Source organism: Hibiscus syriacus, unplaced genomic scaffold (assembly GCF_006381635.1).
Source record: "Hibiscus syriacus cultivar Baekdansim isolate YM2019G1 unplaced genomic scaffold, ASM638163v2 tig00117048_pilon, whole genome shotgun sequence".
In the NCBI taxonomy this organism is placed as follows: Eukaryota; Viridiplantae; Streptophyta; class Magnoliopsida; order Malvales; family Malvaceae; genus Hibiscus; species Hibiscus syriacus.
In genome coordinates this window covers 8098226-8170314 of record NW_024063538.1, presented here as the reverse complement: position 1 = coordinate 8170314, position 72089 = coordinate 8098226, and the positions used below count along the sequence as shown (strand labels likewise).

The 72089-nt window shown below is 31.8% G+C and overlaps 3 protein-coding genes across 3 annotated transcripts; 2 read left to right on the top strand and 1 right to left on the bottom strand.

The window, feature by feature from the left end:
* Positions 1–12715: 12715 nt before the first annotated feature.
* LOC120197723 (NADH dehydrogenase [ubiquinone] iron-sulfur protein 7, mitochondrial-like) lies at positions 12716–14655 on the top strand. The gene is made up of 2 exons (XM_039199141.1): positions 12716–13183; positions 14222–14655. Exons 1-2 carry the CDS (start codon positions 12783–12785, stop codon positions 14454–14456), a joined length of 636 nt encoding a protein of 211 aa, XP_039055072.1. The 5' UTR covers positions 12716–12782; the 3' UTR covers positions 14457–14655.
* A 17038-nt stretch (positions 14656–31693) lies between these two features.
* LOC120197724 lies at positions 31694–48348 on the top strand. The gene is made up of 4 exons (XM_039199142.1): positions 31694–31857; positions 36061–36454; positions 47907–47984; positions 48240–48348. The coding sequence occupies exons 2-4, from the start codon at positions 36083–36085 to the stop codon at positions 48294–48296; spliced, it is 507 nt and encodes a 168-aa protein (XP_039055073.1). The 5' UTR covers positions 31694–31857; positions 36061–36082; the 3' UTR covers positions 48297–48348.
* Positions 48349–51322: 2974 nt separating this feature from the next.
* On the bottom strand, positions 51323–52547 carry LOC120197460 (transcription factor MYB36-like). Its single transcript, XM_039198983.1, has 3 exons — positions 52337–52547; positions 52098–52227; positions 51323–51847 (listed from the first exon to the last, which is right to left on the bottom strand). Exons 1-3 carry the CDS (start codon positions 52470–52472, stop codon positions 51472–51474), a joined length of 642 nt encoding a protein of 213 aa, XP_039054914.1. The 5' UTR covers positions 52473–52547; the 3' UTR covers positions 51323–51471.
* Positions 52548–72089: the final 19542 nt, after the last annotated feature.

Sequence of the window (72089 nt, the reverse complement as noted above, 5' to 3'; positions counted from 1 at the left end):
TATATATAGTATATTTATATTATATAGTATATAAATTATATTATTATATATTTATATATTATATAGCATATTATTATAATATATATTATTTATTATTTATTTATTATATATTATTATTATTCTATATTATTTTATTATACATATATTATATATTTATTTATATTATTATTTATTTATTTATTTTTGATTTTATGTTTAGGCTTAAATTCAAGGTCCAAAGGTCCAACCGAGTAGCCTGACCCAGTAGAACTGATTCAAAGCCCAAATCGAATTAGGCTTTTCAAACATAGTCAAGGGCACCGCATGGTCAGGGGAAGTCAAGAGTCAAACATGCGCAACAACGACCAAGAGATGTGCCAACGCAAAGAGAAATGGTCGGTGAGACAAAACAGTGCACGAATCGAAGTAAATCGGACAACCCGAGACTGAACCATCCTGGGATTTCTGTCAACAAACCATCTCGAAGCAAAATCGAAGCAAAAGGGGAGATATTCTCCCCTATTTTTAGTCACAAAACCAACAAATTGAATGTGCCAAGAGAATTGGGGAAAATCCCAACAAAATTGGGGATAAAATCGCCGAGATACAAGTGGAAAAAGCTTCCTCAAACTGGCTATAAAAGCCCCTGCAGAACAAGCAAATAGGGGCATCACAACGCAAACACAAAAAAAACAAAAAAAATCACTCGCAAAAGCGCAAGGAAAATCATAAAAAGAACAAATGAGAACCTTTGGTCGTGGCTCGGGGTAAGGACGGTCATCGGTAGTCGAAAGGTTATCATCGGGAAAGGTAAACTTCGAGGCTTCCAACTTAGATCTATGCTTATATGGTCCGTTTTAGGATAAATAGGCTTTGATTTCGTGACTATCGAACCGGGGAGAGCATTTTGGTGTATTTGGATTTTTTTTCGGCCACCACGAAGTGGCAGTACGAGCTAGAGCGGTAGCCGACCATTCGGCCGAGTGGGGGAAGATGGGGGAGAGTTGAGAGAGTTTGGGGGTTTGGTTTAGGGGAAGGGGTGAGAAATGAAAGAATTTTGTGATTTTAGAGGCATTTATAGGGAGACTAGGTTGTAATTATGAAAATTTTAAATTATTTCTATAGTCCTTGGACTTTTGATGTGTAGTTCATTTTGGTCACCTATTGCAATTTTGCCTCTAAATTTTCAATTAATTCAATTTAGTCTCTGGTTATATTTCTTGTATTTTGTAATTCAGTCCCCTAACCTTTTTATTTCTTACTGCAGCCCATTTTTTAGCATTAATTGGATCCATAAATTCCAATTTGTTTCGATTCAGTCCTTTACGTATGTTTTTGTTTTATTTTATTTATTTTATTTAACACTATTTTTCCCTTTTTTATTCTTGTTTTTTTCTCTTTAACATTATATATATATAATCCTTTCTTATTCAACATTTTTTTTATTTCTATTTCTATATTTTTTTTTATTCTTTCTTTATTTCTTATATATATATTCTTTTGTTTCTTTTATTTAATATTATATATATATATATATTATTTATTTTAGGAACAAATTTAATCGGTCAAATGTAAGTAATTCGGATTGAATCTTTAAATTTCAATTGAACTTTTAATTTTCATAATTAAGACAACTAAGAAATTAAATTGGTACCGAAATGACATTATAAGGGTGTTAATCCTTCCTTGATTGTAATGACTCCTGAATCCGATATATTTCTGGTAAAATGCGGATCATGTAAGATGGTAAATTAAAGTGTTCGGTCAACCTAATTTTTAAAAAAAATATCGATGGCAGCTCCATCACATTAAATTTAAGTCGAAGCCTGATTCCGTGCCCACCGAAGGACGGTTACGATAATAGTGTATTATTTTGTTGAGTCTTTTGACTATTAAAAGTTACAAAATGATCATCCAACAATTCATTTATTTCAAACTTGTCCTTCTCTATGAAAAAAAGTATTAGTAATATGAGTTGGACGTTAACTTATTAACTGGAAAATGATGAAATCCGATCTCAAAATCTCAAACGACTATAGAACTGATGGTTCAAGGATCAAATTTTATTATATTCAAGTCAAAAGATTAACGTCCAACTCTTATGACTGTCAATTTTTAACAGAAAATAATGAGTTTATAATATATGAATATTCAGTGACTATTTTATAACTTTTAATAGTCGAGAGACTCAATAAAGTAATATTCTATAATCAGATGATTATTTTATAACTTTTAATAATCGATAAACTCAATGAAACAATATCCTATAATCGGAAGACCATTTATACAATTTTCACTAAAAATAAGTGTAAGAATTTCTATTTACGTGGCACAAACGTTTGGTGAATAGAATTTTCTATTCAGTTTTTTTTTTTGGATGGTTACATGGGGTGACGTGATCGTGATCTGATGGCGGGGAGATAGCCACGTGTTGGTTTCTCAAAGGCAGTCCTTCTGTGTGTATTTGCTTGAAATACAGGGGATTGAACTGTAATGATTGGGATGCTAGACTAATATGTAGGGATGGCAAACGGGCCGGTCGGGTGCGGATACCCTCTCCCCATCCCCATACCCATCTAATATTTTTCAATCCACCACCCGCCCACCACCCATAATGGGTAAAAATTTTCAAATCCACACCCGCCCACGCGGGTACATTCTCAAATCCATCCCCACACCCACTATCCAACTAGAGATGTACCCGGCTAGACCCGCTTGACAGCAAACTTAGGTTATACATAAGCAACAAACACATAAATAAAACTAATACTTACTCATTTTGCCCTAAATTGATATCAAGTAGTCTAAGCTTTATTCCAATCCGAATTTCAGTACGTTTCCACAGTTTCGATAAGTTTTGAACTGTTCCAACCAGTATCAATGCATGCAGATTAATATAAGATTTCGACATTTTAACTAAAAAACGAGTATTTTATTATGCAATCCCTTCCAATATCCTAAGAAAGTGAATCCTTTATACCAAAAACACCACAAAATCCAACATCATTTGAAGATCGGCAGAAACTTGATATTAACATATGAAATTGAGAAATACGTAGAACCCAAATTGCCTTTGAAGATCGGCGCAATAATGAAAATGAGAGGTTTAAAAGGAAAAAAAATTATGCATAAACTTAACTTATCCCTAATATTTGGTTAAATAACAAGTTATATCTTATACAATATTAGGATTTATAAATTAGTCTCTAAAATTACACCTAAATTCATAATGTCCAAAATGTAATGGATATTTTACTGGGCGAGCGGATGTGGGGCGGGCGGATGCGGGGCGGGTAAGGTGTCAAACCCATTACCCGCCCACTACCCGCGACGGGTACCACTTTCTAAATCCACACCCGTCTACTACCCACTAAAATTACACCCATCTCCGCTCCAATTGGAGCGAGTGCGGTGCGGAATCCACGAAATTGTACCCGTTTGCCATCCCTACTAATATGTACGTTGATGATGAATTTGATTGATTATCAAATTTTCTTTTGAAATTAATAATAATAATTTTCCCTTTGTAACAAAAAAATTAATAATAAGAAGAAGGATAATTATCTATACCTTATCAATTAAACAAAATTAATTAAAAAACATTATCGAGTTATTTGATAATGAAATAAAAAAATGATGTGAAAAAATTAAAAATAAAAAATAAAGTCTTATTAAAGTATCGTCATTAAAAAATAATGGAAAATTAATAAAATAAAATATTATATATAATTTTCAAAATCATGTAGTTAAATAAGTAAAATAAAAACGTGAGATTAAATGAATGACCATAGATAATTTATCCTAATAAAAATAATTTTTAAAATAGTCTAAGGTGATTGTAATGTAATATATATTGATAATCTTTTTTAATTGTTGATAATGTGCAGACACTCTGCAAACATATCTACTCGAATTTAAGATCTCAAAAAAGAACTATACTTTTTTTAACTATTAAAATCACTCAATAAATTAAAAAAAATTATATAATCATGTTTGACAATGTTCTTTTATGGTTGGACTTGGACCTACCATGAATTACATGTGACTCATAGACTCCAAGTCTTATTTTATGGATACTTATGCCTCTTTCAAACATTTTTGGCTATATTCATCCAAAAAAAATATTTGGCTGTCCGATGTTATTATTTTCACACACATATATATATATATATATATATATATATAAGTAAAACTATGGAAAATGGATTTTTTAAATTTAAATAAATGTTGATCTGCAAAATTTAAAGTCTCTGTAAACAATAGCAAACACTATCTTTTAGACTAAACAAATTGCACAATTTCATATGACATTTCTTAAAAAATAATAGTCTTTGTAATTCATTTTTTTTCTAATTTGATCCTTACAGTTAAAAAAGTAAAATTACAACTAAAATCATTAATGTCTGTTGCCATTGGCTGATAATATTGTCTATAATTGTAATAAATTTGGACTTAATCATTTTTTCACCCATTTCCAAAACTTTGTCTAGACTAATCTGGACTGATTCGGGTCGCAGGATTCAACCATTTTATTGTATGATAAGACAATTTGGTTAAAATCAACAACATTTAAATATTTTTAAAAAATTTATTGTGAAATTGATCTTAAATCTTTAAATACTTTTTCCATATCAACATCTCCTTATTAAAAACATATTTCCTAATTTTAGGAAAAAAAAATGCTTACAACTTCCTAATTCATGAGCAATCAAAATAATTGAATTCATCAAGTAACATAAATAGTTAAAAGGTGAGTTGTTTTTATTAGAGGTCTTAGGTTTGAGAAGTTACATTTGTAGGGTATGTGTGTTGTCAATGGTTAAGAAAAATTATTTTTTTATTAAGCTAAAATTATTAAAAAGTGGTATTTGTTTTAAATACGCTTAACCACTTGACCATGTACACTCAATCATTGATGTAGTTGTTGATCAAGGAAGATTCTAAATATATACTACATTGTAATCACTCTATACTATTAAAAATTAGATGTAAACTTAAAATATTAAAAGGTATTTAACAATAATAATATCAAGTAAATTAATATTATATTTACTTTATCTTTTAAGAATTTTGTTTTCTTAAAAAATAACTATGAACTAAAATAATAATAATAAATTATATGTATTCAACATTAGATCTAAAGATGAACCCATTTAGTGGCTTCAATAGTTAAAGGAGTGTTGTTTTTTCTTGAAGTTTTAGATTCGAACAATTGTATCTACAAGATATTTATATATTGTCAATAATTAAAAATAATAATGAATAATTTATAATACATCAATCTAGAGATACAATCATGTTTTTTTAAATTGTAAAAATATTAATATTAAAAAATAATTTTGAGGTAAAAAAATCTCGTTTAAATTGTGAGATGGGCTTGGACTTTATTCAAGGCTCAATCCATTTACCTATATTTCATACTCGGTCAATAAAAAGGTAAAACATTGATTTGTTCGATCATATAGTGGCAATTTTAACTAAAAATCACCCAAAATTATTTATCAAAATAATACATTTTTCATAATATTTATCAAAATGACACTCTTTTGTACTTCTCAACAATAAACCGTGATTTGTAATACGTGTTTTACATACATGGCATTTGACTCAACAAAGGCACGTTCTATAGGAAGCCTCTTATGTTGATTTAGCAGTCCACTTAGAAGACACATTCTACATAAAACACATTTGCTTTTTATATGTTAAAAATAAAATATTTAAAAAAAAACTAAATTTAAAATACTAAAAATTTTATAAAAAAATAAATAATATTCAATTAAAGCATAAAACATCAAACATTCAATTAAAAAATTGAATTAAAACATAAAAATAAATATAAAAAATATAACATTTAATTAAAAAAATAAATACTAACGATGTTTTATTCGTGAATGTGTTCCACAAGATGATGATTGTCTATTTCGAACAAGATTTTTATGTCTTGATTGCTCTTCCTCTTCATTCTCACCATCTTCATTGACATCAACTTCATCTTGTTGGGTCGGAGTCGATGTCAAAGAAAGACCTCCATGAAATAACGGATGTGGAGGCCAACAATCCCACCGCTTATTGAGAATTGTGAAAATTGTGAAAGGAATGACATCAGTGATTGAGATACATACGGTGGTAGTGGTGGTGTTGGTGGAAGAGCACCACCCGCTAGATACGATGCATATGAAGCGTCAAGTCCATAGGTGTATAATATCCTTCGGGGTCGACTTATAAACCAGCAGGCTCTGAATATAACCTTATGGGCTTCACATATAAACTAACGGGTTTGGGATATAACTCGGTGGGCTTAAAATTGATCCATATGGTGGATGCTTTAGTGTTTTTGATGGTGCTCTTGAATACGGGTCGGAAGTGTCTACTTTTCATCCACAATTAGTCAGGGGATGATGATATTGTTTCGGTAGACATTTTTTCTACGACGATGAATAAACTCATCTCGTGCGTCCTTAGAAAGTATAAACGACTTCCCATTTTCGTTGAACCATTAAATATATTCAGGTGAAATCTTGAAACCAATTTCTAAAATATAGTAGCAAACGAGAATGTGTTTATGTTGGTGCTCCCACATCGTTATCCACTCGATGTGATTTTCCCCTCAATCAACACAATGTCTTCCTCATCTGTCAAGTTTATGCATATTGTTGAGATTCTCAAGTGCTTCAGGAATAAATTGTGTGAAATCAAACTGATGAATCACACGGTCACTCAGATATCACTCAACAATAACATAACATATAAGAGGCACAATTGCAAGCATACGTCCAATAGACCACTCAAATCAGGTGGGATGCAAGCCCTCATTTCTTCATTTATATTAGGCATCCATTGGAACTGTAAAAAATATATTTATTATAAATATTTAAATGATATTTTAATTAGAACGATAATTAAATAAAAATTCTAATAATTAAAAGCATACCTCTGAACTTGATTTTGCTCTATTAATAATCTGATATCTTGTAATTCATCAGGGATATCACAATATTTTTTTATCGATGACCACCTACTTAGTATAAAAATATTTTAATTATTATATAATAAATTTAGTATTGAAATTACTTTATTAAGAAAATAAAGACAAATGACTCGTTCACGATCAAACCTTTTGTCTGAACAAATACTTTTTCCTCATCTTTAGAAGAATTTTCGTCTAACTCTCAAAAATTGGTTTGAAGCCACGTTAACAAGATTCAGCCACCATTGAACAAATTCAGGAACTTTCTTAGATACTAGAGGCACAACTTTTCCAATCACCACCCGCCACACCAATAGGATCATGACCATCTATCGGGAGTCCCAACTGTATTGAAACATCATTCAGAGTAATGATGTGCTCCCCCACATATAATAAATTTAGTATTGAAATTACTTTATTAAGAAAATAAAGACAAATGACTCGTTCACGATCAAACCTTTTGTCTGAACAAATACTTTTGCCTCATCTTTAGAAGAATTTTCGTCTAACTCTCGAAAATTGGTTTGAAGCCACTCTAACAAGATTCAACCACCATTGAACAAATTCAGGAACTTTCTTAGATACTAGAGGCACAACTTTTCCAATCATCACCCGCCACAGCAATAGGAGCACGACCATCTATCGGGAGTCCCAACTATATTGAAACATCATTCAGAGTAATGATGTGCTCCCCTACATAGAAGATAAAATGTGTATGTCTCTGACCTCCACCTCTAGATTAGTGCAGAAATGAGGGTGGGTCCAAGTTTACAGCTTCCAATTATTTGCGATGCGTACCTAAACCCAACATCAATTAAATACCTCCAAATACGAGGTAAAATGGCTATCTTACTGTTATAAATAAACGCTTCCAAAATACGATCATTTTACTAATTGATAAAAATTTAGTATATTAAAATCTGAGACATTCAATAACATAAAAAATTAAATAAATATAATTAATTATTTTTACCATATTTATTATATGAGACTAAATGTGACTTTCATTCAATCTCAGCATGCTTTTTATTTTTCTAACTTCACATATTTAGAAAAATAGTAATTGAAATTAAGTGAAAATTTTAAATACATTTATTAAAAAATAAAAATAGTTACACCTTGAATTGAACGTTATGAACCCAACGGAAGTAAATAAGAAGAAGTAGATTTTTTTGTTTGGTGTGATTTGTAAGAGGGGAGCGGGATTATACAGGGAGTTGGAGGAGAGGAAAAAGGCAAGGAACACTGAAATGAAGAGGTGATAAGCGAGGGGATGAAAGGTGTGTTTCGTAAGAATCACCTTTGTTAGATCTAACCTAAAGCGCGTTCTACAAGAAGTTTTTCTTAGGTGTCCATTGAGATCAACATAAGTCACTTCCTGTACAAAGTGCCTTTGTGGAGTGCGATTGACACATAGACAAATGTCATTTCAATAAATATGTGTTAAAGGTTGCTATTTCGGTAAATAATAATATTTTTAATGATTTCTAAGTAAAATTGCTCCTTATAGCCACGCGACAAAGTTCCAACATTGAAAACAAAGACAATTACGAGGTGACCAAGACAGAAAGCAATCACGGAGCAAATATGCTTATATATTGGATAAACGTGAGATTCAGATCAGATACATTTTGATTTTTGATTTAATTTTATAGACTTAATATTTTCTTTAAAATGAATTCAGATCTGATCGTATTCTTTGAATAGTAAGATTGAATTAGGTTGGGTTGACTTTATATTTAGAATGAAAATTTATAATTTGACCTAAAAATAAAATAATTATTTTTATATATATTTATGTTGGATCCAATTGAATCAGTGCATATTTTATCCAAAAATTGAGTATGTGAAATCTCCCTAAGTCGATATCCAATTATATGACAAGTAGCACGAATCAAGTGATATATGTGGTAAAAGAATTGTTGTTATTATTCCTTGAGTCGTGTTTGAACATCAGAAACGTCAGGGTTATGAGCGTTCAATATCAAAAAATTAAGAGTTACCTTTGAATACATATTATCTTGTAGTTAAACCATATTAATAAAAATTATATTACGAGTATAAGAATAAATATGCAAATCAAAATCGAATCAATCAAAAACTTCACCCGACCCGATATACATAAATCAGTGACTAAATTGTCTCACAAATCCAAATCACCGGAAACCAATTCGATTAACTTTAATCAAATTGCTGCCTCAACATACGTCTCAACTGAAACCATATTGTTTAAATGTAATCTTTTTTTATAATTAACATAGAGGAGTACACCATGGTTAAATAATAATTTTATAATTATAAAAATACATACAAACAATACTTATTTGATATAATAAAAAAATAATATTCAACAAATAAAAAAATGCATCCCATATTAATTAGATATTCTTTTTTAAATATTTAAATATAATTTTTAAACACATATTCACTGAGTTATTAAAAGGTAATATACAAACACATATATTTTTTGTCACTTATGCTATCGTTTTATTATGTTTTTGTCACTTACGTTATCGTTTTATTATGTTTTGGTCACTTACGTTATCGTTTTATTATGTTTTGGTCACTTACGTTATCGTTTTATTATGCTTTGGTCACTTATGTTATCATTTTATTATGTTTTAGTCACTTTATCGTTTTATTAAGTTTTGGTTACTTAAACGTTGAATGTCGTTAGTTTGATGACGTGACCCGTTAGTAAAATGGTTTAATTTTTGTTTTAGACAAAATACTAATTATGTTTCTTTTTATAAATTCAAATTAGTTTTGGCATCTAGAGATAAAATGGAGGTGGATAATCTCAGTTATACAAACTAAAATTCAATTTCCAAAGATTGAGATTGCAAAATGCAAAATCCAACAAAGAACAAAAAGACAAATCAATGGATCCAAACAACCCGATAACTGCATCTGTGAATTCATCCACTGAACTCCATCCAAAATTCATGATCTTCAACATCGAATCTTTGTTTTTGCTCAAGAACAAGTAATTTTCCGATTCTAAATTCCCATGACTAATGTTTGCCTTATGAATCATCGTTAACCCCTACGGCCTACGTGATTTATCGCACTGCCACCACTGTGTTAGCCTCCGAGTACCTCATTTTTGCAATGATCAGGTCGAACAACATATCATTATAGCAGAGCTCTAGTACTAAGTAAACGTCAGTTTGATCTTCATGAGCATCGTGGAGGTCAATCAAGTTCGGATGTGATGAAACGTTCTCGACAATATTTTGAATCACGAGGATTTCGTTGGTCAACAACGAGTCGGAGATGGAAACTTGGTATTGTGTTGTCAATAACGCCGCCATTGAAGAAGCTCTAGTTTTCTTGTCTCGAGGCGGTGGCATCGTTATGGTGGTGAATCTTTTTAGCGTTTTAATGACAAATTCTCTACATTTTTCATGATCTTCAATACTTCTTTTTATATTTTTTCTTATAACTAAGAACCCACCTAATTTGACTTCAAATGATTACAACTAATAATTAGAAACAAGAAGGCTATTGCAATGAAGCAGAGACGTTTGAAGAAGAAGTGGTGAGAAGATGAGCGATATTGGGGGTTGGAGAGAAAAATAATAATAAAAAGGATAAATTGAAATGTTGTCCCTAAGCTAATTTGAATTTATTAAAAGACTAATAATCGATATTTTTTCTAAAGTTTAGGGATTAAAATAAAAATTAAACCATTTTACTAACCAGTCACGTCATTAAACTAATGACATTCAATGTCCAAGTGACTAAAACTAAATAAAACGATAAAGTGACCAAAACTCAATAAAACGATAAAGTAAGTGATCAAAACTCAATAAAACAATAACGTAAGAGACCAAAACTTGTGTTTTTTTAATTTAGTGAGCAAAAGTGTACAAATATGAAATCAATGTCACCAAAAATTAACCCACATATTATCTGTTAAACCATGCTTTGATATTTTGATATACCAAAAATAAATATTTTTTAAAGAAATTTTAAGATTATTTTTTATTAGATTTTCAAGATTATATTCGATTAAATCGTTCGAATATAAAAATTCTTTTTAAGGTCAAAAACTCCATTTCGCTCCTTAATCTTTTGAAAATTCAAGTCATATACTGGAAATAATTTTCAAACATTTTTACAAATGGTTTTAGATTTTAATCAAGTCAAAAATCATTTTTTAACTCTGCAATACCAATACTGCAAGAACAGTACCGACTGTTCATTCAATATCGATACCAGTATCGATACTAGTGAGCTAAAATAGTCAATAGTACCGATATTCGGGATGGGAGTGCCAATACTCCCTTAGAGGTTTTGAAAAAAAGAAATTCAGTATGCTATTTTGGAACTGATATTGTGCTAGTATCGATACTCAAGGCTAGAGTACTGATACTCCCCTTTGCCAACAGTCAAATTTTGGGTATTTAATGCAAGTAGTACCGATACTCTTGGTACGAGTACCGGTACTCAAGGTGTCTGGGTTGCATTTAATGATGTAATTTTTCATTCCAACAGCTTTATTAACTCCCACAACAACCCAAATGATTAGAATTGAATGAAGATGTATAAAAACCTCATTTGTGAAGACAATAGATAAACAAGAAAGCCAAAGCAATTACATTGAGCCAAAATCAAATTCAACATTCTTGAATATTCTTTTTGCTTTTAAAGAGCACCTTGTATTCATTTTGTTTTATTTGTTAAGTGTTCTTTTTTGTTCTTGAATTGTGCAAACAATTTCCTTGTGAGTTTTTTTTTCTAAGTTTGTAAATTTGTAATTTTCTCTTTGAGGAAGTGTTCTCAAGAATTTGGGGTATAATTCTAGAGGGAGTTTTAATGTTACACATTGTCCTCAAAGATTGATACAAATTAGTGAATTTGTAAAAATCCTTACTGTGGATAACAAAGGTTGTAGAATTTGGTTTAGAAAGTCGAACCACTCTAAAATTTTTGTGTTCAATTTCTTATTTTTGCTTTAAGCTTCCACCAATTTTTTTAATTACCAATTCACCCCCTCTTGTCTTTTTCATCTTCTTGATTGACACAATAATTTCTATTTAGAAATGATGTAATTTTAATTTTATATATCTATCTTTTCACATCAGCAAATCATTAAAGGTTTAATAACTTTTAGCCTTAAGTGATCACATCTTAATTAAAACGAATTGAAAGTGACCCAATATAATGTTTTTTTGAATTCAGTGAGAAAAAATTTATAAAACTCAAACGATCGTGATTAATTATTTAATTTATCCTTTTTTTAAACAATAAATGACAATATAAACAAAGCCCTAATCATCTACAGATAATTTTATCATTTACAATAAAAAATTACAACAAATCCCTAAGAAATTTAAAAAATCATCATTTCTCTAAATAATTTTCAACTATTTTCTATTAAATTTAGTTTAATCAAACATCAATTCAATTAAAAAAATTATAAGACAAATTCATTTAAATAATAATAAATAGTTTATTTTTATATTTTTAAGTAAAGTAGATTAAAAATTATTATTTGAAATTGAACATAAAATTAAGAATTTATATATAATTGTTTACCAATTCACTCGCAACTATTTACTAAATAATTTTCGTTAATATAATTTTATATAATTTTTTCTTATATATAATAAATTAATATAATTTTTAACTAAATTGAGTCACGGTCCGGCCCGAACTAACTATAGAGTGATGAACTTCTAACCCCACACGTGGCAGAAACAAACCACGGAAACGATGCTAATTTAACCAAAAACCCGAGAGAGTTCGTTGTTTTAAATTATTAACTTCAAATCCATCGCCTCTCCAAAGCCAAACGCTACACTTTCCACAGACCGGCTGCCGCCGTACCATGGCTTTAACCCGAACGACCGCCAGTCGACTTCCCCATCTACTCTACGCGCAGCGTGCGCTCACTATTCACACCGCTACCCCTTCTCTCTCCTCCTCCGCCACGCCATCCACATACGCCCGCCCTTCTCCGCCGTCAACATCCGGCCCTCCCACCGGACTCTCTAAGCCTGCCGAATACGTAATCTCCAAGGTCGATGACCTCTTGAACTGGGCCCGTCGTGGGTCCATCTGGCCAATGACCTTCGGCCTCGCTTGCTGCGCTGTCGAAATGATGCACACAGGTGCTTCTCGCTACGATTTCGATCGCTTCGGTGTCATTTTCAGGCCCAGCCCTCGCCAATCCGATTGTATGATTGTTGCCGGCACCCTTACCAATAAAATGGCCCCTGCTCTCCGCAAGTATGATTTAATTTCATTTCTTAGGGTTTCGTCAAGATATTTAATTTAACAATCCTCTATTTTGATCTCTATATTATTTAATCTACCTAGCTGTTTTTAGGGTCATTATATGCAGGCAAAATTGCAAAATTTAATTCGTGAATCCTCTATTTGATCTGTGTCAAGGGCATATTTATAACTTGATTTGTGGCTGAATTTCTTTGATTTAATCTGGGAGCAATTTTCAAGTGATGAATTATTTCTCTGAATTTGATGGATTTTTTTGGGAGTATTTGATTCGTTGATAATGAACTGAAAGCTACCTGGGGCTGTTTTTTTCTTAGACATTATGCCCTTTTCATGCTCCCTTATATGAGAAACATTGTGGTTCGATTTTGATACTCAAATTGTGAAGATTATATATATATTTTTACTGTCTATTCAACATATCATTTTCCTTCTGATTTTGGGTGAATTGTTGGAGTTAAAAACGTAAAGAACTATGACTGCCATCAGTTTCTTTCTGTATTCTTTTTATGCCATTAGCTTGGTGTGTAAAACCTGAAGCTCAAGCTTGTGTGGCCCTGGATAAATTTGTGTTATTTAACCAGGACACTGTGTGTTATGAAGAGGATTCGTAATTTTTACAAATATATTAATACATGTCAAGGTTTGTTCTTGTTAGAGTGAGCTGGCTTATTGGCTTGTAGTTTAGTCTCATAAGGACAATAGGCTAAATGTGTGATGGTGAATCTAGAGTGGAATGTTCATGAGAAGTTTTGTTTTTTAATGTGATATGGCATTTTGATTTTTTTTTCTCCGAGATTTTGTGAAGCAAATGCAACCATAATCCTTTTACCCTTGCTGGTATCTCACTCTCTGCTTTGAATTTTATGATTCTTAGTAGTGTTTCCCAAATTTTGTTGCTTGGCTTGAGGGATTCTCTGTAATTTTGTGTATGATGACTTGACAGACTCAAACACTCTTCCTGCTTTCCTTCATATTTCCCGTTTGTTTTCCCGGTTTTAAGTTAATACAATTGTATTGTGATCTTTGCAGGGTATACGACCAAATGCCTGAGCCAAGGTGGGTAATTTCTATGGGAAGCTGTGCAAATGGAGGTGGATACTACCACTACTCATACTCCGTCGTTAGAGGTTGTGATAGAATTGTTCCGGTTGACATCTATGTTCCTGGTTGCCCACCCACGGCAGAGGCATTACTGTATGGAGTTCTTCAATTGCAGAAGAAGATCAACAGGCGCAAGGATTTCCTCCATTGGTGGTCCAAGTAAGGATATCATGAGCTGTTTCCACTATATTTGCAGAGTATGCAGTGTGAAGGACAATTAAATAAATGAATTCTCTGGTGAAATGCCATGTAGAAGCTTTAGAACATAAAAGTCAATGAGGTTTCTATTTCTTGTATGGTGACTGCACTTATTGTATTATTTGGAACTTCATTTTCCTTGAACCGATCATCATGATTTTGTTCAGACGATGTTTTATGTGCTGTTTTGAATTTAAATTGGTATGCAGTTTGAATAATTTCATTTTTTTTCTTGTGGTATGTATCTGGATTTGATACTTTTTTCTTCATAATCATTGGCAATGATTTTCATTAATCGTCTTTTGGATCCTCACTGGATACGTTACAGGAACCCTAATCCTGTCGTGAACATATATCTGTGTTGCTCCTGCGCCAAAATATTCTTGCAGGATTTGTGGAAGCAGTTGAGTATTTTCTGCACCACTTGCCGAAGTTTCAATACTCAGCTTGCAAGTCTCTCAAGAAGAACTCCCATTGTTCTGTGCTGGTGCTTGTCCGATATTTTGTTGCCTGAACTGCTTTTGCAAAAGGGTAAATGCCATAGCTTGCGTATTTTCGACAAGGAAAAAGGTACGCTGTAGCCAGTCATTAAGTTTGGTTATAACACGAGACAAGAACCCGGCGAGAACGTTTTTGTCACAACGAAATTGAATTGCATCCACGTTGAACCGTCTGGTTTCATCATACAATCACTGTGGAAAATAGTAGGAAACATGAATGCCAAAACGAAAAGATAATGGAAAGAGAGTGGCGAATAGAGCATGTGAAAATCTATATAATCAAACCAACCGATTTACAATAGGTTAGATGATGAAAGCTCTGATTGCTATTTAAACTTGGTATCGAACCAAAGTTCAAATGCTCTAACCCATTGAATTGAAAACCAAAGATTTAATTGGTTCGACTTTTACAATGTTGATTTAGGGGACCAAATAAAATTTTATCCAAAAGTCGATTCATATGACTTTTCAACCTGTTTCTCTGTGGTTTCTTTGACGTACAGTCCCATAAGTATTTCTTTATTCCCATTTTATGGGACTGATTAAACCGTAGAACTTAGGGATGGGTACAAAATCTAGATTCAATGGTTTTTGACCTGTTTCGATCTCATAAGATCATTAAAAAATTCGATTTTGTTTGAAGATGTTTTAAACATGTCTTATTCAAAATATCGATTTGAAAGATCTAATTGGATCATAGGAACTTAATAAATCCAATTCGATTATGAATTTATTCAAATATAAAATTACTATAACTTTTGAAATAGTTTAATTTTAAATATATATTAATAAAAAGATATAAATATAACGTAATTAAATATAAAATGATCAGAACTCAATAATTTAATTTAAGAAAAATCCGACTGATGCCTCAATTTATAAAATTGAGCATCAAACATGAATAATTCAAACATATAATAATTTTTATCTTAAAAAAAGCTTAAAACTCAAACTCCAATGATTTGAGTCCAAAATTAATTCAAATCTCAAATTAACCTTGTAATACCTTAATTTTGTCCAGGGACTAAACATATAATATTATCCATTTGTAATTTGGTGGGGCTTTAAAAGCCAATCAAAAAGCAGGAAACAGCCCCGGTTTTCTCTGCCCTTTTTGTAAACCCCCATGTTTTGTATCCTAAAAGAAAAGTTTTTTTCCTCGTTTATTCTTTCTTTGGACGTGAGTATGTGGGAATAGGGGTGAGAGTGGAGGAGGTAATCCTCCACCTCGGTTCGTGGCCCTCACCGGCTAGTGGTGGGGGGCCGTCGAGTAACCACGAAGTCCGGTGGCCGTTCGTCTGGTGGCCTTTTCGGCCGGTTATGAAGAGAGGGGAGGAGAGGTAAATAAAATATTCTTTTAGTTCGATTTGGGTGGCCTTTTCGGCATCCCTTCTCGTCGGTCGCCGTATCCTAGTCGGCGTTCGGGTTGGACGATGGCCACCGAAGGTTTGACGGCCGACGCCGTTAGTCTTGGGGCTTAGGTGTGGTGGTTGGGTAGTAGAAGAAGAAGAGAGAAGTTTTGTTTTCCTGTTTTTTTATTATTTTTCACGTGTTTCATCAGGAAATTGGGGGTTTGGTTTAATCGCATAACAGGTCCCCAGTTTCATAATGTTTCTTACTTTGGCTACCATTTTATGGGTTAATCATACTTAGGTCTCTCCACTTCTGCCTTGTTTTTACATTGTGGTTATCATGCTTCTTTTTTGTTTATTTATTGTGATTATGACTCATTGTTTTGCTTTCATATTATTTTGGTCATTTATTTATAGCTTATTTACTCTAACTTTGACATGTTGTTTTGTTTATTTTTAATTTCGTCATTATTGCATATTGACCACTGACTTTTATTTTCTTGCACTCTAATCATTTTGTTTATTTATTTATTATTTCTCATATTTGAATCAACCTTGTGTGACTCGATCCGGGGTATGATCATATTATTATGGTTCAGACTCTTTTAACTATTAATTTTTTATTTTATTTTATTTATTTTATTTTATTTTTATTAATTTATTTGAATTATTCGATTCGATCTTGTGGTGATTCGATATGGGATATGATTTGCGTTATTATGGTCTAGACTCTATTAACCGCTAACTTTTCTAATCGTTAACTTTTCTAACAACGAACATTTTTAACTGATAATTACTAACTGCTAACCTTTTATTTATTTATTTATTTATTTATTTATTTTATGTTCGAACCTTGTACGATCTTGCAACGACCTATCTCGAGGTATGACTCGTATTATTTATGGTCCGATATAAACAGTAAAACTTAGATACTAACATTTTATTTTTATTGTATTTTATTTATGTTATTTAACTTTATGCACTTTTAAATTTATTTTTTTATTTTCTTTATTTAATTGCAGTATTTACCTGCTTTAATGTTCTCATTGTTTATTTCTGTTTTTTTATTTTTCAGTATTTTATTTTATTCACTTAATTATTGTGTTTTATTGTATGCTTATTTTATTTTTATAATTTAATTTTTGCATAGTTAGATTTTGTTTCCTTGCATTTTACCATGTATAGATATTATATATTTATTTGTATTATTTATGTATGTATATATTCTTTGCTCTTGGGGATTGGTTTCAAACTATTGTACAAAATGTGTGTTTCATTCATTTTTAATCTTTATTTACTCTAATATTTTTAAGAACACTTATTTGTAAAATGGGAGTGGAAAACATTGTTTGGTTGAAGTCGTGCTATTCGATACGACATTCGAACGAAATGTGAACTTGAAATAAATCGAGTTTATTTTTTTTTAAAAATGTAAAATAATTCGTTTTTATTCAAATGATGCAATGCGTGTTTCTTTAAAATAGCAATTAATTTTATGCAATTAATGATAGTCGATTTATATTTTATTTGTGCTTTTGATAACGTTGGGAGGGGACATTTATAGTAAAAAAGAGAAATAAATGGGATAGCTTTCCGATTGGAGGATGTGCAAATACCGTGATTTCTTTTCAAATTAAAGAATGTTCCATAATAATTAATTCGAAGTAAATTAATTAAACTTTAAATAAATGGATCATATTCTAACATTATATTCGATTTATAATTTCTACCATTTACGACAATGTGTAAGTGATTAGGTACCAATTTTGGGCGTTGTGGGGTGCTTATTCTTTCCCACGCGTAACTGACTCCCGGACCCGTTAAGCTGAGGTTTTAGTAAACACACACCAATTTTTTCTTTTAAAAAATGATTTTTCCTTTAAAAAATGATTTTTCCTTAAAATTGTTTTAAATGACGTTTTAGGTATTCGACCTACCTAACTCAAAGGTTGATGGCTACTTCAATTCAAAATTTTCAAATTAATTCGAAATCCCATTTTTTTCAAATAAAGTCATAATTGTTTTTTTAATTTAGTTGTTTAAAAAATGGTTATAACAGCTTGACGACTCAACTGAGGATACTTTAGAAAGTCATACTGTAAGTCGCTTACATATTGTCGTTGTGGTGGAAATTATGAGTTCGAGTCTATAGTTAGCTTATGATCCATTTATTGAAACTTTTTTTAATTTTTGTATTTTTATCTCTCTAATGTTTTAATTTATGTTTTCATCTTTGTCAAGGTTTCTGTCAAGTTTTTTTGTTTTTGTGTGAGTTAAAGGTTTGTATGTTCCTCCTCACATGCATCACGTGCATTTGCATGACATAAGCTCTATACCCGAGCTTCGTCCCGAGTAAGTAGGGGTGAATGCTTTACTCTCGTAAGAATGTATTCTTCACATGAGTTTTAGCAAATAACCCTTGAGATACATATTTCTTATACCTTCGTAGGGATTTATTCCTCGTATGGGTATAAGGAAATGAATCCCCTTGAATTGAATTCGATCCATTTATGCCTGTAATGGGTTAGGATTGAGGGTTTGACAGCTCAAGGGGGCACCGACATCAAGGACAATTCGAGTACCCTTTCCTCATAGAGCCAAAACCATGCATGTAGTGAAAAGTAAAACGGTCACCTTAGGTATAGCCATACCGAACATTTGTCTATCAATAGGTACCGAAATAAGTGTACAGAAGGAAGAACAACCCTAAACATTTATCTTTTGCTTTAAGTTTGTAGAATATATTTATTCTTTTCGAAAAAAAAACATGTGAACTAGAAATTATATGTGGTTAAGATCAATTTCTTGAAAATATATCATTTTGGGTAGAAAACATGTCCGGGTAGGAATGTTATTTAATAAAAGCATGTTCGGGTAGATATCATGAGGGGGTAGGTGTTATATTTATCTTTGAATAACACTTTTATATATATCGATTATCTTACCTGTACTAACTCATTCATTTTTTCCTTTTGTGTCATTTTTCATCTTTTTGCATTGCATTTCATCAACATAATATAATGTGAAAGTGTTGATCTGCAAAGGGATATTTAAGTGAAAATTTTTACAAGGTGAGCTAAAATTTTTCAATTAAGCAGTTGCGTACACAGACATAAACCGAGTGCTAAAAGAAGTTCAGAGAGTACAAGAAGGAAACTTGCTTGAAGATCATGTAACATTCGAGACTAGAAAGATGATCCATGGATCTGAGAAGTAATCTAGTAGTAGAGCCTTATCTACGTTGGTTCTATTGATAATCACCAAGGAGTGACGCATGATTTCAATAATGCAAGGGCATTAAGCGAGATAGGTTATGGAGCGCTTGAGGGGAATAATTTTCAAGAACGAAGCTCCGAGATGAAGAATTAACCATTTTAGACCCAACGTCTAAATGAAAGCATGTTTGTAAAATGGACTATCTTGTGATGTGAAGACTTTTATCTCTGGTGAAAATTATTCTATGATATTCATCATTAGGACCAACACTTTTTGCATCTGCATCTTTGCATTTCGCACTTGCATTTCATTTATTTGAACATTTTCACATACATCATTCATGAAAACATGGGGACTAATTCATGGAGGATTCGCTGAAGTGGTCCTAATCACGTGACACCACATTAACAATAGAAGTAAGATTCGAACAATTAAAGGAAGAAGCTGAAATTAGTACAGTGGGAGCCTATTGAGCTGGTCGTAGGGCTGAGCCTCTTGGATGATATGAGAAAATAGTCAAATTAATCCAATTCCAATGACCTATGAGGAATTACTTTCAATACTAATTGAGAAGAATCTTGTGATTCACATCCAATCTAAGTCAAAAGAGTCCCCATATCATGAGGTCTATGATGTTGATGCGGTATGTAGCTATCATATAAGAAGTTTATAGCACACCACTGAAAATTGTGGGGCATCGAAGCTAAAGGTCTAGAATCTCATTAATTCAGGAGCATGGACATTTGAAGAATGATGGGGCATTCTAATGCTAATGAAGAAAAGATCTTTGCACCTACCAGAAAGCTTTCTTGCAATTGCATTAAGAATATTGTTTTGTCTGAACTTGTTTTTTTTTTGTCTTTAATATTTGCTTAAATATTTTTTAATCTTTTAATGATTGAATTTATGCTACCTTCTAAGGTTGAATAATTGAATGATTTTAATCTTGTATTTCTTCGAATATCGAATGAATTACAGATTCTTTTAGTTCTTCAAGAATTATAGATTTTTGACATATGGCAAGATTAGACCTTTTTTATACTATCTAAAACCAAAAATAAAACCTATTGATTCTTTACCCGAAATAATTCATAGTCACTATCAAAATACCAAATTTTGACATTATCTTTCTTTGAGATTTGAAAATATTGCCTTTATCTTTTTCAAGACACAAAAAAGGCATACCCTTTCCTTTCGTTAAGCCAATAAAGTCACACAATCATATTCTTAGACGTAAAATTGACATTTTGTCTACCAATAAAACCTGAAGGCATTGAGTACAAGATGTTCACTTGAACGTGGACCTTCCTACAAGAAGACACAACGTGAGGCATCTCGCATCAATTTTATTAAGATGAGCCTGAACAATTGAGACATGCTAGAAGCAAGAAGCAAGAAGCAGAAAAAGGAAATTAATTCGAAATAATTCTATTATGCATTAATTACATGGTTTTCATGTGAATAGTATTAATCCTAAAAATCTATCCCTCTGGGATACCTCTTCTGCAAGGACTTCTGTGTATGAAATGATGAACGAATTTCTTTCATTATCCCTTCACAAAAGGAGAAAATATATATCCTTTGTGTCCTCATTTGAGCCTAAATTATATTTTATTCTGATTCAACCCTAATCAAGGTCACCCTCCACACTGGGGGGAAAGGCGAAGGAAATCTGCTCTCATGAGTGAATACCATTAATCCAGATAAGATATCGAAAGGTGAACCAAATGCAAATTGCAAAGATCAAATCAAAAAAAAATAAAAAAAAGAGAGCGAAGAAAAAGAAAAAGCGAAGAAAAAAAACAAAGAAAAAAAGCAAAAAGAAAAATAGAAGAATGAAATAAAATGGATCAAGTATTTCAAGATGAGTGACTTGTTGAGCCTCAAGCCATAAGATTGATCAAATACAACCAGTTTAAAGATTCCTAATCAATTCACCAGAAGATCATAAAAGACATAAAAGCATACTCAAATCGAGCAAGACAAGATTGAAGGCATTAGAATGAATTTATCCTTGATTCAATTACCCTTAAACACTTGTTTGAGCCTATTTATCCCTTTCTTTCATAACCATTAATGTAACATCCTAAAAAATGGGGCTAGTGACCAAAGTGTAAGATTTTAAAATTTTATGGTCAATTTAGACAAATTGGAAAATTCAGGGATTTGTTTGGAATATTGTTATATAAGATTGTTTAGCAAAAATTAAAGAGGAAGGGGTATTTTGGTATTTTGACAATTAATGGGTTAAAAATTTATGAGGAATGTATTATAAACACGTGGAATAGGGAAGACGAGTAATACGGAAGTGTAGAATTCTCTATCTTCTTCAACTTTCTTCCTCTTCTCTACCGTGAGTTCTTACCTAGGGTGATTATGTTTCCTATTGATTATTCCTTTCATTTTAAGTTGGTTTTGATTATTGGAGTGTTAGGAAAGCTGAAGGAAGCTAAAAGAGAATTAGAAACTAAAAGAATTTCAAGTTACAGATGATTGAAGAAAAAGGGTTTTTAAGTGAATTGATGAGAAAAGGTTAATAAATGGATTTTGAAGTCATATTTGACTTGTCATAAGCTGAAATAAGAAATCTAAAGTGTTAGAAATAGATTTAGAACATGTTGAATTTTTGGTAAGATTTTTAGTTTCAAGTGAAATTATGGGATTTTGGATGATTAAGTGTGTTAGAGTAAAATAAGTTAGTTTTTATAAGTATCATTAAGTTTAAAGGCTTGAGAAGAGGTCAAAGTGGAAGGTTTAAGGGAGTTTGGTCAAATTTCAAGTTGAAACGAGCAAGTTCTAGGTAAGGGGTATCGGTACTAGATGAGCAGTACCGATACTTCAAAGAAAAAATAGGTGATATCGAGGTCTGGGTATCGATACTAGATGAGCAGCATCAATACCATAATGTAAAAGTTGATGAATCATTTTAAGAGTATCGATACCGAAGGAGTAGCATCGATACCAGGCGTATCGATACCAATGTACAAGTATCGGTTCCATTTTATAAAACGAATTCCAGAATCTAGGAAGGGTATCAATACTGAAATAAAGTATCGATACCGCAGTAAGGAAGTATCGGTACTGTGCCTGGGGTACCGATACTATTCAGATTGAAATTTTGAACTAAGTGCTTCGTTTAGCTTATGTTATTAAGGATTGAGTATAATGATATGAATAACAATATTTATACCAATCATATTGATGTATAAATATCGAACGAAGGCAAGTCCAAGACGATTCAAAGTCATAAAGTGTTCAAGAGTTATAAGTATTTTGCTTTGACTAAGTTAGGCCAAGGTGAGTGCATACTACTATAATATATGGTAATATAGGAAATAAGACTTGCGATGAGTCTATTTCCAATATTTGGATTTTATGATTTATGAATACTAGTATATTGTGATATGATTTCCATGTGTACATGAATACAAGCATATGTATATGTGTTATATGCACTGTTCTACTTGGTCTATGTGATTACATGAAAAGGTAAAATAAGATATGTGACATTTACTTATGTGATACATAAATGCATGATATATGCTATGTGACTATAACTTGTGTGTTATGTGATCTATGTGATTACATGAGAATATGATATAAGCTATGTGTTATTGACCTAGTAGATTATATGAACATGTGCTATAAGCTAGCTGATAAGGATCTATGTGCTTATATGTATATGTGATATTAAACTACGTGATTATATGAATATCTGAAAAGTGAAAATAGTATATGTGAATGCATGCCTATGTGATAAGTTATGTGAAATGGTACAAAAGGTAAAGCCCATAACTATGTGATATGAGAGTTAAGGGTATAATTGGTATGCCAAGAGTCGAGGGTTCTACACGGTTCTTCGGGACATTTCTCTGTGGTCCTTCGGGACATTTTTATGCGGTCATTCAAGACAATACTATGTGGTTCTTCGAGACATTTCTATGTGGCACTTCGGTGCTATTTATACGAGTTGTGGTGACAGCATTAGTGCACAACCTCAATGCACTCACATACCTTAAGTTCTCAATGATGTTCCATGGGCTATTAAAAGAAAAGATATAATGAATTGTAATAATGATAATGATAGTGACAATGATAATGATGTTGATGATGATGATGATGATAATGATGATGATGATGATGCTGATGAGGATATATATATATATATATATGTGTGTGTGTGCACTTATGCTTTTGTTATATGATGTGTTCTATAGTTTCTTTACATGATTGTATGAAATAGTTAAAATATGATTAAATGATGTAATATTTTATGATACATTTTATATGCCTCACTAAGTCAACGACTTAGCGTGTGAGTGTTTCACACGTAGGTTCAGAGAAGCAAGAATATTAAAGTTAGGAGTCAAGACAACATAAACCTTCTGAAGATCATATCAGAAAAGATTGAACAATATGTGTTTTGTTGTATTAAATATGGTTGGCATGTAATTATAGGTTAAATTCGATATGTTTTGATCATTTTTATGAACGAACTTTACTGTATTTATGTAAATTATTAAGTATTTTACTTTCAGTTGGAATTTGAATTTTCTTTCTATACTTTGATTAAAGGATTCCACCAGTTTTATATAAAAAAAGTTTAAATTTTCAACTATCTTTTAAAAGTAAACAATTTGAAAAGTCAATGTGATACCTCGGATTCGTATCCGGGTTGGATATGGGTTGGGGTGTTACAATGAACCATAGCCTACAATATGTGCCTAAAAAGTCCCTTCTAATCATACATGGATTTCTAAACAGAATATAATATCTTTAGATTTTATCCCGCCCATAAGGATTAGTCTTTTATTTACAAATGGTTTTCTAAAATCCTTAATGCATGATAGAGAAAAATAACAAAGGGGGTTCAAGACGTAAATTTTGAATAACATCTTGAAACCAAAGGAGGATTCGAGTTGAAAACCTAAAAAGGCGGCTTGAATATAAAAAAATGTGCAGCTGTTGTATAGGAGGCGATCTCACAAATCCCTTGACAAGACATCGCATAACCCGAATGTGCTAATTAAAGATGAGAATCGGAGAACACCCCCAGTAGATGAGAATAAAAGCTACTCCATCAGATCAGTGAATATCAAAGAAACAAGAATACCAAACCTTTTACCAAAGACAACAACCTGAGACATTTTATCCTTTCCTTACTTAACCCTACCTCAAAGTTAGCATTAATCTTGACAATTTTCAAATAACTATAATTTTCTGAAAGATTAAAAGTGTAATTAATTCTTTGATATCCAATGTAATATTGTTTTATGATTTGTCTTAATTGTGAAACCTAGAAATGGGTAATATTTTTCAAAATTTTTTATAAAAGATTTTTCAAAATTCTTTTAATTTATATTTTTCAAAATTTTGAAAATAAAAAAAAAGAAAAACATTTTCAAGAAAGACAATCTCTCTGGAGTGGGTCTTGAGAATTGACACATGTCTCCCAAGCACAAAAGCTCATGCTTAGAATCAATGTTGGAGAAAGAAATGATGAATGTTGGGGCATTTTTGGAGGCTCATATCATCCAGATGTACAATATCATTGAATTAAGCGGGCATCAATGAGTCAGAAAGGTGACGACTGAAAATGGTGAAGCAGAGATAAATGAGCTTACTATATGACTATTTTGTCCATTATCACAACATACAAGTTGCATTATTCTCGTGATTTCCCATGCATTAATGATGGCAAGCCAAAGTTTCCCACTTATATCCCCACTAAGCTTTGCTCTTTGGTGTCCTTGCAATGCTATACAAAAGCTCTGAACACCATGCAAAGAGCTTCCCTGGTTGAACAATCAAGGCAGAAGCCACATGAAGGGATGAGTAAGTTGCCAAATGTTTTATGAACCATTTACTATGGCCCTGAACTAATGATTCGATCATATAGGGTTTCTAAATTCCAATTTCACTCAAATGGAAGGCCGTGCTTGACGACATACAAAGGTTAAAAGCGACGAAGTTTTCTTGTCACAGAATGAATAATAAAATCTTAACAGCAAGAAACTAGTGGAGTCAACTAAAATTAAACAATGAGTTGTTATTAACTTATCAACATGATATGATACAAAGAGCATCATTCGAGATTTAATTCAGATAAACCCTCTATTCAGAGGAGTTAAAAGCCCAATCAGAGTAAACTTTACTATCATGAGGTAAGAATTTGAAGAGATGATAAAGGAAACCCAATCTGAACTTCCTGAAGCTCCATAGTTCCTCATTTGTGTTTTACCTGATAAGAAAAATTCTTATCTTTATGAATTTTACTGAGTTTGGCATAGTGACACATTGTATGGCTCCAACTAGAGTCAATGATCAATACCTTACGATTTTTTTTCTAAAAATAAATGCAAAGCTTGGAGGACTGAATTCGATGTTAGCCATTAAGCCAATACCTTCAATTCCAATTGTTTCTAAGGTTCCAACCATTACCCTTTGTATGGATGTGTCTCATGACTCTCCTAGGCAGTCTGATATTTCATCAATTGTTGTGGTGATTAGCTCCAGGCAGTAGCCTTTTGATTTTTTGATACAGGGTGACTGTGCATACACAATCTCTGAAGCTTGGAATGATAGATTCTCTTTTCAAACAATCTGGCGAAGATGATGGTGGCATCAAGAGGAAAACTCTGTTGGATTTCTACGCAAGTTCAGAAAAGGGAAGCCAATTTTATCAGGGCAAAAATTTGCTGGGACAAGAAGAAATTGACACGAGTTAAGAATTGCAATGATGCACGTTTGTGCAAACAAAGAGTGAAAACAACCAAATCAGGGATAAAATGAAGACTACCCATGCAATCATTCCCACCATTGATCAAGAAAACATACATCAGCATATACATACATGTTACATGAAATTTGCATCTTTTCATCATACATTCATCATCGCATTGCAATAAAAAAAGTTTTTCCCATCTCGTGAGGATGCCTTTATAATCTTTTTTTGAGAAACTAATTCCATATTTCTCACGATCATCTGTCTAAAAACATCAATCTAGTCTTTCCTAAGACTGGTTTTCCTAAAATCCTTATTTCATTTTCTTTCAAAGGCCATTTTTCTCCTCTCACGAGGACATCGTCTAAATTTCTTTTCTTAGAAATCATTCTCTCCTCACATGAGGACAAATTCAAAGGGTAAATTTTATCAAAATAAAAGTCAAACCAAATACATGAAATAAAATTCATCTTGACATCCATAAAAACATTCAAGATAATCATTCATAAATGTATCATTTATTATTTTGATCTTTCAGGAAATAAAAGTTTGATGATGACTAGACGTCCTCAACATGAAGGAACAATGTCATCCACATATCTGACATCCTAAAGTGAAAGATCAGATCTTCCACATACAGTTAGATCTCCTCAACATGCAGGAGCAAATTGTCTGTCACCTTAAAGATTGTTTCTCTTGAAACAAAGTTTCGTCTCGTTTGAGATAATTTTTCTTGAAACTAAATTGATCTCACATGAGATTGTTTTATATAAAATCAAATTTTGTCTCGCTTGAGACAATTTATCTAAAAACAAATTTTGTCTCACTTGATATAAATTCTCTTAAAACAAATTTTGTCTCGCTTGAGACAATCTCGCTTGAAATAAATTTTGTTTCACTTGATACAATTTTCTCATGAAATAAAATTTTATCTATCTTGAGATGTGTTCTCTTGAAACACAAATCATTGAGATTGTTGCTCTCGAAACAAATTTCGTCTCGTTTGAGACAATTTTCCTTCGAAACATAATTTTTGAAATTATTTCACTTGAAACAAAATTGCTGACATTTGAGATTGTTTTTGTCTCACTTGAGACAGCTTTCCACAAGTTTTGAAAATTTTGAAACAAAATTGATCACATTTGAGATTGTTTCTCTCCAAACAAAATTTCGTCTCGCTTGAGACATTTTCTTTTGAAACATAAGCCTTTTCGATTATTTCTCTCAAAACAAATTTCGTCTCGCTTGAGACATTTTCCCTTGAGATGCAAATTTTGAATTTGTTTCATTTGAAACAAAGTTGACCTCACTTGAGATTGTTTTTCCTCAAAACAAATTTCGTTTCGCTTGAGATAATTTCCTCGGAACAAATTTCAAAGTTGTTTTACTTGAAACAAAATTAATCTGACTTGAGATTGTTTCTTTCAAAACAAATTCGTCTCGCTTGAGACATTTTCCCTCAAAACACAAAATTTGGAAATTGTTTCACTTAAAACAAAATTGATAACCTTTGAGATTGTTTCTCACGAAACAAAGTTTCATATTGCTTGAGACATTTTCTCTTGAAACATAAACCTTTGAGATTGTTTCTCTTGAAACAAAGTTTCATCTTGCTTGAGACAATTTTCCATTGAAACGTAAATTTTGAAATATTTCACTCGAAACAAAATTTTATCTCACTTGAGATAGCTTCTCTTGAAACATATTTCTTTCCACTCATTTATTTTCATTCAAATATTTGATAGGAATTCAATGTTAGCAAAGAGTTCATTCCACAATTCCATCTATTTTATCATCACGTAACCATTTACCACCACTCATGTAATCATATCATCTTATGTTATTCCATTTCCTTTTAGTTTTGATTAATGTGATTTCAACTTTTTTATTTTTTATATCTATGTATTTTTTCCAATTAAATGTTTAATTCTTACAATCTAACATACAACTAAAAACAAAAACATCATAACATACAACTAATTTTAAACTTCTTCAAAAACCCTAAACCATACAAATATAACCTAAACCACTAAGAAAATGACCTAAACCACTAATCAAAACCTTAAAACCATTTTAAACTAAAACCATAAACATAAAACCGCCGAATCAAAGGAGGCGTATGCCGTAGGACGAGCAAGGGAGGCGCGTTTCCTAGGACGCGCCTTAGGTAGGAGGCACGTTTCATGCGACGTGCCTTCTCTCCCACACCAAAGGCGCATTCCGTGCACATTGCCTCATTCTCTCTCCTGAAAAAAGATGTTAGATCAGCAAATAGTTAGAAATAGGTGTATGATAAGGTGAATTTTTTAAGGAATGTGATTTTTTTTTGTTAAAACACACAAAAAAAGGTTGTGGAAAAAATATTAGGAAAATTAATAAAATAATTATTCATGCGTTGTTTGAAGATTCCGCTATATCTATTAACGCCGTGAGTTAAAGTTGAAGACTAGAAAGGCACAAGGATTGGTCAAATTTCATAGAAGGTCCTTATACTATGTATCTTTGATGGATCTAATCATTTTCTTTTTAAAAATGTATTGAGATTAACCTTTTTTATATTGTCTTTATCACATAATATGTCTTATACTTTTAATATCATGATGAAACGACACACATATATTGCTTTTTCTTGTAAAATTGATTAGGTTATAATAAAGGTAAAATATATAAAAGGTAATTGAATTATGTTTAAGTAATTTTTTTATAATTAATTTTTTTTTAAAATTATAAAATACTTATTAAATTTATCAAACTGAAACAAAATAATTATTATAATATTATAATAATTATAAAAATATCATAAATTTAATAAATATCTTGTAACAATTTGATTAAATTTAAAGATAATTTTATAATTGTTTGATAAATTAATAATTGTTTTATAAAATTAGGCATATAGTTTTAATCTTCTGATGAAATGGCACAATTCTTTTTGTAAAGTTGAACATTTTATTAAATTATAATAAAGGTAAAGTGTATTAGAGGTAATTAAATTATACTTAAATAATAAATTTAGTGCTAATTTTTTTAAAATTATTAAATAATTGTCTAATATATCAATTTTTTATAAAATGAACATTGCAACATTATAACGATTGTAAAAATCTGATAATTTTAATAAATATTTTGTAACAATTTGACAAAATTTAATGATAGTTTTATAATAATTTATTAAAATTCATGAATATTTTATAACTTTTAAAAGTTTAATAATCAAAATGATCATAGTTGAATAAAATTATAGTTTACTCCACCCTTACTATAATAGGATCGAATTTGGAAAACTATATATACGAGGACTTTCTGTAGAATTTGACGCAAGACAATGCCGTAACGAGAATCGTAAGATAGACGGAGTTAACGGTTCAAATTTAGGGTATTCGATAAGAACCGTTGGATTAACGATGAACGGTTTGGATATCTCGGTGATGAAGCCTTTGGTGGTATAACGGAGGGTGAGGAAGAGGTATAAAGATTGGGGTATTCGGAAGGGAGAGAGAGCATTTCGTTTTTATGATTTCTTTGTTTAATTTCTTCTTCTTCTTCTTTGTTTTTGCTAATTTGCTTCTACTTTCTTTTTTTCTTCTTCTTTCTCGTGAACCAAACAGAAAATTCCTGAGGGAAAAAAAATAAAGAAAAAATTAAAAGCTGATGTTGATTTCTAAATAAATGTTGAGGATCTAAAACCAAGCGAAACAAAGAGAGACGGCGGAGACGACAATTTGAGGAATTGTTAGGTGTGTTTGATTTGAGAGCAGAGATTGTGTTTCTATTTTAATTTGTTGTGATGAATTCCCGTTGTGTATTTGCAATGGATAATTTTATTTTCCTCTCCTATTTTCTGCAGATACAATCGAAGAGGTTGGAGGAAAGTTTTTGCTGGTTCTGGAAACAAATCGTGAAGATTTCTTTTGTTTTATGTTTGAAGTTTTTGAGAATCCGTAAGAAACGAAGCCTGTGAACGAAGTTCAAGAGATTTGGAGCTACCGCTATGTTCGATTCTTCTCTAGAAATAAGTTTTTTTGATTTTTGTTTGGCAGATACATTTGGAAGATTACAGAGCTGTTTTCTAGAGAAATTTGGACTGAATTCATCTGCAGATTGGAAGCTCAATTGCTGACATATTCAAAGGATTAGAATCTTGTATCACAAGAGAGCCCGGAGAATAGGCTGCAAATGTCATTATTTTGTTGAAATCCAAAGTAAATTTGTGGTTCATAACCATAAGACTGAAGCAAAGTTGTAACGTAACGGCTTAAGGCTGAGAGATTTCAGGTACGAGATAAGATCAGAAATTTGACTATCTGAATACCGATTCTAAATCCGCCTCAAGATAAATTGACTCGCCATTGATACACGCCAAGCTTTTTGTTATTGTTTTCATCTTCTCAGCCTCTTTTTTTTCCAGAAAACTCTGTGTTCTACCAATTGGTTTTCTCAAGCTTGGATTTGATTGAAAATCGGAGTTTTGTTTGACAGAGTTTATGTTTTTCCCGAGAATGCTACATCTCTTTGGAGAGCATTGGGATTCCTTTTTCTCAGATTTCAATTTCACTTTGGAAGTGTTGTTTTTTGCTTTCATTTTCTCAGAATTTGAATCACAAGTTTCTTCATAATCCGTCGATGGATAGTTTCAAACTATTTTAAGAAGAATTTGATCTGTTCCGCTAAGATTTTTTTCCTCTTTATTGAAATCTTTGTTTGGTTTTTTATTTTCGCTTGCTTAAATCTCCACTGAGAAAGGTTTTTTCTTCTTTTGCTGACATGCTCCCTGGATTCTGTTCATTTTCATCTCGTTTCTGCGTAGCCAAAATGACTTGCCGTTTGGTAACCGGGAAACCAAGAGAAAATTACAACTACGGCCAAAGACATCATCGCTCACTCTGTTTCTTCCATTTTAAAATTTTCCTCTTAGTGCACTTCCTGAAAGTAATCTTCAACTTTTCATCAGTGTTATTTTTTTGGTGAAAATTTTCTGTGAAAATTCCTAGACGTCCGGTGCAACTATTCCGGTGATCATCTGCGGCAACTGTTGCTTGAAATTGCGTGAACGTTTTAACGGAAGTGACATCCAAATTCTTCCTTTTCTTATCCTTATCGGCGCTTTCACTTTATTTCTGAAATTGAATCAAAAACTTTCTTCCAAAATTATATTTATCAATTTTCACTTTCATGATGGGACAGGCATGCACGAAAGAATGGAGGACTCATTAAGGAGCAATAATAACAATGGTATCGGTAATAGCACTAACTACAGCAGAGATAGAGCCGCAGGAGCAGGAGTCGACGGCGCCTTGTTAAGATCCAGCTCGGATCCGGCCAAGCAAACGGCGTCGTCATCTTCTTTCATTTTGCAGTGGGGAAATCGGAAACGTCTCAGGTGTATGAAGATCCAGGTCAAAGACGATAGTCTGGACCGGTTAATCGAACCACGGTTCGAGTCGACCGCCGTGTCGTGAGGGCCGACAAGAACTCTTCAAATCGGCCAAGCAATAATAATCACGGGAACGGATAGTTTAACCTCCGTCAACGGCCTGCTTCCCTTCAAGCTCCGCCACCTCAGCGCATTATCAGGTACTGTGTGAAATTTACGTTTTTACACTTCTCTAAATGGGTGTCGGACGCGTGTATCATACGCTCCGTTCTGATTGGTTGGGTTTTTATGTTTTTTTATTCACTCGTTTCTGCGTTAGGTTTTTTATTTTAATTGTGAGGCGGATATTTTAACATAGGCTCCTTTCGTTTTTGCATTCTTAGTCCCACTTAACTTGTTTGCCTGAAATTCTATAAATAACATTTTCCCCAATTTTAAAATGAATTACATTAATATTATCAAAAACTATTTGGAGAAATGATACTATTTTCTTTGCCATTTCTCTAAATAATTATTTTAAATTTTATTTTTATGATTTATTTTAGAATATGTATTATTCATATAAATTAACCTATTGATTTGAATTAGTTAATTTCACCTTTTATATGTTAAAATCTTTCTATTTTCTATTTTCTAATTTTTAATCTTAATTTTTAATTTCTATTTATCCTACAATCTTTAATCAATATAAAATTACTTTTTTACACATAATAACTCAATCCTACACAAACTGAGTGACTCCAGTGGTAAAAGAACCGTTGTTATTTTTTGAGATCTCGAATCCAAACACTAAGAATGATAGGAATGAATTCGAACACTAGGAATGATAGGAATGGTAGGACGATGAAATTGGATCATTCCATGGATTTTAAATAGATCTCTCCTAATTAAGGAATTTGTGAAGTAAATTTTTCTTAAAATTATTATTTTTCCATTATATTTTATATATACACTTTAGTATATATTTCTATAATCATCGATATTTGATCTATTAATTAAATAATTTGATCGGATATTGCATAGTTCTAATATGAGAGCGATCCTTCTAACCAAACTACTATTCTTAAATGTCAATATTCGAACCCTTGACTTTGCTTAAAGAATCTAGTGTCTCATCCTACTAGATAGGGATGGCAAACGGGTACAATTTCGTGGATTCCGCACCGCACCCGCTCCAATTGGAGCGGGGATGGGTGTAATTTTAGTGGGTAGTGGACGGGTGTGGATTTAGAAAGTGGTATCCGTCGCGGGTAATGGGTTTGACACCTTACCCGCCCCGCATCCGCCCGCCTCACATCCGCCCGCCCCACATCCGCCCGCCTAGTAAAATATCCATTACATTTTGGACATTATGAATTTAGGTGTAATTTTAGAGACTAATTTATAAATCCTAATATTGTATAAGATATAACTTGTTATTTAACCAAATATTAGGGATAAGTTAAGTTTATGCATAATTTTTTTCCTTTCAAACCTCTCTTTCATTATTGCGCCGATCTTCAGGCAGTTTGGGTTCTACGTATTTCTCGATTTCATATGTTAATATCAAGTTTCTAGTTAAAATGTCGAAATCTTATATTAATCTGCATGTGTTCAAAACTTATCGAAACGTACTGAAATTCGGATTGGAATAAAGCTTAGACTACTTGATATCAATTTAGGGCAAAATGAGTAAGTATTAGTTTTTTTATGTTTTGTTGCTTATGATAACCTAAGTTTGCTGTCAAGCGGGTCTAGCCGGGTACACTCTAGTTGGATAGTGGGTGTGGGGATGGATTTGAGAATGTACCCGCGTGGGCGGGTGTGGATTTGAAAATTTTTATCCATCATGGGTGGTGGGCGGGTGGTGGATTGAAAAATATTAGATGGGTATGGGGATGGGGAGGGGGTATCCGCACCCGACCCGCCCGTTTGCCATCCCTACTACTAGATCATTTAATTATTGGTTATATATTAAAAAGATAGATACGGAGCAATACTTCTTATGTAATCTATGTTTTTAATATGTTAATCAAAATACATAAATCAAAATTTGTATAATAAATCTTATATTATTTATTTTACATATAATTTTTTGAAATTTTAAATAAATTATATAAGAATTATTATATAAATTTTGAATAATGTGTTTTATAACATCAAAATTCAAATTAAATTACATCGATATTTATTTTTATTTCCGGTCTACTTAATTGTCATTCGCGATCTAAATATATTCAATTTTTTAGGGCATCATAAGTAGGAGGATTTAGGGATATTTTTTTATTAATGATTTAATTTTATGTTTTTTTTTAAATTTTATATCTTAATTTAAATAATAAATTCTTAAATCTATACTCATTAACATAAAATTGTGTATGTTTCTAATTGGATTTGGATGATATGTTAATTGTCTTCTATTTTCCCCTAGTATTGGAGTGGTTTGTGCCAAAAATGGGTAAGCTTAACGCTTGGTTGCCACATTCCTAAAACCTAGACAAAGTTTGGATGGATATTTTTTCCAGATGGGCCTGTCGACTAGTTGGTGAATGCATATAATGTGCCTCTCTCTTGTATAAAAAATTAACATTTCAGCCTCAGATTTGCTATTCTAACATTTCATCATCATTGTATGATTTGATGCATATTCAGGGCTGAATTATTTTCAATACGCTCATATGTATTTGTGCACTCTCCAATTTGGTCAGGCGGGCGCCAGTGTATGGTTCTGGAGAGAAGGAAATAAAAATTCATGGTGTGTTTATGAGAATGGCGCCTCTAGGAAATAAAAACTCATGGTGTGTTTATGAGAATGGCGCCTTTTCTGTGTTTTAGGAGTTTTGTTGATTTTTGGTAGATATGACAAAAGCCAGGTTGCTCATGCTAATCTAGTGAACATCCATATTCCTCTAGATACAAATATTGGAAATCCCCTAGGATCCTTTAGCTAAGATTTCCTTGTGTTTCTTCTTGAATCTTTGATCTTTCCCTAGATTTTTAAGTTAAAACATAACTGGGAAACAAATATGTTTACTGTATTCAGATTCAGATTATTATTATTAGGATATGTTTATATTACGGATGGACATTTGATTTAAGTTTGACAAGTTTCAATCATATAAGATCAGTTTTTTTTTTTTTAATTTCGGATCAGGTCGATGTTTCTGAAGGATAAGGTTGAGTTAGATCCGGTTTAGGAAAAATTATACTCGACCTTATGAAGGAATAATAATATACTTGACCTTTATATATTTAGAGATCATTGTTATAATATTCCTTTCAATATGTTTTTTTACTTAGTTTCTTATTTTATCTAAGAAAAATAAAATTATATATATTAGTGTCAAATCATATCAAATTGAGTAAAAGTTTTAACTTTAAAATCGGACCAGAATTAGGGTGAAACTTCTTTAAATTCGGATCAGATAACAGTTGAATGGGTGTTTTACTCAGATCAGATTCAAGGTTCAAAATCTAACTCGATTTAAGCCCACCCTAGTTTATATTATGTAAAATTTATAAATTTTATAAGAAATTATAATCTTTAGATGAATGTAAATAAATGAGTGGTGCTAAAATAAAATTAATTATTATTTTAAAAAAAAGGTAATATATATGCTCAAAGTTTTAAAATCGTCTGTTTAATTCATATATCATTTATATTTATATTTTAATTAACAAGTTTTATACAATTAATATTTTTATTAGCGGATCATATCTCATCATGTATATTAATTAAAGATTTATGATTATAGATTAAAGGTGGATGTTGCTTTGAATTTGATTGTTGCTATTACTCTTTGATGCTCCTTTGCAACTTTGAGTAATATATTTTTTTTCTTTTAGTATTAGTTATTATCGTTTTCTCGATTGTTCTTTGTCCTGCTCCAGACATTTGACAAATTGTTTTATTTTCCGTCTACCTTACCACACCTGATCCTAAACCGAGCATCCGTGGACAACTTGGAAAACATCAACCATGTAAAAATAGACAGTTACCTGCAAATAGTCTGTTTTGATCTCCAAAGTCCAAACCCTCTTTAAGCCGTCGATCAGAAATTAGATATGGGAATCTGGTCCCACTTTCTAATACCAACACATATCTCACCATAAAGGCCAAAAAAGGGAAAAGAAATGGCCTTTAATCCAACGGCCATAAATTCACTTGATTTCCTTTTTACAACTGTCCTTGTTTAAAACCAATCCCAAAGTCTCGCCCCTTAAGAAAGCCAATACTTCCACCAACCGATCTAGAATTCTATATCACTACAAGGTTATATTCATAAATTTATTTACAATTTAATCCTTTTTTATTTTCCAAAATTTACTGTAGTTTATTTTTTCTTTTTCATTTTTTTTATTTTTATGGTGCTTTTTGTCTTTGTATTCCTGTATGTGATTTGTTGATGTTAATGTTTTCCCAGAAACTCTGAGAACTCCAGTGCTATGAGAGACCAAAGCAACGGAACAGCTGTAAGAGGATTCGCTTCGCCAGATAGGGGTGCGCACGATAAGAGAGTGGGTGGTAACAATCATAACAATCACCAGCAGCTCCACCAGCGAACCAGCCACAACAACCATGATAACAACCACCACCAAAGCAAATCAGCGGCGTCTTCTGAGATGGCTCACGACAGCAAAAAGGGAGGCTCCTCTTCAGGAAGCGGCGAGGCAGATGCTCCGCCCATCGTTTGGCCGCCGAAATTCGTGATCGCTTTGACGAATAAAGAGAAGGAAGAGGATTTCATGGCCATCAAAGGATCTAAACTGCCACAGAGACCCAAAAAACGAGCGAAATTCATTCAACGAACCCTCAACGTAAGCTCTCTCACTCTTTTACTTGAATTGAATCGGAAGTTCTATTTTAAATTTAACGCAAATTGAATAATTAGTCATTAGATTAGAGGATATTTCGATTTTAAAACCTTTTAGATTATGTAGACGACGTACAATACAAGACTTATAGCAGGGGAGAACTACCCGTGAATTACACGTCAAATAGAAAACCTTTTAGAGTAGGTAAAGGGACAGTAAGTGAAACATAGTTGTATACGTGCCAACCAATGAGTGGATTAGAACCTGGCTGGAAAGGCTGTGACCATAATGGTTTGCTTGTGTGTACTACTTTGATGTAGTTGCGCAATGCACGCCTACTGGTAAATTGAATCAAGTTGAATTTTGTGAAAAAATAAGGTTGGATTATATTTAAGATAAAAAAATATTATTAGAGGGTATTGGGTAAGGAATATAATTCTAGAATTGGGTTTTAGGTCACAACTTAAAATATGATCTAATCTGAACAGTTATTCTTACCGACGATCATATGGATTTTTTTTTTATAATTGAAAAAATAGCATGAATATTAAAACTGGACCACACAACACACTATATTATAAAAAAAGAGGGTGGTTATGTTCGGGTTATGCTAATTATTAGTTTTGCAAGTGAAAAGCAAACGGGCAGATAGGGCACACCAGTTACCAGCCAGGCGATCCATTAGTCAAGCTATCATTGTCTGGGAGGGCATTTCTGGGAATATGCTGCCATTGTAGGGTTTACTTTTTTGCATAGCTGTAGCCATGGTTGAAATATGGTCAAAAAAAAATAGTATAACTGGTTAAATAGGTAACCGGTTAAAAGCGTTATAATAAATGTTTCATGTTTTCATCAAAAATATTATTTGTGTTGGTAATAATAATGGTAATAACCGACAATATCATTGTTGTATGTAAAATGTACAAAAAAAGTTGTAACTTTAACATAAAAGGTTAATTACTGAAAACATTATTAATCATAATTAACATAACAGGTAGTGCTTTTTAACGTAATATGTAGCACCTTTTTAAAATTAATGGGACCTTAGAAATCAGACGGTAAAAAAAATATGTTAATTACTTAATTTGTTATCAATACTATCAACATATTCGGTAGCGTCTAAAATGTTACCAAAGTTTAAGCTGATGGAGCCTTATAAATTCTACAATAACAAAATATGTTAATTACTGGAAACATTATCAACCATAAAATCATAAGAAGTAATCTTTATTTAATGTAATAGGTATTGCATGCTTAAAGCTGATGGAGCCTTAGAAATCTGGCGAAAACAAAATATGTTAATTACTTAATTTGTTTTCAATATTATCAATATATTACCGTGTATATTGTTAATTTACTTAGGTTTTGAAATTATAAGTATCAATATTTATATGATAGTATCTATACTTGTATATTTACGCCTATTTTCATAATATCGATAGAAACATTTATCGTGTACATTGTTAATTTACCTATTACTTTAAAATAATAGGTTTCGAAATTATAAGTATCGATACTTTATATATGAGTATCGTTACTTGGACATATACGCCTATTTTCATTATACTGGTAGAAACGTTTACCGTGTACATTGTTAATTTAACTATTACTTAATAGGTTTCGAAATTATAAGTATCGATACTTGGACATTTACACCTATTTTCATTATATCGGTAGAAATGTTTACCGTGTACATTGTTAATTTACCTATTACTTTAAAGTAATAGACTTTGAAATTATAAGTATCGATACTTTATATATGTGTATCGATACATTTTGCATGCAAATTGTTTGAAAAACATACTGGAATAAAAGTATTCATACCTATAAAAAAGTATTGATACTTGTTATTTACGCCTATTATCAATATACCGGTAAACTTTTATCGTTTACATTGTTAATTAACCTATTACTTTAAAGTAATAGGTTTCGAAATTCCAAGTATTAATATTTTATATATGTGTATCGATACATTTTACATGTAATTTGTTTGAGAATCATACTAGAATAAAAGTATCAATGCCTATATAAAAGTATTGATACTTGGTATTTACACAAGCAAATAGTTAGTCTCTTGCAGGTATGTTTCTCTTAGACGATTTCGGTTATCCTATCTTAATAAGCTGGATGAAATGGATTCAATCCGATATATTGATAATAGGTGCAAATACCAAGTATCGATACTTTTATATAGATATGGATACTTTTATTTCAATATGCTTCTCAAATAATTTGCACGCAAAATGTATCGATACACATATATAAAATATTGATACTTATAATTTCGAAACATATTACTTTAAAGTAATAGGTAAATCAACAACATATACGTGAATGAAAGAAAAGTCGAGAAAGTCACATCTTGTAGTGGATTCTTTACAGTGTCCCATCAGAATAGAATCTTTACTGTGTAAGTCACATGTTGTATTGTGGATAGGAATATTAAAATGTTTAGTATACAATTATTATTTGATATGTTTGAGTACATTAAAATTGAAAATAATGCATTATGTGTATGGATAAAAAATATACACATAATATAACTAAACCAAACCTACAGAACAATGTTATACATAACAATCATGTCATCAATAAATAAATTAAGGATGTTCTAATTGTCCACCCACAAAGAATTAAACCAAAGAAAAAGGGTTATTTCGGACAAAGTCTGGAATATTAGGCGCATTTGTCAAAATTTCCAAATAATCGCGGATGTTTCTGCCTTTTCCTAAGGACATATATAAATAATTGAAATTAGCAAACCTAACATGTTTAATAATGTAATAATAAATCAATTTCGCATAAGTGGACATAAATTTGTGTCATACCTAAAGCATTGTCGTTCAAAGATGAACCGTTAAAGGGATGTGAACATATGTAAATGTATTGCTATATAAATACATAAATTGTGAATGAACAAATGTATTAACATATAACTTAACATAAAGAACATATCACAAACATATAACTTACTGATTATAAATAATTATTTACGCTAAATCATTCACAAACACTGTATTTCCCGGGTTATATTCAGAATACGTATTCCAAACATCTTGGAGATCTTTATAGTATGTTACTTCATCTTTTTTTTTTTTACATTTTCCTTGATCCTGTTTATATAAATAGTCAAACATAAATTTGTAGGAATCATAAATAAATAAAAGTAAGCAACGCAAAAAAAAAAAAAAACACGCATCTTACCCAAATGAATATAAATTGGTCAGACAATAAATGTAGTTTGTCAAGTGCACGATCAATGTTATGCCTGAAATTGTTAACAATTACCATGAGAAACATCCAATTGTAAATTATTTATTTATCTATAGTAATTCAATATCGTAACTGTGTTTACCTCAACTTCGAAGACCAAATGACAACAACAAAGTTTTCTAAACATAAATGAAGAAATTCATATACACCTGGTCATAGTATAACATCTATAACATGAACAAAATTACATTAAAATAGTACGTTTATAGGTTAAAATAATGTATAGAAATTAAACAATTTTAAAGACTTTAGTATTTTTTGAAAAGTATGCAATGATTTCATTTATATAAAAATAACTAGTTTTCTTACCGGTGGTGTTGCAGACACCATATATTTGTTTGGATCTTCATCCTCATCATCATCATCATCTGTAATGTCATTCTCTTCACTCATCACTTGATTGTCCACCGTCTTCTCCATCGCTGTTATAAGAAAAACAAATATATTTTAAAACATGTAAATATTTAGAGCATAAAGAATGAAATACCTAACTCGTATGATGTCATTGAAGGAATTCGTTACGCAAGTTGTAAACTTCATCACACAATGATGAAATGTTGGCTCGCGTTTCCTCGATTTGGTCATTAATGTGCACCACACGATAATCAAAATGCTCTCAGAAATTAACCATGTACTCCATCACTGACTTCATTGTAATATCCTCTTCAACCCTAGCCTCTTCTATCAGTTAATGGTCATCATTGTCAATAGGGTCCAATTACTCTTACTCTTGTTCTGCTCCAATGTCATCTTTTTTAGTTCAACCGACATTTTCAATAAATTCGTATCCGACTTTAGTCATGGATAACATGTCAATTTTTCGGGATAAGCGAACATGGTAGTTAAGCAAAAAATCTACTTCATTATTCTTCAATAGATGAGTAATGACACATCAATGTGGTAGTGACGTTGTAATAGATTCATCCTTTTTGACTAAATTAACAAGTGTGTCAAATATCAGTTGTGTAATGTTTGGAGCAGTTTTTGAGCTATACTTCGCTAACCACTAATAATCGATATCTCGAATTATGAAAAATTTTCCACCGAAAGGTCGAATAAACCAAATGACAATTTTGTGAAACAATCTAGCCTCTACATCTAGGTGAATAAGGCTATTTCTATCCACACTTTTAATTGTAGGATCTAAATCAGTTTCATCGAAATCCCCTTTATTCTCAACAACATATACCTGTAGCAATAGATTCCGGAGATATATATATATATATATATATCATTCCCCATTACATGAGTATTAATTCTGATGATGTTGTTCCTATTAGGCTCACGGTGGAATGAAACATTATTGTAGAACACTCGAACAAGGTTTGAGAAATATTTTTGTTCTACATCAAGAAATTTAAGTCAACCCCAATCTGTAAATCCATGTCAATAACACATTCGGGACGAGTCTTTCTTGCTTTGAAATATCGATAAAATTTTTCTTTCTCTTTATCAGTTCTAAAGTTGTTTGTATCAAATGTCTTGATTTGATCATATGACCTTACTTGAGAAGAAGACCTTGGTTAAGAAGATCTTGGTTGAGAAGAAGGTTTTAGTTGAAAAGAACTACTTCTCGGACGTTTTGGAGCCATTTTTAGGAGTGTATATAGAGGTTGTTATATGAATCACAAGCACATTAAGAACAAATTTTTGAATCTTTAAATCACTAAAACCCTAATTTATGGTAAAATATGTTTAAATTTACATGCAAATCTTATCGTAATAGTTGCAAGAAATGTCTCCAATCGAGGGGATATTTAAAGAAGCTTGAATGGTGCAATTTTCGTGAACGGTGGTATTTGTTGGAGTGGAAGAGATATATGCCTTTTGGGGGAGCGACATATCGATATAAGTATGGAGATTACTTGACGGTCGATTCTTATTTAAATAACTAAGACAAAAAAATATGCCTACCGAATAAAAACAAAGCACAACCTAATACTTGAACATTGATACCGGTTTGTTTATAGGTTAATCATAATGTAACCGATAAAATATTTATAACCTAATCGGTTAATTGATTTAATATTGATACTTGTGTTGAAAATATTAGTGTTGTTTAGATCAAATGTATCAATACATATATAAAAGTATCGATAGCCTATTATTAATATACCAGTAGACTTTTACCGTTTACATTGTTAATTTACCTATTACTTTAAAGTAACAGGTTTCGAAATTTCAAGTAGCGATACTTTATACATGTATCGATACATTTTGTGTGCAAATTGTTTGAGAAGCATACTGGAATAAAAATATTCATATTTATATAAAGAGTATCGATACTTGGTATTTACACCTATTATCATTATATCGGTAGACTTTTACCTTTTACATTATTAATTTACCTACTATTTTAAAGTAATATGTTTCGAAATTTCAAGTATCGATACTTTATATGTGCGTATCGATACAAAATGCGTGCAAATTGTTTGAGAATCATATTAGAATAAAAGTATTCATACAATCATAAGAAGTATCGATACTTGGATATTTTCATACTTTGCATACATTGTTTCGAAATTATAAATATCGATACTTTAATAATGTGCATCGATACATTTGGCATGCAAATTGTTTGACAAGCATAATGGAATAAAAGTATCTATACCGACATGAGAAGTATCGATACTTGGACATTTTCATAAGCATACATTGTTTCGAAATTATAAATATTGATACTTTAATAATGTGTATCGATACATTTGTCGTGCAAATTGTTTGACAAGCATACTGAAATAAAAGTATCCATACCGGCATAAGAAGTATCGATACTTAGACATTTTCATACTTTGCATATATTATTTGAAATTATAAATATCGATACTTTAATAATGTGTATCGATATATTTGGCGTGCAAATTGTTTGACAAGCATATTGGAATAAAAGTATCGATATCGGTACAAGTATCCATATTTTGAATAGTCTTTCAATATACACTCCCAAAAGCTCGCAACATCATCAACACTTGGCATGTGTTCTAACACAATTAACTGCATTTCTCGACAATCATTATTAATTGATCATCCATAACATTACTTTTCAACATTATTAATTTAACTCACCACAAAATTGTATGAAATGTAGGCAATCTTTCGCTTCCCTGGTATCTTCTTCTTTGAATCGTGAACCAACACCCAGCCGACCAAATCAATAACCTAACAAAATTAATTACACAATTATAACATATTCTCTAGGTTTTAACAATGTATACTTTCTACTTACCACACCACTAACACATTCTATTGGTTTTAACGTCACAACGTCGACTACTGTGGCGAATTGTTTTCCCAATTCGATTACAACTTTGCTATATAATAAATTTGAATTAATGTTTTTAAATAAATATTTAAATATCACTCACAAAACAATATATATTACTTACCTCAATGGTAACCCACTATTACATACATATTCACACATTTCACCATATACCGATTTCTTTTGGTATTTTGACTTTTTTAACCTACAATTGGATTACAAATATTAGTCACAACACAATAATCAAAATTAAATTCAATTTTTTTTATTCATCTTACCTTCTGCTTCTTCTTTTTAGGTGCAAGACATTCTGAATCCAATTCAGAATCGATAACATTCTCCAGTGTCCCCATAACATTAAACTCATTCCTCCTCACTGCATCCAACTTTTATTCTTCATATTTTTTTAATTCATCATATTTTTTTTCTCCGCGTAACTCTTCATATCTTTCATTTCAACCCTTATATTTTCCCGTCATCGTTTTTTTATACTTTTCTCATCACCCCTCAATTTCACCAATTCTTTCACCACTCTATCAATTTCCTCCCACTTCCCCTTAAGGCTCTCAATCGCCTCTTCGATTCTGGATTGTCTTTGCAAACGATCAGAAACGACTTTTTTTAGATCCGTCAACTCAGACATCAAAATATCAAATTTACTTGCACTCTCTTCACCATAATATCCCCTACTACATTCTCTTCTTCTCTTCTTCCTTATCTTCCTCCTCCTTGCCAATAACCTTAAAAAATAAATTACAATATTAATACAATTTTTTAAATCCTTAATATTATATAATTACTTTTATTATCATTTCTTTCTTGCTCGGTCTTTCCAACTTCAATTTTGCTATCACTCGAACTACTTCTTCCTTTCCTCATACACGGATGCGTGTCACTCCGATCCTGTAGAATGTCGGCACACTTGCACAATCAGACCAAAAATCAAACAAAATAACCTGCATTTATAATGAAATTTATCATTTTCTATAATAAATATACTTAAAAGTTTTCTAACCCAACACATCCTTCAACTTATTTACATCTAAGATTGTTATGCACCCTTTAAGGTATGTGTGGTTTCAGCCCTTCTGAAAGCTAATGATTGAATCAATCAATTTCTGATGGATATATTCTTCCCAATTGAATTCACCTTTCAAACCTTCGTCGCAAATCAACTTCATATTGTTCTTGTCAGGGGATGTATCACCCATTGGACAAAGAAAGATTCCGACAAGGTACAATAGTACCCGAGCTTTCAGGTTATCCCCGTCATAACGATTACTTTTAATTTCCTCCTCAAATCTAGAATATGTCGCATTTGGCTTTAAATCATATTTGTTGGGAAGTGCTTTCCAGTTCTTCGTCTTAATTACTTCTTCAACATTATTGCATTTATCTTGTGGACCTAATACGGCTACAACACATGGGATCCCCAGAGGAAATGAATATTCACCATATTGAACTATACAATTTTATACATCAAATTCCTACATCAACGATCGACACAATTCCATCCAAATTGGTTGATCACTCACTCCTATAAAAAATCCGAACTTCATTTCTTTCAGCACATGTACTTTGTTCTTATGCTTCAAGTATTCAATTATGTCGTTCATTCTTTTGATGCTACACCTTGTCGACACTTCTTATATGTGCTAAAAATATATAATGTTAGTGTTTTTATATTTCATTTATCACAGTATTTACAAGTTTAATGAATACATTCTTTTCATGTGTTTTTCTCCAAGCTTTATATTGTTTTCTATCATTTTTGGATAGTGTCACATATGGTTCCTTCTCAGCATTACTCATCGACTTTCATTTCTCCAACACCTCATGTTTCACCTGAAATTATGCATAAATATTTCTTAATCAATAAATTAACGCTAAATAATACTCATTCTAGATTCAGTTTACATACTGAACCAGTGTTGTAAATACCAGCTTTCTTCATCCTCTGGCATTCAGTCATACTGTCAAGATTTGAAATTTGTAATCAATTTCAAGTTCTTAAATACTTTAATCCAATTATCATTTCAACAACAATTACACAAATACATTGATACTTACTAGAAGTGCATATATCCACACAGTGGTTGCTTTCGATTTTCTTCATTGTTGATATTATCGGGCTCCATTTCAATGTCATCTTCGCGAAGAACAATTGCGAGATACATTGACTTCATTTTTCCTTCATATATCAGTTTATGAACATTCAATCATTAAATTAAATCATATCAAATACAAGTTACATACAGTTTATTCAATACACAAGTTTCGATAACTAATCCTATAGTAATCGCTTGCGTTCAAAGGAATGAGAATAGTATCTAATACAAGTATAGGTACCTTTATACAACCTACAATATCAATTTCTACCTATAACATTATATAAAAGTATCGATATTTATTTTCTACCTAGAATATCAATTTCTACCTATAACAGGTCCCAAATCTTTCTTTACTTTGAAAACCCCAAACCTTAAAATCTAACTCATACTTTTGAATACTACAATACTAAAAAACTAGGGTTTCGACAACATTCCTTTCGATTTAATTGTAGTAACAAACAACTATACTTTTAAAATCGCCTTGCTTCTATCTCGCATCAACTAATACACTTCGATTTCAAAAACTATGACTGTCTTCTATCTATTTCGCATAACATAATGCCCCTTCAAATTCTCTGTTAGCAATGCCTTTGATATTTTAATCGGTTATGTTATTTATATTTAATCGATATCATTCCCCAAGTGTCGATACTTTTGGTAAGGTATCGATACTTTCGAGACGTTTTTCTTTTTTCATTTCTTTTAAATTCCTTAAGTACCGATACTATGGTACATATGCTTATAAACATATCGATATTTTAAACAATTCCAGTAGCACTTTACCAGTTTTCTCAAATTGAAACTGGTTTTGTCAAATTTCAACATGTTATATTGTCATGTATCGATACACGTGTCTAAGGTATCGATACTTTATAGGCGCTATTATTGAAATTCTTTTAAATTCCTAAAGTATCGATATTTTGGTACATATATTTATAAAAGTATCGATACAAATTTCAACCATTCCAGTAGTTCTTTATCAGTTTGTCAAATTAAAACTGGTTTTGTCAAATTTAAACATGTTATAGTCATGTATCGATACATGTGTCTAAGGTATTGATACTTTATAGGCATTATTATTGCAATTCTTTTAAATTCCTAAAGTATCGATACTTTGGTACATATAATTATAAACATATCGATACAAATTTCAACTATTCCAGTAGCTCTTTACCGGTTTTGTCAAATTTAAACTGGTTTTGTCAAATTTAAACATATTATATTGTCATGTATCGATAAATGTGTATAATGTATCAATACTTTATAGTCTCTATTATTGCAATTCTTTTAAATTCCTAAAGTATCAATACTTTGGTACATATACTTATAAAAGTATCAATACAAATTTCAATAATTTCGATAGCTCTTTACCGGTTTTGTCAAATTGAAATCGATTTTGTCAAATTTAAATTGGTTATATTGTCATGTATCGATACATGTGTCTAAGGTATCGATACTTTATAGTCGTTATTATTGCAATTCTTTTAAATTCCTAAAGTACCGATACTTTGGTACATATACTTTAAACGTATCAATACAAATTTCAACCATTCCAATAGATCTTTACCGGTTTTGTCAAATTTAAACCTATTATATTGTCATGTATCGATACATGTGTTTAAGGTATCAATACTTTATAGCCGATATTATTGCAATTCTTTTAAATTCCTAAAGTATCGATACTTTGATACATTTACTTATAAACGTGTCGATACAAATTTCAACAATTCTGGTAGCTCTTTACCGGTTTTGTCAAATTGAAACTGGTTTTATCAAATTTCAACCTGTTATATTGTCATGTATCGATATATGTGTGTAAGGTATCGATACTTTATAGTCTTTTTTATTGCAATTCTTTTAAATTACTAAAGCATTGCTATTTTTTATATATATACATATACATATAAAGATATCGATACATGTCTACTTTTAACCAGTTTTCTTCACTTTCTTATATATTACTATATATATATCGATACTACTGTACACGTTATCAATACCTACCGATAAGCAAAGTTTGTCATTTGCCAAATTTTTTAATATTTCTTCGTGTTTTTCACTTACAACATTATTATCAGTCAACATTTCCGGTAGCACTTAACCGATTTTGTTAAATATCTTATTGATTTCCAGTCACGTCGTTTCTTAGTAGTATATTAGTTCGTCTTTCCTTAGACATTCTCATTGGATCACACATAATTTAGGTGAAGGCAATACAGTTAAAAATACATGAAGAGTTTTGATCTGATTTAATTTTATAAAATCATTTTCTCAAATTTGGATTTTAGAATGTCAGTGCGTGTTTTGTGAAGGAAATCACAGTTGGGGCGGAGTTGGATTTAAATTTAAAATATTCCCAGCTCGATCATACCTAGATAATGACTATAACGTTCTTCTTTATATATTTCAAGATAACTATTATAATGTTTATTTTCTTAATATCTTACCGAACGAAAATAGTAAATATTATTTACATCAGGTCAATATAGTTTTCATCTAAAAAATTGGGGCAAATGGAACATCACCCAATGTTAAGATGACGTTGAAAACCTTCAGTTTTTCACCCTCAACAAAATCCTGATATCCTTAAAAAACTTCCCACATGAATTTTATTTTTTTAAATTATTGTATTATTATATCGTCTTGTAGTGATTTTAAAATTCATGGTTTAAGTCTTGTTGATGTAATCATCTGCGGCACTAAAAGAACATTCTGCGTCGTTGTTTTTGGATAAGAAATACGTAAACCATTGTTTAACATTTATATTTAAGCCTTATAAAATTCTAATTCCGAAATTATTTTTGTACAGCTAGTAAGTCCGGGGGCGTGGCTATGCGATTTAACCCTCGAACGATACGAGGTCAGGGAGAAGAAGATGACAAAGAAGGTATCAAAATAAGTAGAATTGTACTTTCGCTGAAATCACCGTTATTGTTTTTTCGAATTTTTTCTCTGATCGAATCTATGTACGATATCAATGTCATATATAGTTGTTCAAATTCGTTCATGATTTATACAAATGGTTAATTCAAACATCGAGTCTTAAGTTTGACAATCGTATTTTAAACAGTGTATGCTCGTTTTTCGAGTTTAGTGGGCGTTTTTATCTGAACTTGAAGTGGTTAAAATGTAACGTTTGCAGAGACCAAGAGGATTGAAGGCAATGAGAAATACTAATATGGAATCGGACTCCGAATAAGAAGACAGGAGGAGCGGTTTAGGCGTCGGGATCGAGTATCGGAATATGATGCTATGATGAAAACGTCGAAGCCAAGTTGGCCTTTATGTTAAAGATGATAAGAAGGATTTAAAGTCGTGTAAATGAGGATCCTTTTCATCAAATTAAAAAGTCAAAATCAAATTTTATTTCCGACGTTTTACTTTTACTTATGGTAGACTCATTTATTTTTCGATTTTATTCAATAATTTCAAAATTAGAATAAAGTTAAAATAATTTAAATTTAAAATATTTTTTATTTAATTACAACACAAAATATCTTTCTAACACAAAATATTACAACACATATATTAATTGGTACTTACACTTTTTTTTATTTAATTATGTATTTGAATTTAACTTTTTAAATCAAATTGGTACATGAACAAAAATATTATGTTCAAGTAACTAATTGGACCAAAAAATCATATACCAAATTGAACATTGAAATTAAATCCATACATCTCATTGGATAAAAAAATTGGATATCAAATTAGATCTTGAAGTTAAATTTAAATACGAAAGTGTATATTTATTAAAAAGAAATTAAAGATAAAAAATGATTCTATTTATGTATTAGTACATACAATTTATGTTTAAACTTACTGAACATGGAAATTTAGATGTTATCTTAATTTATTTGAATAATGGGAAACCCCTTCCAAATATATTTCCAAAATGCAATCTTCTAGAAGTAGAAAATGAAACCAAATGAAGAACGTGCATGGAAAATTCATGGGGAAATTTGAACTTAAAATAAACCATGATTTTTGAAATGGTCTATGTCCAAGAAAAATAAGCACAAACATTAAAATTCTCTTATCAACTGACAGGATTTGGACTGATTGAAAAAATTTTCTGTCGAAAAATATAAAAATTTTAAAAATACAAAATTGGGTTGTACTTGAATTTTTTTGAAGAGTATGGTTATATCCTTTGTTAAATAAGTCCGTTATTTTATGTAATAAATAAAAATTTTACACGTTACAAATTAAATCTAGAAATTATATAAACATAAATATTTTTATCTAATTACCAGCTTGTTTAAATGAACAATTCTATGTTCATGTGTTTTTAAAACGTTTATTCGTTTCACTGATTTAGAATTAGACTAACACTGACTAAATTAATATAATAATTTTATCATATAATTCGTCGTTTAAAGCATTTATAAAGATGAATCGTCATCATCACAGACATCCACAACTATAATTTTATTGAATAATACTAATGTCATTGGGATTGAAAGTCAAATTTCATGAAACATGGGGCCTTCGTTTTTCATTTTTTAAATACATAATAAACTAATTAAGCACTAAATTAAATTATCTAATGTCCCCAAGCAAGAAAGGGAAGCAATGGTGGCCTATCCAATGGGCGGAAATGTTTGTCTTTTTTAAACACTTTGGTAAGAAGGCAAAGACAAGGTTTACGACGGTTCAAATTCAGAAAATTCAACATCCCTTGTGAAGGCAAAGACAAGGTTTACGACGGTTCAAATTCAGAAAATTTAATTATAATAGATTGAATTATAATTTTTTAAGACTGAACACATAATTTTATCATTCATAATAATTATATTTAATAAAATTAAGGGAGTTCAAAACTCTAATTTATGTTTGACTATATGAATAAACTTGAGCAAGTTTGTGGTTTAAGGTTAGAATGTATTTAGAGTTGTAGATTTGACTTTTTTTATGTGGGGTCGAATTAGGGTTTTAATACATTATATATACAAAAATTGAGATGTAGTCTATCAGATTATACAACAACTAAAATGAAAACTAGCTAGTAAGATCACACATGATTTATATTAGTTGGAACCCGAACCCAAACCTGGATGCCCAAGGATCTAGGGTATCCACATTTGTAATCGACTGACACTACAAATTTTTAGGGATAATAATACATTTTTTCTTTTACTATTGAGATCACTCGATCTATATGAAATTAATTGATCATGTTCAAACAATAATAAATTTTGTATGTCGGATAAATGGTTAAAGTTGTTTTTTATTAAACTTAGACTACTAACAACATTATAAAGAGGGGCTAAATTTCATCAAGTAGAGAGTTTAGACCTAAATTTGAGGGTAGTAAAGTGACTAAAACAGCAATTTGACATTTTTTTCACTCGGTAGTGTGGTTTTGAAACAATGATCAATGAAATAGAAGGGTTGCCGGTACTATACGTGGACATATTATACGAACGTACATTTATAACAAACGGTTTTCTGTATTTGTATTCAAATACGCGTGGAATACTTAAAGGAAGAATCCTGGCAGGTAGGGCACCTTGAGATTGCCACAAACTGTAATAGAGATTTTATGGTTACTGTAAGAAGATAACACGTTTACAGCAAATGCATGATGAGATTTTATGCCATGCAACTTTCGTGACATCCAAAAAACAGGCAGACATGATGATGGAATCCCCCAAACCATATATATAGAGAGAGAGGATTATGCGTAGGTTTTTATCTTAAAATTCAGATTGATTTTCAATGGGTAAATTTTTTTCTAAACTTGATTAAAGGGTGAAGAGATGTTATATTTAGATGGTATTTGGGTGAGAGAAAACTCAACTTAACCCGACTTAGGATCATTCTTATGTACATATGCACTAAGCCCTCATAAGGGTCAAGAGCATTCATTATTTTAGAAAATTAATTAAATTTAACTTAATATGATAAGGAAAAAAGGGAAAAAATTGCACACCCATTATTTAAAAAAAATAAAAATAAAAATTTTGGATATCATACTTAAATTTCTAAATTTGTCACTACTTTTGTATATATATAATCTTGTAGTTGAAGTGTTGCATTCAGAGATATTTAAAGATTAAAGAGTGTAAAACATCAACATCATAGATTAATTTAAGCTAACCTTGCTTGACTTGAATCCAACACAAGTCATTGTAATCCGTTTTGTTTATCTACATAAACCCTAATATTTAATTAACAGATACAAAAGCATGTGAATATATAATATCATATCTTTCTTTCACAGGGCTTAAACTTGATTCCACGTTCAATATGGGTCAACGACGCTTTGATTCAGTCCTCGAGTAACCTTTATGTCAGCATGAGATAAATCAGCTAAACTCGGAAGTCGGAACACCAATCTCGCCGCCATTGATGAACTCATAAGACAACTCTTAGCTAAACTGTTGTTGATGATAAGCATAGACCAGAACACAGTCCGTATCTCCAACATATCCATTACCCGCGGAATCCGACACGGCGGATTCTTCTTGGGATGCGACGAAGACGATGTTGTTGTCCAGATTCGGACATGACGGGTGAGAATTAAACCGCATGACCGGGTCTAAAGGCAAGCTTTGAGAGGTACTATTGACAGAGAATCCATAGCCAACACCAGCAGCAGCATCGGTGAAACTGAAACCGCCATTGTTGTCGGTATTAAAGCTTGTCGTTTTTCCGGCGAGTAGCTTCTTCTTCAACTTGGTGTTCCAGTAGTTCTTCACATCGTTGTCGGTTCTTCCGGGGAGTTGGGATGCTATGAGAGACCACCTAAAACCAATCACAAGTTGAGTTTTTTTTTTATTGGACCAAAACATGATTTTATGTTTAGTGAGTTCATAAAGTTTTAAAGGGTAAAATTTTAAAATTTAACTAAACGTAAACGTATTATTAATAAATATATGTAAAAATACATCTAAATCATATGAAAACTTAAAATTTTCATGATGGTGACGAACCTCTTTTATCTATCCTTGATTATCCTGAACAAAACAAAGACATGAACAAGACAACAACTTGCCTGCTTCCCATTTGAGTATAGAGACTGCATATAATGTCGTCTTCCTCCTGGGTAAACCCTCCATGTTTAATGTCTGGTCTGAGATAATTAAGCCAGCGCAGGCGGCAACTCTTGCCACATCTCTTTAGGCCTTAAAAAAAAAAGGGAACCCAAGATCATGGAACTTGGTAATAATATCAACAAAGAAGCTGTCAGGAAACCCTAGCTTTAAGGGACGAAAAAGAGGGTTGATTAGGTACCAGCTTTAAGGGGCAAAGAGATCCAGTTACCACCAGTGCCATGGGTCTGAACATAGCTTTTGAGAGCGGCGTCTTCTTCAGGAGACCAAGGCCCTCTCTTCACGTTTGTTTTGTCGCAGCATGGAGCGCTACCCATGTCTGTCTGCTAATCAAAAAGAGACACTCATTTAACACTCGAGAGATCACAGAAAAAAAAAGTAGCAAAAGAGAAACAGTGGGCACTCTTGGTGAAAAAATTTGGGGTGGGGAAGGGGGGGGGGGGTGTTAAGGTTGGTTGGCTCCTTTAAGGGCAAACGACATGACTTTGCAAGACTATCTTTTTTGTTCAAATTTGGTTCTGATCCCTTCACTTTGCTCAAATTTCGAATTTAGTTTTTTATTACCCTTTTGATTCATCACGTTGGCATGGATGTTTTTAAGAAATTCACATCAATACTTTAACTAAAACAATTGATGGTGTTGAATATCTGGATTAACTAATTTCATTACAAAAATAATGAATTAAATACTATCAAAGTAAAATATAGGGACTAAAATTATAATTTCACATTTGTTCATTTTTTATTGGTTTAATTTTGGCCAGAGAGAAGTCAGGATGAAAAGGTAAACATAAATAAGAATAAAATGATGGTAATAGCCTAATTATTAAATCGTCAATTTAAAATAAAAATAAAGAGGTCAAGACTTAATTTATTTAATTTTGAAATCAAAAGAGACCTAAAAAGTATTTAAACAAAAAAAATGGTAGGTCAAGGCTCAATTTGCCTACTTTCACTTAGGAGGGATCTAAAAACAATTGTACCCCAAAAAATGGGGATATGGGATCTAATTCACCTTGTTTCAAAACTAAGAGGCTGTTTGTTTACCTCTTAATTGAATCATTCAGATCTGAATGCTGAATCAGACCGATTCAGCGCGTTTGATTCCCATAATTTCTTCTCTCTGAATGATTTGGAATTGCTGACCGATTCAGAGTCTAAAATTACGCTTAATCATTCAGACGCACGCTAATACCCTTTTTCTCCCTCTCTCTTTATCGTTTACCTTCGCTCATGAGCAACATCTAATCTTCCCACTCCTTCTCGAGGTAATCTGAACTATGCTTTCCTTTTGGACTTTGTTTTTAATCGTCTCAGTTATTGGTTTTTCCCTCTTCTTCCTTTATGAAATTTGCTGGAGCTGAATTTTCCATTGTTTGATATATTTCTTTGGCTACTCTGTTTGACCCTTTCCCTCTTTTCTTTTTAGGGATTTGGTTTAGTCCTTGTTTTGACAATCCCTTTGTTTGCCGCTGGTTCTCAACAATCTTGTTTCTAAGGTAATGTTCTCTTTAGTTCATTTTTTTCTTTGATGAAGCCTTTTTAATTTTTATATCTTATGTCCTTAAAGAACATGTTACCTTTGTCGACTGTTTCTATGGTTGTGTTCAGAAATTTAGTGAAGGGTTTTGATTTAAGTTTTTATTTTTTGATACTTGGAAATGGGTTTGATGAATTTGGGATCTCTCTATTTGTATCAATGCTTAGTTTTGATGAATTGTCGGGTTTTTTATCATGCATATTGGAATAAATTCCGGCAGTAGCAAGAAAATCCATTTTTTTAAAAAAACTTCGGTAACTGAAATAATCCGCCCATGTTATATCCCTTCGCTTTGATTGCTTTAGACAAATGATTTTGATCTGGTCAGTTATTTATTAGTAAGTCAGTTTACATGAAAAATTCGACTGAACTGACTGATTAACTAATAACATTACAAAAATAACTGGTTAAATAATAATTGAATTAAAATATAGGGATGGCAGGTCCCAGTCAACGTTCACATATGTTGACTGTTCGACATCTGATTCATTAATAATCCTTTTTAGCCATTGATTCTCACTAATTTGGACCGAATTTTGTAAAGGGCAATTCTCTAGTTAAGGTTATTTTATTTATAATTATTAAGATTCGAATTTTTAATTTTATTTAAGAAATTTAATATCTTGTCTCACTAAATCAATTTATTTAGAGATAGTTATATTTTCAATTAGGGGTAGTTATGAGTAAAAGCTCATATTCGACTCGACTTGATAATTTTTTTGTGAAAAGCTACACTTGACCAGAATGATCCGACATAAATATATATTTTTCATTTTTATTAGGTAAAATAAGGATTCAATTGAAAAAATACAGAGAGAAGTATTATAGCGATTTTCCATATATATATATATATATATATATATATATATATATATATATATATATAAATGTCAATTATACTATTATTTTTTGATTGATTCAAATCAAATATTTCTACGCTAAATCTAAACTCGATCCGATCTCATCCTTTAAGAACAGATCCAACCTAAAACTAAATTAGGATAAAAAACCGATCTTATAAAATTAAATTGGATAAAAAATGGTGGAAATGTTCACTTGTCTTCTCTATCCTGCTCGAAGGAGTAACTTAATTAGGAATTAATGTGTAGAAAAGAATGGTTAATTGTGGGAATTTTACCACAATGCATCTTTGATTGCAACCCAATGGTAAAAAGAGAGAATTTTACCATAATGTTATTGTGTATAATGCATGATTATTTTAGCACAATTGAAATAGACCTGATGAGCTTTTACTCGATTTAAACCTAATAATGTGATTGAGATTTACATTTACTACTTCTCTCTTTCAGCTTCTATGAGAAAAAAGAAGTATATTCCCCACTATTGATGATAGTTTTGTAGAAACCTCTATAGCAAAAAGCAGTAGGTGCGGCAAACTCTATAATAGCTAGCTAGGGTTTTGTTATTTAATTGACTTTCTAGCTGGCTGATTCCCTATATTTTTCAAGCTTAATTTTTTATATTTGATTTATTATAGATTAATTTAGGCCGGATATTACAAAGACTTTTTTTTTTTTGGATAAGTATGTGTGTATTTATACAAGAAGCAGATAACTTACTACAAACAAACAGATATCCAACAAAAACAGGACACCCTACAATGAGCAGCCTTAGCTCTCACAAAACTCTCAATTTACACTATCCCTCCCTTCAATTTTCCTATATATAAGCTTAACTCGAATAATATTACAAATAATATCAAAGATAACAAGATGATCTCTAGACACACCATGAAATTGCTTGACATTTCTCTCTTCCCAAACACAATATATTAGAGTATTTTGAGCTACCTTAAGGATAAAGGAAATCAACGACTTACCCTTAAGGGGTGTTTGGTTCAAGGATTGAGGGATTTTCATGTTTGGTTGGCCGTGAATCTCATTCCCGGTAATGTTTTATTATCAATAGTAGATTTTTGGGGTATATTACCGGGAATGCCATTACCTCCCTTCCCTTAGGTATTGTAACATTACCGGTGTTTTGAACTAAAATGCCCTTAAATTTTTATTTTTTTTCAAAAATATCCTTCTTCTGTCATTGAATAATAAAAATTCTACGAAGGTTAAATTACAAATTTATCCTTAAATTATTTTAGATTTACAAAAAAAGTCTATAATTAAAATTTTACATGAAGTTAAGGGATTACTTTTTTTTACCCTTTCATTAAATCTTTTTTATATTTTAAATTTTGTAAAAAAATATATAAATATTATAAATTTAATTTTCTAAAGAAAATATATAAATATTTTACAATTTATAATATTATACAAATATATAATAAGGATAATTTTGTCAAATATACATTCCAATAATATTTTATTCATTTAACCAAACACAGTAATCTTACATTCCTGCTAAATCAACTAAACACAAAATACAACATTCCCAGTAATCCTATTCCCGGGTAATCTTTTATTCCCACTGGTAATCTTATATTCCATGAACCAAACGCACCCTTAAGGTGACAGTAGCCCAAACAAACTCCTCCTCCCAACTTATTACCGCCCTACGAAGATTACATCGAGCTAGAATAGCCTCCCAAATGCCCCTGTAAAAAACACACTAAAAAAACAAGTAGTTTCGAGTTTCAAGGCCACTACAAAACACACACTTGTCATCAATCGCAACTCACATTTGCAACAATTTATCCTTGGTGGGAAGCCACCCATGAATGGCCATCCACCCAATGATAGCATACTTGGGGATATGAAGAGGGAACCATAAAGTCTTCTGCCACGCAACCTTCTCACCCTCAAGCCGAATTGAGGATCAAATCCACCTAGTGCTAATGTCGCAGACATCAACAACAGGGAAAAGAGAGCCCAAGCTTCCTCCTTAAGATCCAATATCTTCTGCAAAATACAACTAGTGCAAGGCTTACTATTAACTTGCCAAAAATTGACCCCCCCTAAACACATAAGTTTTGACCAACGTCACCAATTATGAACCATCATCAGCCAGAATTTTCCGAATAAGGAAAAGAATACAAGCTCTGTTTCAACTTTTGGTGTCCTTCAATCCTAGGCCACCTTCCGACTTCAACGAACAAAGTTGTTTTAAACTAACTTTGGCACCTGTGGCACCCGAATCTGTTCCTTTCCAAAAGTACCTAGAACACAATTAATCGAACCTCTTAACGCCATATTAAGACAACCAATTTTCGGCATCAATAATTCATTATACTTAACATGAATAATTGGTCAAAATTTGAACTATTAAACTTATTTAAGAGACGTAATGTCATATCTTACTAGACTAATTAGTAGTTGGTGGGAATAAGGATGAGCATCGGTTGGATCAGTTTGAGTTTTTAGTAAATTCTAATTTGACTCAAGCATTCTAACTCTTCCACCTGTCACTCAACCCGACCCTGTTTAGAGAGAATACACTCAACCCAAAATCTAATATGATTTTAAGGAAAAATCATACTCGATTGACCGAATATGTACACATACATACATACACACACGCACGCACACAAAATTGAAAAAAATAGTGAGAGATGGATATTAATGTTATTATTTCTAAATATATTATTGTCGTGGGTCGTCTCGAGTTAGGCATTTTTCACCTTAAGCACGTACTAGATCTGACTGCATCTTATAAAAAATTTGAATTGACCTAACTTGAACATAAGTTAAAAAAAATGATTTTATAAGATCCTATCTGTCAAGGGAGAAGCTGTATTTTTTTCCCAGGGAGGTGAAATTGAATTGTAATTTTTTATGAGAGCTAAAATATAATTTTATAATTGTATTAACTTTTAATTTGATTGTTTTTAACTACAAAAATAGGGAGAAAAAAATGAAATTTTGAAGGGACTTTTGCACGATTTTATTATTTTAGGAGAGCCAAAACACATGTCATCTCCTAATTTCGTCATTATTAACTGTGTGACGAAATAACATTAAATAAATTATATATTAAGTGATTGAAAGTTATCTTTAAATATATATTATTTTGTATTTATCCTAAATTAATTATAAAAAAAAGTGAACTTATATTCTAGATACTTTTAGTATATATTGATATTAAGTCTCGATTCGATCTCAAGCAATCTCTTACCCTTGTCTTCCCTAACTTCGCCAGAAAGTTGCAATCATATATAAATATTAATCTAGAATCAATATTGAATTTCGTACGAATTTATTTAATATTATTTTTAAATTTCAAATTTCTAAAAAATATAAAGCTCCATTTTAGCTTATTAAAGTTTGAAGCTTCAAATTTGGGTTTAGGTTGTACCTCGATAGGGCTTTGGATTAAATGGATTTATTGAGTCATGTTTAAATATTTTTTGCATAATAAATAATTTAGTCCATTTTTATTTTTCAAAGTATATTATATTTTCTTTAATATTAGGTTGGACCTCATTAGGGCCTTGGATTAAATGGATTTATTGAGTATATTATAATATAAAGTTTCTTTAATATTATTTTTATATTATATTTTCTTTCTAAAAAAATAATCTTTTATCCTACTAAAATTATCACATGTGATTTTAAATGGTCAATTTTTTTTTTAAAAAATTGACTTCTTTTCATTAAAAAATTATTAAATATAAAGTAGATTCACCACACCAACATATTATTTTTAGGATAGACACAAGACTCAAACATGACAAGTTTTGATTCGAATCCATTAGGCCAGGTCTGTTGTGCTTTTTAGAAAATAAATTTAGGTCGAGTTATAATTTGAGTTTGTGTTGAAAAATATTCGATCTAGCTCGACCCGAAAAATCATATAATTATACGTTATATATTTATGAATAATTGCAATAATAGTCATATCTATATAATTTTTCCAATTAGATCCTTATTTTATCAAATAAAATTATTGTTTTTTTTATAAATATGTATGTGATAGGTCAAATTGGATCAGATTCAGGTTTTATCTCAAAAGACAGGTTGGGTATTGGGTCGGGTGAAGTCACCCTAAACCTAGGTCGGATTAGGTTTTGGGTGAATAGTGTACATATTTCAGGATGGGTATGGTTGGTCGGAAACCTCGTCCAACTAGGATGGACACGAGACCCGAACCCGACGAGTTCCAACCTAACTCGTTGGGTCAGGGTTTTCCTTAAAAAATTCAAGTTTGAGTCGAGTGGGGTCGTATTTTTTAGAAGATAATTTCAGTTCAGATTTTGGGTGAAAAATATTTGATTTGACCTAAAAATAATATAATTATACCTTATATATTTAGGGATAATTATAATAATACTTCTCTTCATATTATGTTTTTTCAATTTGTAGAAATAGAATTCTCAAAAAAAAAAGTTTTTATTTCACTTCAGAAATTGTGAGAATACAATAGGGATATTTATATTATCAAGAGTTCTAGATAGACTAAAGGTTATTTTATTTACAAAGTAGGATTCTAGAGTTAATGTTAAAATAGGACACTAATAGTTATCTTACCTACAAAGTAGGATTCTAGAGTTAGTGTTAAAGTATGACATTAATCTAAACACAACATAACTCACATTCTCCCCCAAGTTGGGGAGTAGATATTATAGAGACCCAGCATATATGTAATCTCATCGAAACTGATCCTTGGAAGCGCCTTAGTCAAGACATTGGCTAGTTGATCTTTTGAAGAGACATAGTTTAGCTTTACTGTTTCGTCATTTACCTTCTCAGCAAGGAAGTGTCTATCAATTTACACATGTTTGGTTCTGTCGTGATGTACTGGATTTTTAGCAATACTTATGGCCGACTTACTATCACTCTGAAGTTCAAAATAGGTTCTTTTGGAAACTTCTAGCTTAGTTAGGAGTCTTTATAACCAAATACCTTCACATATTCCAAGTCATATCACTTGATATTCAGCTTCATCATTACTCTTAGAAACTACGACTTGTTTCTTGCTTCTCCAAGTCACCAAGTTTCCCCATACAAACGAACAATAACCAGAAGTTGATATCAAATTTGTTAATTCTCTAGCCCAGCTTAAATATGAGAACACCTTGATTGTTCTATCTTCATATTTTCTAAAAATTAACTAATGCCCTGGTGTCATCTTTAGGTACCTCAAAATTTGATGTACTTCCTTTAAATGTTCTTCTCTAGGATCATTAATGTACTAACTTACAATACTAACAAAAAAGGCTATATCAGGTCCAGTAAATGACAAATAGATGAGTTTACCTACTAATCTTTGGTATTGTTCTTTATTTATTTGACTTCCATATTTCTTTAACTTCAGATTTGCTTCCATGGGAGTTTTTGAAGGATTGCAACCAGTAAACCCAGTTTCAGAGAGTATGCCGAAAATGTACTTTATTTAGTTTATGACAATCACTTCTTTCGATCTTGCCACTTCCATGTCATTGGTTTCAAATTCTCTTGCTAGCAATGCTTTCAATTTCTTGATTTCTTCTGAGTCATCACCTGTGATGATGATGTCATCGATATAGACAATTAAGATTTTATTTTTCTTATTTGGAGTGATCTTTACAAATAGAGTGTGATCAGATTGATATTGCTTATTGTTGTCTTGCAAAAGTACCTACGTGAATCTATCGAACCAAGCCCGAGGAGATTATTTCAATCAATATATTGACATCAACAACTTGTATACTTGCTGATATTTTGATTGCATACGTACCCCCGGTGGAATTTTCTTATAAACCTCCTCTTCATGATTTCCATTGATGAATACATTCTTGACATCAAGTTGATGAAGTATCCAATCCTTATTAACTACTAAGGATAGAAGTACTCTTACAGTGTTGAGTTTCGCCACCGGAGAAAAAGTTTCTTGATAGTCTACACCATGAGTTTAAGTGAACCCTTTTACCACAAGTCTAGCCTTATACTGCTAAATACTGCCACCTGCCTTATATTTGACTGTAAAGATATATTTGCATCCAACTGCTTTCTTGTCTATAAAAAGGTCATCAATAACCCATGTTTTGTTGATTTCAAAAGTCAAAAGTTCTTATTCTATCACATTCTTTAATTCGAGACTTTTTAAAGATTCTTCTATGGTATTTGGAATATGGATACTATCAATCTTAGTTGTAAATATCTTAAAACCAGGAATTAGTTTACCATAAGCAACAAATTCATTAATAGGATGAGTTGTACACCTTTTTACTCCAACTCTTTGAGCAATCAGTAACTCAATAGTATCAACCAAAACATTCAAATTACTCTGATCACCTTCTTCACTTTCCAAGGAATTTAAGCCTGGTTCGGGCTCTTGACAATGCTTCAGCGGTGTGAGGACAAGTAAGGTGTGTTTGGGTCATCTTTTGTAGGTAAGAAGATCGGTCTGGGAAATAAATGAAGATATAGATGGGTTTGGTGTTTGAGTCGATTTAATTGGATTAATGATTTGGTGTAGGTTTTTAGTATAAATTATGGTGGTGGTATTAGGTGGTGTTTGAGTGATTAATTCAGGCAATGTATGAGTTTTAGTAGGTTCAATATCAGGTATAGTGGTGGTATTTGAGTGATTGTTTCATGAAATGACTGAGTTTTAGTAGGTTCAGCTGGAGATAGGTTGATGGGTAGTTCAATATTAATTAGAAAGAGCTTAAATTCACACCCACTCTCCCCCTGGATTTCAGATTTAGAGAAAAAATGCTTATGTTCAAGGAAGGTAACATTCATTGAAGTAAACAATTTCTTGGTAGTAGGCGAGTAACACCGATTACCCTTTTGAAGAGAGGAGTACCCAACAAAGAGACATCGAACTGCCCGAGGATCAAGTTTAAACTTAGTGTGGGTATAATCATGAACAAAAATAGAACAACCAAATACACCAAGAGTAACAACAGTAGTGAACGATTTAAAATGAAGGAAAAATTGAGAAAGAACATCCCGAGGACATTTAAATCCAAGAACCTTACTGGGCATGTTATTAATGAGATAAGTTGCAATTAAGAGAGCATCACCCAAAAGGTACTTAGGAACACGAGTAGAAAAAAGAAGGGCTCGGGTTACCTAAAAAAGATAGAATTTTATGTTCACCGACCCCATTTTATTGGGGTGTATCAATACAAAAAATGAGATGAACAATTCCATTTTCCTAAAAGAAAGGCCCTAACAAAATAGAAAAATATCCACTATCATTATTAGACTTAAGAATACCAATAGAGCTTTGAAATTGGGTCTCAATCATTTTATAGAAGCATTTAAAAATGCCCTAAGCCTCAGGTTTATCCCGCATGAGAAAATTCCATGTGGTATGAGAGCGGTCATCGATAAAAAAACCAACGAACCCCCTTTAAGCCTTTTACACGAGATAAACCCCAAATATCATTGTGTATCATTAAAAAAGGCTTGGAAGAACGACTAGGAGAATGAGGATATGTATTGCAAATGTGTTTGACAAGATAATAAATATCACAAGAAAAAGATATAGGGTTTTTATGAACGAACAATTTAGGAAACAACTTTGCAAGATAAGCAAAATAGGGTGGCCTAACCTAAAATGCCATAAAACAATTTAAATAGACACATCATTAGGAGATGGAAATATGGAAAATAATGAGGACATAATAGTAGAGGGCACATATTTTTTAACCAGACGAGGGGCTTTAAGAATATAGACTCCATCACAATGTTTAGCATTGCCAATCACCATCCCCGATCTCAAATCCTAAAATTCATAAATATTGGTTTTAATCCAGTAAATACAACCTAAATTCGTAGACAATTTACTAACCAAAAGGATATTGTAAGCCAAATTCGGAACATAAAAGACATTAGATAAAATAATGTGGTGATTAATCCGGATGAAGCCACTGCTCGCGATAGATGAAAGTGAACCATCAATCGTGCTAGCACTACAGGAAGAAACCACCTTGATAAAATTTTAAAATATAGTGAAATTGCCCGTCATATGATCATTAGCGCCTAAGTCAACAGTCCATGAAACAAAACTCGAAGAAAATTGAGCCAAAATTGAGCCAAAGTTATGAATGAGTTAAGGAACAAAAAAATCCCTTTAGTAAAGGTACTGTGGAAGAACCATTGCGTTGAAGAAACAACTTGGGAAACCGATGAGAACATGCAGGTTCAGTGTCCTCACTTTTTCTATCCAAATAAATTTCAAGGACAAAATTTCTTTCTAGGAGGGGAGAGTTGTAACGCCCTAAATCCCGGGTTAAGAGTTTTAGGTTAACCTGAGTGAGCATCGGAATAAATCCATTATAATTGTAGGAATTCTTGGACACAAAGAGCTTTGGTTTGGGCTTGACTTGGGCTCAATGGATAAAGAAAATGGCATTTTTATGCTATGACCAAAGTTAGGAGGACCAAGGAGGAGGTTTTACCATCATTAGTTTAAAAAGATGGTTTTCATTAAAATTTGGTGATCTTATGTTGTCCCTTATGTCTTTTTCCTCACACTCCTTTGTCTTCTTCGTTCTCATTCATCTTCTTTTTTTCCTCTTCAAAGAGCAAGAAAAGTTTAGAACTTGGTGGATTTACAACCCTAGTATGTCAGTTTGAAGGAAATAATCTCAATTCTCAAGTCTAGAGCTTCAATTCAAGCCCTCAATCTCTTTATTTCTTAAAGATAGCAAAAAGTGGGTTTAGTTGGGGTTTTAGAAACCTAAGTGAAACCAGCTTGTTTTTAAAAGGATTCATACCTCTAGAAACATTTTAAATTATTTACTAAGCTTTCCAACAACGTTACTAACCCTTATATTGATTTCTTTCTTAGTGAGATAAGTTGGGGAAAGTTCTAAGGCAAGGGGAAATGAGAAACTCACTTTTGGTTGAGCCTTTGGGAGTTCTTAGCAATTTAGGATCAAAGGTTACACCCTTATAACTAATCTCTACCATATGTAAATCATTTAGGTCAAGGTAAAAATAGTGTTTTAAAAAAGGGGTATCGATACTCATTTAGGGAGTATCTATACTGCAGGTCCGGTTTCAATACCCACATGGTGGTATCGATATTAGGAACACAAATCAGATTCCAGAATATAATTTTGGTATCGGTACTCAAGGGAGTATCGATACATAGGGTAGAGTATCGATACTCCCAGTAGGGGCATCAATACTGAGGTATTTTACAAAACATCTATCCTAATTTTGGTATCGATGCCCCAACACTAGAGTATCAATATTGCCTTTCCCTATCAGTGTACAATAGTCAACATGTATTAATACCAATAGGTGGGTATTGATACTCATAGTTCAAAATCGATACTTGAGAGTCAGTATCGGTACTAGCGGACAATTTTGGATATATAATATAATGATGAAGGGATTAGAATTGAGGGACCCAATAACATCAAAATACCAACAGACAAAACTACAAGTGAGAATAGTAATTAATATAAGAACGGTTAAAAATAGTAACAACTATGGTTATATAAAACTAGCCTTGCTTAACACTCGAGCAATAGGCAGGACACCCGAGTCTCTTTAGCAGAACACAACAGTCAGTGGATATCCAGTTAGTGCTAAGGCACTTCAGCAGTCGATTGGGAGCAGATGCTTCAAGACTCGACGGAGTAAGTTGGCGGGTGTAATTTTCTGATGTAGCTCCAGGTCTCACCTAAATACCCGAGGGTATTTCAAAAAGGCTAGATATGTGAGCTCCGAGATGCAGAATCCTCAGCTACACCATGATGCCTACTTCAACATTTTAGATCATTATTATCATGTCTTCAAACCTATTACCCTTGCACTCTCATCTAGTGAATACATGTATACATTACAATTATTAGTGTGACATTAAGCTCGTGACCTTAACGTATGAAATGTATTTCGTGTACATGTTTATAGGTGACCAGTTCAGGAGCATTATCATCACCAGATATTCCAGGACAACTAAGGCACCAAAGTATGTTTGTTTTACTTAGAGGGCATGCACCATTGTAGACCCTTATGTATTCAGATATAAATCTATTTTGGTTTTAAACTCAGTGTATTTATTCTGGATGATTTGATAGCTCCCCATATTTTGTAAACTTAAATTATGATGTTTTACTTTATTTTATTTGAGATGGATTTTACGAAATGTTTTACAGATGTCTTAAAAGAAATTTTTGGGTTAGCCATTTCGGTGGTCCTATGTGATATCGTAATCCATAGATCTTCGGGTCACATTGGATTAAGGTGTTAGAGTTTTGATTTGTCTATATTTTCCAGCCATTCTTATACATAAGGGCGAGATTCATATCTGTCGAGCTCCTAATCCCAAGACCCTCATCTGATTTCGACCTGCAAACAGTCTCCCACTTTACTAGATGGTTATGGAAATATTCAGTACCTCCACGTCATAGGAAATTACAGTTCAGTCTATCAAGCTTGTTTTGAATAATCTTTGGAAGTGTGGTTGTCTGCATGATGTGCACTGGTAACGCTATCGTGACTAATTGAATTAAAGTTCTTCTGCCAGTTATTGATAAAACCTTACTTTTCCATCCGACCATTCTTTTCATTACTTTTTCCACTAATGGGTCGTATGTGTTTGTAAACGCCCTCTTGTGAGTGATAGGCACTCCCAAGTAAGATCCAAGGTTCTCGGATCTGCTAATGTTGCTTAACTGGCTAAGATAATTAGTTGTTTCAGCTTTCAGATTGGTAAAAATGAGCATGCTCGTTTTTTGGATATTTACTTCCAGTCTCGAAGCCTGGCTAATTTGTTCGGCTGTAACTTCGACAAACAACAATAAATTGTCTGTAAAAAATAAATGATTAGTATTAGTTCCTCATATAAAGAGTTATATAGGTTTCCAAAGTTTATTATGGACCATTTCTAATATCATGTGGAATAAATGCTCCAGGACTAGAATAAGGAGATAAGGGGATAGAGGATCTCCTTGTCGGAGGCCTTGCTGTGGATGAAAGCTTTTTCTTTTTTTCCTCGTTCCACAGAGTTTCAATTGTACTATTCTTAATGCAGAACATGATGATGGAAATCATTTCCTCTGGGAGACTAAACTCGGCGAGAGTTTCTTCCAAAATATTCCAATTCACTTTATCATAAGCTTTCTGTATATCTATCTTAGAAATCGCGGCCCCTTTCCTTCCTTTAAAATTTGAAAAAGTATAGACGACTTCTTTGACAACGAGGATGATATCTTATGTGCTCCTTCCGGGTAAGAAACTGTTCTGGAACAGACCCACCAACTATTAAAGAACCGGATCTTATAGGAGTTATTAAGGAGACTAATGGGTCGAAAAAGGTAAATTATATCCTCATTTTCAGTTTTAGGAATCAACACTTGGTACACCTTCAACAATTCCGCATCAATTATACCTATTCTCAAAGCATCACTAAGTTTAAGATTGTATCCCCCATTATATCCCAGCTCTGTTTGTAAATAATGGTCTGGATTCTGTCAGGTCCTGACGCTTTTAATTTTTTTTTTTTATAGAAAAGAGGGTCATTGTAACCTCATCCTTAGTAACATCACTAGCGATTTTTAGTCTCTCTGCAGGCATAATTTGGGTTCTGAACATAGAGTAATGACCTCCCAAAGAAATCACATCATTGCTAGTGTACAATGTTTTGTAAAACTCAACAATATGGTCGGTAACAACTTTTTTATCAGTGATCCAATTATCATTAATACTTAAACCCTGGATTTTGTTACGTTTACGTCTAATTTGCATGGTAAGATAAAAAATCTGGTGTTTCTTTCACCCTTGATTACCCACTCTAGTATAGATTTTTGAAATCATAGGAGTTCTTCTTGGATCAAAATGTGTTGCACTCAATCTTGGAGTCTAATAGAGTTAAAGTAGTGAGAAGCTTTTTGGTTCCCTTTCAAATGATTTTGAATGTTCTGTTTCTTTACAAAGATATTTTCCGAAACTGTATCTTTCCAAAGACAAATATACTTCACAATTTCAGCATTACTTCCACGATATAATGCTTCTTTCTCTCTCAGGCCTCATCAAACAGTCTTAAAATCAGGATAGATAATCCAAATGGCCTCCAATCTAAAAGGTCATCTACTTCTATCAAGCTGAATGGTATACTCAGTGTCGAGCCAAATAGGGTGATGATCCAAAAATTGTCTAACCAGGTTGATGGTCTGAATATTACGAAACATCTCAACCGTCCAACATCATAATGAGCTCCATCAAGCCGCTCTTGGATAATTGTTTAACCCCTAATCTGTCTTACCCAAGTGAACTTATTCCTAAAGTAACCAGCATCCAAAAGATTGCATCTATCCCATTTTTCACAGAATTTAATGATGTGATAAATACAATTATCGTTGCCTCCTTCCTTTATATTCAGAGAGGCGATATTGTTAAAGTCTCCAATAACAATCCACGGTTTGATAACAGTTTCAGAATAATTTTCAAGATCATCCCAAATTTTAGATTTTTTATTTCCGTGAGGTTGTAAGAAAGGAGGCATGGTGGCCAGGAGATGCCCGGAAGGTAAACAATAGTGAATGGAGATGAGAAGCTGTGAAAGAGGCTGATAGAATTATTAGAGGATATTCTTTTACTCAATGTGAAAATGAATTACAAAATACTTGGGTCAAAACCCTCTTCTCAGCCAGGCTTTATATAGCCCAAATTACAATTAAATATTAACTAATTATTACTATCAAACTTCCAACTAATTATAGTTACTTCTAACTATATTCTAATAGATAAATGTAATTATCGTTGACTCCTTCCTTTTTATTTAGAGAGGCGATATCGTTAAAGTCTCCAATAACAACCCACAGCTTGATAACAGTTTCAGAATAATTTTCAAGATCATCCCAAAATTCATATTTTTTATTTACACGAGGTTGCACATATGCAAAGAAGTCAGCCACCCATACGACCCTCTTCAAGTTCACAATGAACCACTTGATCAGTGCTAATTCTAATATTCATCTTTATTTGACTACCGTTTCAAAGAATAAGAAAACCTCCTGATATAGGGTAATCTACCCTTTAATTGTAGATTTAGTGAATGAGCAAGTGTAATAACCCATTTTAGATAGTGACCAAAATACAAATTTTGAAAGTTAAGTGACCAAGGAATAAACTTTGGAAATATTTAGGGACTAAAATGGTAATTTTAAAAATTTACAATCTGGATCCGTAAATTAATAGTTTACCTCAAGAATGATTTTATGTTGGAATTAGAATTTTCGTACGGATTTTGTATTAAAAGTTATAAAGCAATAAAGTTTGAGGAAAAATTTGGTAAATCGGATCGAATAGAAATTCCAGGAAAAATTTCAGGATGATAAATTAGACCTAAAAATATTATTTTTCACATTTTAAAATGTTGGAAAATAATATAAACCATTGGATTTGAGAATTCAATTCCATGTTAAATCTGGACCATTGGATTAAAGTGGCAAGATTATAATTTTTGGGAAATTTCAAGGGAAAATTGGTAAAGTTTGAAATTGTTTGTTCATATTTGACTTTTGGAAGATGATAAGGTTGAGGTGTCTTGGTTTGATGGTAAATATGAAGTTTCATTAAGGGTAAATTGGTCTTTTCCCAATTAAATGAATTTAATATTCATTAAAGCTTAAATTAAAGTTAAATTAGCATGAAATTAATCTAAAATTTCATGCCAACTTATTCATATTCTTCTCCATTTCTGTGAACCCTCGAAAGGTAATAAAAAAATTGTTTTTCATTTTGAGCAATTTCCTTTGGATTTCGGGTTGAGCCGTAAAATAGAAAATTGTTCTACGCAATAAACACTATCTTTTGGTACCATTTATGCTCACTAATCTTGATTGATTTCAAAGATCTCAAATCCTATGGTTTGTGTTCACATTAGGGTTCATGAAATTGATGATGAATCTTGATGTTTTTGAGGTTGTAGATTCATTTTCAAGTTTGTTTGAAGATTAAAACATGTTCAATCTTCCTAGAAATGCTCTATGATATTCGATCAAATGATGGAGTTGTAGAACTTTGTGTTTTGATGAAATTTGATTAGGGATTTGATTTTAGAGATGTTGTAAGGTTAGATGGAAGTTGATTTCATGTTTGAATCGAATCAAAATCGAGCAAAATCACGAAAACCCTAGTCTTAGAGCATTCAACCATGGCTTTTTTGGATGAGAAATTTATGAAAAAATTATGTAAGGTATGGAAATGATGTAGGAAGTATTATGAAAGCCTTATAAAAATTTGGGGACCATTATGTAATTTTTGAAAAGTTAGGGATCAAATTGGCAATTTTGGAAAAGTTGTGAATTATTGTATAATTTTTTAATAGTTGATTTACTATGCTGGAAATTTCTATTTTGGAATTGAAATGAGTGTTAAGATGTGAAATTTGACAATTATGGAAGTTTGGAAAGTTTGGTGATTTAAATGCAATATTCGTATAGTTGGCGTGCTTAAATGTAACTGTGCCTTTTTAACAGTACTTGGTTGATAATAATTTCAATGCTGGAATTTTGGTATTTAAAATTTAAGTGATAAAATAGTGAAGGACCATTTTTTGTAAATTGAAAAAGTTAGTGCCAATATTAAAAGAATTAATAAGTGTTGAAGTATTTCAGTATATAATAAGTTTCAAGTATAATTATGGATTTTGTTTTGGAAATGTATTTATGTTAGTACAATACTAACATATGTAATGATATCAATTTGTGATTTTGTACGAATTGTGATTAATTTTGTGATTGAAGCAACTCGAGTATAAAAGGATTAAGTGTGGAGCATAGCGAGGCACATCTTTTGAAATATATATAAGTGTCAAGGTGAGTACAATATATGAATGATATTGCACATAGATGTTTTATACATCATCAGGAAGACTTGGAATGGGTCTACCTTGCTTATATCAGCATGATATTATGTCATTATTCATAATATCGAAATGACTTTGATATGTCAAATTGTGAAATCATAATGCATTGATCACTGACAAATATGATATTTTTCCATGAACGTTATTTTGGGCATGAACTGCCTTAATGTTAATTATATGGTTATACGATGCCATGGATGAATAAAATATACTATATTCCCAAGTAAATCGTTAAAGGACAAGGTATAGTTGGCATGTCATAGAGTATAGCAGATGTAGGTTAACATTAGCGCTAGTGTGTAAGGACACTAAGTGCAGGTGGTGGGCACGACCTTATGTGTCATATCCGGATTAGTATTAGAGCGTAAGCTTAGTGCAGATTTAACATTATGGTGTAGATATATATTTCACTTGAATACTTAGGGTCTTTATAGGTTTACATTTGGGCCATGGTTATTGGAATAAATGATTATAATATTATTATTATTATGGTAAATTATTAGTCATGCAGGTAAGGTGATCTTATTGCATTGGAAAATAACATTTAATTTCATGCATGAGTTGTATTGCATTGTTTATTATTTTAATTGCCTCAGTAAGTATATACTTAGCGTGTGATGATTTTCACGCGTAGATAAAGATCAGGAGTAGGAGTAAGGAGTACTGACTAACACCAAGCATCGAGAAGTATATTAATATATCAGTAAGACATCCTTTGATGTGATTTTGACTTAGTTAGTGGAATGTACTTATGAATGTCCTAGTTGCTTGGTTAGACTATTTTGGAATTGGTCTGTAATGGCTAAACTAAACTATTTTACGCTATTTCAGTATGGATAGTATGAATCAATATTATTATTATAAAGGGATGTATTTTAAATTAATATATGTCTTAAATATTAGGCATAATGCAAACAAATACCTCTAATGTTTGACAATATATGCAAATTTGCCCCTATTGTTTTTTTGAAACATTTGACCCCACAACGTTTTATTTTGATTCAAAACTGACTCCCGTTGGATGGAAACCGTTAGTCAACTGACGGTCAATGCCTCCAGCTGACTAAGCAATCACATGTGGACACAAATGATGACATGGCATACCCATGTCACTAATATATGCTGATGTGGAATTGACGCGTTAGATTTTTTGTTTAAAAATTTATTTTTTATGAGAATTTTGTACTAACGAGAGAGACACGTGTCACTCTCCTATTGGTGCAGATTGAAAAGAATGATAAAAGTCTACTTGATGGAAGGAGACTCAAACCTGGGGCAAGGGAATGCCTCTTGCCACCAGGCCAAGCACACTACTCGGTTTTGTAATGAAACAAAACCTTATTTAACCCATAACAAATGTTCAGTTTAATAAAACAAAATAAAACACACGTTTCAAAATGAAACACACTAAATTTAGTCATTTGTTCTTAATAAGTAACAATCAAACACTTAATAATAGACATACATAAACACTTAATCTTTAACAAAAACACTTAATAATAGACATACATAAAGACTGTGGATTTGAGAAAATGTTAAAGAGTTTTCCGAGCCAGTATTCAATTACTGGAAAAAGAAGTGTCTTGTTCAAGTGAGGAAGTTGGATGATTCACTTGCACAAGCAATGTAAGTTGCAAGCAGCTCTGAAGAGTGGAAGTCACGTGGTTATAAGGTTTGTTGTTTCTTGAAGGTCGTAAATAACTCATCCGATTGTTCTTGTTGATAAATCTTATTTCTAAGTTCCATTAATTTTATTTTACTATTAATCTGATGTTAATCTAACAACTCATTTATCCCTCTTAATTGTGTTATACAGCTGTTGTATCAGGGTAACTATGAGATGGCGGCCATATGCTTCGAAAGATCTAATGATACATATGGGGGAAAACTAGACCGGTTGTATTGTTAAAATCTCGAAATGGCTTCTATTGTCAGGAGGCAGGCTGCTGAATTTTTTTATTCTATTGGCAAGGTTGAGGATTCTGCAGAGTGCTTTTACATGTTGAGAGAGTATGAAAGAGCAGGTAAAGTACAATTTTGCCACTTTATACCTTGTTTATTGCATGATTTATGACTGAAACTATTGCTTTGAAAATGCAGGCCACATTTATTTGGAAAAATGTGGGGAATATGCTCTGGAAAGAGCGGCAGAATGTTTTGTTCTTGTCGGATGTTACATGAATGCAGCAGAAGTGTATGCAAAAGGCAATAATATCTTAAAATGCTCGTCCGTTTGTATGAAAGGAAAACTCTTCGACACGGGATTGCAATACATTCAATATTGGAAACAACATGCAAATGTAGATGAAAAAATGGTCCAAGGAAGTGAAGATCTGGAGGAACTGAAGTAAAAGTTTTTGGAGAACTGTGCCAGCCATTATCATGAGATTAATGATAAGAGAAAAATGTTGACTTATGCCCGAGCTTTTGATTCCATGAATTTGAGACGAAAGTTCCTGAAGTCCTTAGAGTGTTTTGACGAGTTCATATCTTTGGAAGAAGAATCGGGGAACTTCATCGAGGCAGCAAATATTGCAAAGTTGAGAGGCAACCTTCTGCTTGCTGCTGATTTACTTAGGAAGGGTTCACAATATGAGGAGGTTGTGCATCATATTTTGTGGGCTGTGTTTGCTAAAGATTAAGTGTTTATGTATGCATATTATTA

Coding starts and splice junctions, on each gene's coding strand:
- LOC120197723 (XM_039199141.1), top strand. CDS start 12,783: ATGGCTTTAACCCGAACGACCGCCAGTCGACTTCCCCATCTACTCTAC. Junction 13,184..14,221: donor ATGGCCCCTGCTCTCCGCAA/GTATGATTTAAT, acceptor TGATCTTTGCAG/GGTATACGACCAAATGCCTG.
- LOC120197724 (XM_039199142.1), top strand. CDS start 36,083: ATGAGAGACCAAAGCAACGGAACAGCTGTAAGAGGATTCGCTTCGCCA. Junction 36,455..47,906: donor TCATTCAACGAACCCTCAAC/GTAAGCTCTCTC, acceptor ATTTTTGTACAG/CTAGTAAGTCCGGGGGCGTG. Junction 47,985..48,239: donor AGAAGAAGATGACAAAGAAG/GTATCAAAATAA, acceptor TAACGTTTGCAG/AGACCAAGAGGATTGAAGGC.
- LOC120197460 (XM_039198983.1), bottom strand. CDS start 52,472: ATGGGTAGCGCTCCATGCTGCGACAAAACAAACGTGAAGAGAGGGCCT. Junction 52,228..52,336: donor CTCTTTGCCCCTTAAAGCTG/GTACCTAATCAA, acceptor TTTTTTTTTAAG/GCCTAAAGAGATGTGGCAAG. Junction 51,848..52,097: donor TATACTCAAATGGGAAGCAG/GCAAGTTGTTGT, acceptor GATTGGTTTTAG/GTGGTCTCTCATAGCATCCC.